General features: G+C 43.1%; 2 protein-coding genes and 2 long non-coding RNA genes across 5 annotated transcripts in view; 3 read left to right on the top strand and 1 right to left on the bottom strand.

Moving 5' to 3' along the window:
* LOC123310486 overlaps positions 1 to 365 on the top strand; it is a 2,341-nt gene extending 1,976 nt beyond the window's left edge. Inside the window, exon 3 of the long non-coding RNA XR_006537364.1 lies at positions 309 to 365. This is a non-coding gene — a long non-coding RNA (uncharacterized LOC123310486). The remainder of the gene's footprint in view (positions 1 to 308) is intronic.
* Positions 366 to 21,926: 21,561 nt separating this feature from the next.
* On the top strand, positions 21,927 to 27,798 carry LOC123310045. 2 transcript variants are annotated; one of them, XM_044893404.1, is made up of 7 exons: positions 21,927 to 22,049; positions 22,144 to 22,315; positions 23,169 to 23,417; positions 24,813 to 25,093; positions 27,143 to 27,327; positions 27,391 to 27,426; positions 27,511 to 27,798. In XM_044893404.1, exons 4-7 carry the CDS (start codon positions 25,038 to 25,040, stop codon positions 27,657 to 27,659), a joined length of 426 nt encoding a protein of 141 aa, XP_044749339.1. In that variant the 5' UTR covers positions 21,927 to 22,049; positions 22,144 to 22,315; positions 23,169 to 23,417; positions 24,813 to 25,037; the 3' UTR covers positions 27,660 to 27,798. The 2 variants fall into 2 exon arrangements, with proteins under 2 accessions (XP_044749339.1, XP_044749340.1); XM_044893405.1 differs by lacking the exon at positions 27,391 to 27,426.
* A 14,586-nt stretch (positions 27,799 to 42,384) lies between these two features.
* LOC123309554 lies at positions 42,385 to 43,108 on the bottom strand. The gene is made up of 3 exons (XR_006537269.1): positions 42,966 to 43,108; positions 42,684 to 42,911; positions 42,385 to 42,446 (listed from the first exon to the last, which is right to left on the bottom strand). It is a non-coding gene; the product is annotated as an uncharacterized LOC123309554 (long non-coding RNA).
* Positions 42,972 to 43,853, top strand: LOC123309553 (serine/threonine-protein kinase fused-like). The gene is made up of 2 exons (XM_044892723.1): positions 42,972 to 43,622; positions 43,667 to 43,853. Exons 1-2 carry the CDS (start codon positions 42,972 to 42,974, stop codon positions 43,730 to 43,732), a joined length of 717 nt encoding a protein of 238 aa, XP_044748658.1. The 3' UTR covers positions 43,733 to 43,853.
* Positions 43,854 to 72,089: the final 28,236 nt, after the last annotated feature.

Genomic DNA, 72,089 nt, shown 5'->3' on the forward strand with positions numbered 1-72,089 from the left:
ATAAGGAGATACAAGTATAAGGCTCTATTTCACTCACCTGGGCACTTATTCAGTGAAAGCAGCGGTAGTACCCCATTACTAACCTCTTTTCGGTGATGAATATTATTTTTAACGGTAATAGAGGAGTGAAATAGAGACGGACAGAACGGATGTATCTCATTTATTATCGGTGATCAGTACAATATAACGGTACGGTTTGTTTTTATTTCGGTTGCTATACAGTGTACTTACTAATGATCAGACGGATGGAACGGTTTTAAATCCTTCACATGAATATTGGTGATTTTCTTACCACTGTCATCTTTCAGGTCATAAACAACGGGTGAAATTACTTTCACAACGGTATACGGACCAGAGAACTTCGGAGCCAACTTGGCTGCAAAGCTATCAACGGCGGACGACAGCGGATTAGCACGGCGCAGAACTCTATCACCAACATGGAAACGAACTTCTCTTCGACGGAGGTTGTAATGGTGAGCTTGCTGCTCAAATGCACGGTACAACCTGGTATTGACAAACTCATAGGCCTCCTGAAGATGACGGATTTGTTCTGTACGGTGAGTAAGAACTCTACTTTCTTCTGGGCTTCTGTTTGTCTCCTCAGTGTCTTCGTCTTGGGTGTTTGACGAGTAGATTGCCTTTCGGACTGCTAATTCCCTTCCATAGTTCAGGAATGCCGGTGTGAATCCTGTAGATTCTTGTTTTGCGGTGTTCAGGGCGAAAGTTAGTTCACCTAACTTCTCATCCCAAGTACGGTGATCGGCTTCACAGAACTGACCTATCATAGTTTTCAACGTACGATTGGATCGTTCTACGGCGTTGCACTGTGGTGTATACGGAGGGGTGAAACGATGAGCAATGTTTAGCTCTCGGAGACTGTTTTTGAACAGTCTACTGTCATACTGTACCCCATTGTCAGATATCACCATTTTCGGACAGCCATATCGGAGTATAACCTGTTCATATAGGGCTGAATAAACGGTTTTGGCGGTGGCTTTCCGCAACGGACGGCATTCAACCCATTTCGTGAAACGGTCCTGCATCACCACTACGTAAGAATTTCCCTTCTTGAAACGGGGAAGTGGCCCAACCACATCTGTACAGACCTCTTGGAACGGTGCATCAGTCATTCTATGTGGTTGCATTTTTCCAGGCGTCTTCTGTTGTGGTACTTTGTACCTTTGACAGGATGGGCAGTTTCTTACGTATTTTGCGACATCTCTGAACATCCCTGGCCAGTAATAATTCCGGGCTAGCCGAGAGATGGTTTTGGAGATCCCCAGGTGACCAGCTAATTCAGAATCGTGATTTTCTTTCAGGACCTCCAGTCGTTGTTCGGTGGGTACACAGAGCTTCCATGGTCGTCCGGATCCAACTTCAGTAAAGTCGGAAGAGTCCCAGAAGCGACGATACAGCTTCCCATCCTCAACGGCGAAGTCAGGGAAATCTTCTGGGTCTCTTTGTACCTCTTGGAGCTTTTTGTTGTACCAACTGCAGCGAACTTCGACGTCGGCCAGGCATACGGAATCTACAGACGGTAACGGGTTTCGGGACAGACTGTCGGCGACTTTGTTCAGGGCACCTTTCCGGTATTGGACTTCAAAGTCGAATTGCTGAAGGAAAACGGCCCATCGAGCAATTCTTCCGGACGGTGACTTGATGGAATTCAGCCATTTTAGACTCATGTGGTCGTAAATTACGGTGAAATGAAATCCTTCCAGGTATGGTCGCAGTTTCTCTATCGAGAAAACAATGGCGAGACATTCCTTTTCGGACACGGAGTAATTTCTTTCGGCGGTGTTCAAGGTACGGCTGACATAGGCGATCACCCTTTCCTCGAACGGTTGATTGAAATCCGGACAGGCCAGTATCGGTGATTCGGTCAGTTTTTGTTTTAGGAGGTCGAACGCTTTTTGTTGTTCCTCACCCCACTTCCAACGCGGTTTCTTCTTTAACAGGTGAGTTAACGGTGCAACGACATCGGAAAAGTTCTCTATAAAACGGCGGTACCAGCTAGCAACTCCCAGAAAACGGCGCAATTCACGGATAGTTTTCGGCGCTGGGAATGCTACGATAGAGGAAACTTTATCCGGGTCGGTACGGATTCCTTCGGAAGTAACGACATGTCCTAGGTATTTTAGGGATTTTCGCACAAAGTCACACTTTTCGGGATTGAGACGAAGATTGGCTTCTCTCAACCGCCGGAATACTTCTCTTAAGTTCTCTAGGTGTTCCTCGAAAGTTTCCCCCAGGACAACTATATCGTCCAGGTAAGCGAACGCCTCCGGTTCCATTTCTGGGCCAATAACGGTGTCTAAGAATCTCTGGAATGTGGCTGGACTAGCGTGAAGACCAAACGGCATGACGGTGAACTGGAACAATCCCCTTCCTGGAACTGTGAAGGCAGTAATCGGACGGCTTTCCTTTGCTAACGGTATCTGCCAATATCCTTGTTTCAGATCCAGTGTGGAGATGTACTTGGCCTTACGTAGTTTATCCAGAATCCCAGAAATGTACGGTAACGGGTATGCATCTTTTACAGACACTTGGTTGACGGCACGGAAGTCGATGCAAAAACGGTATTTTCCGTCTTTCTTCCTGACCAATACTACTGGTGAACTCCACGGTGACTTGGAGGGTTCAATCACTCCCTCAGCCAGCATACGGTCTACTTCCTGATTGAAGATCTCCTGCATTTTCGGGTTTAGGGGTCGGTATCGTTGTTTGATCGGTTCGGTGCCCGGTTTCAGTTTGATCTTATGTTCAATCAGGTCGGTTGTACCATATAGGTCTTCAAACTTCTTCAATTCTTCTTTCAGAAATGCCTCCAGCTCCTGTTTCTGAGACTCCGTCAACTCCAACAGGTGTTCCTCGGCGGCGCGAACCTCTGTGGTGGCTTCGACAGGAGTCATCGGTTTCGAGATCAGACGGCCTTCCAGAAAGCACTCGGCGGTACTGAGATTTACGGAAAACTTGAAAGTCGACAGAACATCCATCCCCAGAATAATGTCAACCGGTAAGTTTGGGACCAGTAAGAATTTCAAATCAGGCAGTGTGTAATCGGAAATTTGCACGGTGGTGGTGTACAGTTTCGGTGTGACGGTGGTTTGCCCGTTCGCTATTACTGCGAAACTGTTGTGCATTGTTTGTCCGGTGATTCCTTTACTTTCACACTGATCGGATACGGCCTGACTACAGAAACTCCTGGTCGCTCCGGTATCTATCAGTGCTCGGAAGTGTTTGCCGGCTATTCTGACCTCTACTAACGGACGGTTATCATTACAGGTAGTCGGTGCCAGTGGAGTCAGGATTCCGGGAGATGTGGTCGACTCCGCCTCCAATCCCCCCTTCAGTTTCCCGAACACGGACAGTCTCGTGAGAGAATCTTTTCCCTCTGGCATCGAGAACAGAAGATTTTCGGTGGCCTGCGACATTCTCGACGCATGTGGCCATATCCACCACATCGGAAACACTGTGTCTGGAAGGACACGCTCCTCCCTGAAGGTGGTTCCGTCCGGTCAGCGGGGCTATTTTCGGCTGGACGGCGGGGTGGCGGTGTTGCAGGTCTGGATCGACCTTCGGACCTGTCTCCAGAAGTCGGACGGTGTGATTCCTGTCGCTGGGCTATTGACTCTCTGGACTTGGGTGGCTCTGGACGGCTTTCTCTCGGCGGAGAAAGTCGTGTCAGGTTGGCTTGTGTCGGCGGTACTGATTCCCTGTGATCGATTGTTTGGTGAACCTGCTCTCCGGTATCCATAGAAAAACTTGCTTGACATCGGTTCAGCTGACGGGGACTGTACGTCAGGTGAGGCTCTTCCACAAAACCTGGTTTGGAGGGTGGCCGGGTGTACTGGCTCATCTGCCACTGGACCAGTTCAAAAACTTTTCCCTTACGGAGAAGTTCATCATAAGTCTTGGTCTCCTGGAAGGCCAAGGCTTGCTGTAAGGGCGGGATCAACCTCTGTCGGATAAGTCGGATCTGCTCTACCTCGGATGGTTTTGCATAGGTGAGTTTCTGGAATAAGTTCTGCATCCGGGTAACATATAGAAGTAACTTTTCTTCAGGGCCTTGTGTTCGCCTTTTTATTTCCTCCAACAGATTCTCCTCGTAGTTAACTGGCAGAAATGCTTCTTTCAGCTGGTTGCTAAAATCCTCCCAGTCCTCAAAAGTACCTCTCCGGGGAATGAACCAATCCCTCGCATCCTTGCGTAGTAACTCATACACTGATTCAAAAACTTGTTCCAGGGATACTTTACGTGATTCAGCCAGTCTCTCCACTTCTTCAAGAAATCCGGTCACACTACCAGTGCCATCAAAGGAGATGTTCCATTTGTGTACCGGAACAGTTGGTACTGTTGATCGAAACTCCGGTTCCGATCTGGCAGGTGTTGTGATAATTGGCCGGTCAGAACTTATCCACGGTGCAGGTAAGTGTGGAAAAGACACCCTTCGTGTGGAATTAACCCATCTACTTTGTGTCGGACCCTCAGGTGTTGTTGTCCCACAGTCCTGTGACTGGGTGAGAGGTATCGCTGGTAATTGTTGTAGTAATGCTCTACATGTCTGCCTTGTCTCATTCATGACCCGTTCTAATGTTGGATTTCTTACAGGTGTACCGGTACGTGAGACATTAACTACAGCAGGAGGATCGACACCATCTCCTAAGTCGATAAGTGATGTCTCAACCTTTGATAACCTCTCCGGTTGGATCGGTGACATCCCAGGTGAACTGGGCATCTCCTCATCCAGAAGAGACCTCTGACCTCGGTTGGATGTCTGCGGCTGTTCAGGATTACTCTTCCTACGCAGCTCCTCCAGTGTCTCCAACGCCTTATCTGTAGTCGCCTTCATTTGTTCAGTCAATTGTAACTGTGTTGTGTCTGCGGTGACAATAAAGTTCAGCCTGCCTTGAATGTGTATTAATCTGGTGTAAATTCGCGAAAATTCGTTAGCCGCATTACTATGATTGAAGTTCTGAAGGGATTCCACCAAATCGGTTAGTTTATTTTGACAGATCTCAATCTCGGAGGCGGGATTCAATGATGTTGGGGGTAGTAGAGGTTCATTAGACTGAAGCACTTGTCGTAGCAGACTCCGTTTAGTCATCACAGTACCGGGTATCGATTGTCCCCTCAGTTGTAATTCGAATGTAAGTTCATCACTGAGTAACCGGTTCACATCCATGTTCGACATATTATTTTCAACTAAGTCTGATTCAGAACGCACCAATATTTCACACTCGGTATGTCTTTCACAATCCGTTTAAGTTCTAAGTCCAACCCGGTAAGTTAATCGTTAGCCAACCTATTCACTTAAGTTCGAAGTGGGTATCGGTGTACCCCAAACAAAAATTAAGTCTAAGTCCCGGTGTATCAAAAAAGAGTCTAAGTCCCGGCGCACCAAAAACAATCTAAGTCCCGATGTATCACAAAAAAAAATTTCAAAAAAAAATTTTTGAAGTCCAACGTTACTCGAAAAAATTTCTATCAGTCCCACTAAAGTCCGAAAATATTCGAGAAATGCCGCACACAATCGCAAGTCACTTCGTATAGTCCGAAAAATTTCCTGAAATTCGAATAGCACCAAAACGCACAGGTTAAATTCCAAACAGTCTTTCAAGTTCAATAGCCAGAAAATAAATCACAATAATTGACTTTCAGTTTTCAGAAAAATCAGAAATAATCGGTAAGTTTCAACAGTACAGGTCAAAAGAAAATAGAAAACAGGTAGATAGGTTATCAACAGGTAATAGGTGATTCCCTATTGAACCGATAGGTAAATCACACCTATTAAATTTTACCAATAAATTTTCAATTTTTCAAAGTCCGGAAATTCACTCACCTTCAATGTGAAATTAAAACAGTTCAATTCAATAAATCAGAAAAATGCAATTAGAAATCGGAAATAATTTTCACTGATATAACGGCGGAATAACAGTTCAGTTTTCAACAACTCAATACAGTAATCGGCGAAAAGAATAATCACAAATTATTTTCAACGGGGTTCAACAGTAGGAAAATTTTCAAAATATAGTCCAATTCAATTCACAGTACAGTTCAATACAGAGAGGCAGGGAATAAAACACAGTTCAAGTTTATTTTTCACAGTTTTCCGTTCAAGGAATAGCTACTCACTGTTCTGAGGTTTTACTCACTGTTTCGGGAATTCACTCACTGTCCGGTTAATGTCTCTCACCTCAGTTGTTTCCTGGTAGATTCTGAACGGTCCCTGCTCGGGCGCCATTTTTGTAACGGGGTTTTCCTCGGTGGACTCGAGCGCCAGCTATTCTTTAAGGGAGAATAGCAAACCTACCCTGGCAGCTACTAGCCGGAGACAGGGTTCCCTTGTGTCTAGGGTGTTAGCGACGCACAATGATAGGCAGAATCAACGTTTACAACTTTTATTTGTCGATTCGAAAAAGGGGAACACAACTAGCACTATTACAAAATTCAGTGACTCGAAATCGGTGAGATTTACAGGGCAAAGACTAACGGAATAACACTGGATCCGACCTCAACGGTATACGGGGGTTAACGGAGTTGTTCGCCAGCCAGAACCTGAGACGTACACTTGACGGACAGATATTGGACTTCAGCCAGGTTAGGGGATAAAAGACAGCACAGAAATACGACGGCTCACCTTCAGGCTCGTTCGGCACTCCCCGGGCGTCCGCACCAGCAGAATGCCTCCCTAACCGTAAAGGTGAACACCGGAACGGGGTAAAAAGACGGGAACTGGGGAAAGGGTGCGCCACCCCAAAGTGTCCTCGGTACCCCCCGGGCGTCCGCACCAGCAGGGTACTTTAACGACAGTAGGGGTGAACTAGATAAGACGGGAAATTTCGGGAAAGGGTGAGCCACCCCAAAGTGTCCTCGGTACCCCCCGGGCGTCCGCACCAGCAGGGTACTTTAATGACAGTAGGGGCGGAACTCAGACTAGGGTATGAGAGACGGAAAACTGAAGTTCCAATATTAAAAAAAATATAACGGCGTGTCGTCTTACCTTTGGCTTGGCCACTTGCACTCCCGAATTTCAAAATCACCCAATATGGTGCACACTAATTACAGAGAGAGAAAAAAAACTAAAAATTTATATTCTGAACGGTGAAACCCAAAACTCAAAAGAAATCTTCTAATAAAATTCAACGGTGGAAGGTAAGGCGATTAATGAAACAGCAAATCAAGCGTAGTTCGAATCTAAGTGAAAATCGTAAGTGAAGTGGCCTGCGGGGGAACATCTGATTTTATACCCACAGGGGGGGTGCGGAAATCAGATGTGCCCGACAGTCGAAATTCGGTAATTTTGCGTCGATGAAAACGTCTTAATTTCGACTTATCTGTGCTAGCGAACCAAAAAAACTCGGTTATCTTCCAATTCAGGATGTTTTATACGGTGCGACATCGTTTTTAGGAAATAAAAACGGAATAAAAACGGTGCGGTATGTTTACAATTCCGAACGATGTCGGAATCCTGAATTGGAAATTCGAAAAGATTTCTCGGAAAATTAACTCAAAATAAAATTATTTAAAAATGAAAACTAAAATAATGATTCTAAAATGAGGGGGTAGGTTCGAAAACTACCCTCTCGTTACATTATTATTATTATTATTATATGAATCTGTTATGCTATATCTTGAGATCAATAAAGATAATTTTAAGGATATTGTCTTTATATTTACCTTGAACTTGTCCCCGAAATTTTAAATAAATTTTAGAAAAGTATTAATTCCCATTCACTAAAATCATCTTATCCAAATCCTGTTCTTATTTTCTGTTTCATCATCTTGCTGTGGTTTCATTTCCTGTATTCAGAAAGTTCTTATCCTTATCCTGATATTTCTTGTTCATTCCTTTTTATGAGCTCTTATCTATATTCTATGGTTACATCATTTCCTGTTTCATCATCTTGCTGTGATTACATTTCCTGCTTACGTCCTGTGTTATTATCTACTTTCTTATCAACATTCTGTTCTTATTTTCCTTTTATCAACTCTTATCTATATTCTATTGTTACTTTTTCATCATCTTGCTGTGGTTTCTTTCCTGTATTCATATCCTGATATTTCTTGTTCATTCCTGTTTATGAGTTCTTATCTATATTTCTATGGTTACATCATTTCCTGTTTACGCCCTGTGTTCTTATCTACATCCTGTTCTTACATTTTTAGGTTATCCACGCCTACCAACCAATCACATCCCCACCTCCCAACCAATCACATCCCCACCTGACACCTCCCAACCAATCACATCCCCACCTGACACCCCCCCACAACCAATCGCATCCACCTCCCAAAAACAAAATGGACGCACAACGACACGCTCACGACATCAATGCGCATGACCGAACACGTCACAACTGTCAAACTGAGAATGACAGTTCACTTCCGCTCTAGACCCCGTATTGATTATACTACTGACCTGCGAGTTGTCTTATCAAGATCCAAATACTGCTGTGGATAGATTCTATGAGATTTTGGATGATATATTTGATAGTTCGGTTCCCTTCCTATCTCGGATACTGCAGAAGAAATCCAACTTGGTACTCCCTAGCTTTTATCAAAACCATACGGGAAAAGAAAAAAATTTCATAAGCGGTGGAAGACGTATGCCAACTCGTTGGATTACGCTACATTGAGGGCTAGAGCCAGGCATCTGATCTCAGAGGATTACAAAAAGTATTTGGTGAGTGTGGAGGGTAGCATTGTGGATGATCCGAAGTTTTTCTGGCGATATGTGGGAAATAAAAGAAGGGTTCTCCTTGTTTGCCTGATTCTGTCGGTACACCCAGTGGTGTCTCGACTAGCCCGCAAGAAATTTGTAACAAGTTCTCTGATTATTTTGCCTCAGTTTTTCTTCCTTCCTCGGCTATAATCTATAATGAACCTTCGGAAGGGGTTCCTCTGCATTTATGTTAATTTAGTATTGAGCGCGATGGTATCCGTGCTAAGATCACGTCCATGCGCAATGGGAGTCCTGGCCCTGATGATATTCCTTCCTCTTTCCTGAAAAATTGTTGCGATGTGATTGTTGAACCCCTATTTATTTTAGTCAACAAGTCTTGTTGCTTCCCTTATAAATGGAGAGTTAGCAGTATCACCCCTATATTCAAATCAGGGAATAAAAATCTTGTTGAGAACTACAGACCTATTTCTAAACTCTGCGCAATTGGTAAGTTGTTTGAGAGCATCGTGACGGATTTCCTTTATTTTGATTTCAAGAATATATTGAACACCGAACAACATGGTTTCATGAAAAATCGCTCAGTGGAGACTAATATGTCCTTATATGTGGAATATATCTTGGAGAATATGGATTCTGGACTTTCGGTTGGGGCTGTCTATACCGACTTTAGCAAGGCTTTCGATAGAATTGACCACTCCATATTGATTTCTAAGCTTGCTGGGTTTGGTGTGTGTGGAAGTCTTCTCCGGTGGTTTGGGTCCTATTTGACTAATAGACATCAGCGTGTTTGTTTGGGTGGTTTCAGATCTGAAGCGGTTCATAGCACATCGGGTGTACCTCAGGGGTCCCACTTAGGCCCATTACTTTTTGCTTTTTATTAATGACGTTATTAGATGTTTTAAATTTTGCAGAGTTCTTCTTTATGCCGATAATCTGAAGATGTTCCATTCTATTTCTTGTCCTAACGACACAGTACGTATTCAAGAGGATTTAAATCGATTTGTTGATTTTTGCAAGGAGAACAAACTTGTTCTAAACCTAAATGCTGCTCCATTACCTTCTCCAGAAAACCCATCTCTGTGCCAATTACATACCGAATTTTCGCTAAGCCTATTTCTAACGTGAACTCCGTGAAAGATCTGGGTATCACGTTGGACTCCAAATTGCTCTTCGATCAGCATATCTTTAATATTTCGAAAAGGGCCATTCTGATGCTTGGTTTCATATTTCGGACATCCTTTGAATTCCGGAGTGCCGACGTGGCTCGCACTCTTTTCCTGGCCTACGTCAACAGCATCTTATGTTTTGGGTCTGTTGTGTGGAATCCGCGCTATGGGATTTATATAGATAGACTGGAGGGTGTTCAGAGGAGGTCCGTGAGACATTGCCGGAGACTATTTTTCCCTCTTGTGAATAAAACATCCGAGTTTATCGAAAATTAAACTTTATTCCTCTCGAGCATCGCAGAAGGATAGCTGATGCAATGTTCACTTACAAACTGGTGAACAACAAAATTGATTGTACTCATTCGTCTCAGTACGTGAGGTTGGTCGTTCCCTCTTACAACACTCGACACACTGTAACGGGTTTTCCTCGGTGCACTCGAGCGCCAGCTATTCTTTAAGGGAGAATAGCAAACCTACCCTGGTAGCTACTAGCCGAAGACAAGGTTCCTTGGTGTCTGGGGTGTTAGCGACGCCCAATGATAGTCAAAATCAACGTACACAACCTTTATTTGTCGACTCGTAAAAAAAGGGAAACACAAATGGCACTATTATAAAATTCGTACAGTGACTTGAAATCAGTGAGTTTACAGGGCAAAACGGACGGAATGACACGGGATCCGATCTCAAAAGTTATACGAGGGTTAACGGACTTGTTCGCCAGCCAAAACCTAAGACGCACACTTAACGAACAGATATCGGACTTCAGCCAGGTTAGGGGATGAAAAGTTACAACACAGAGTCACGACGGCCCACCCTTAGGCTCGTTCGGCACTCCCCGGGTATCAACACCAGCAGAATGCCTCCCTAACCGTAGGGGTGAACACAGGAACGTGGTAAAAGACGGGAACTGAGGAAAGTGTTGCGCCAACCCAAAGTGTCGTCGGTACCCCCCGGGTATCCACACCAGCAGGGTATTTTAACGACAGTAGGGGTGGAACTAAGAAAGACGGGAAATTTCGGGGAAGGGTGAGCCACCCCAAAATGCCTTCGGTACCCCCCGGGTATCCACACCAACAGGGTACGTTAATGACAGTACAAGTAGAACTAAGACTCGGGTATAAGGGGGATGCAGACGGAGACTGAAGTTCCAATGATATAAAAAAAACGGAGTGTCGTCTTACCTATCGGTTTGGCCACTTGCACTCGCAAAACAGAAATAATCGCCCACGTACGGTGAATAAGAAAACAAAAAAAAAAGAAAATTGGAATTCTATTCGTTAAAAAAATCTTTAAAAAATCTTCTGATTAGTACGGCGGACGGCACTAGTCGTAGGCAAGTTCTCGTAACAGGCGAAAAACTAAATGACAGCAGGTTAACGTGAACACTTGGTGAATCAATCGTAAGTGAAGTGACCTTTATTTTTTTTTCTTGGTGTAGCAGGGGGAAAATCTGCAAAACAGACGAACACACCCTCTGCTGGGAACAGGGGGGTATTCTCACTCTCTGAGCTCGAGACCCACTAAAAAGCCTTAACTGCTTCTTCATAGGTTCCGGGCATTTTGCCTATTAACCAGTTGACTCTTTTCTGGACTCTCACACGATCATAGTCGTGTTGATAGTTGTATGATGCCTATAGCTTTTATAGGTTAAGCTCTTCTTTGGTTACATTTAAATCCTAAACTGATCTCTCGGTCTTCGGTGGTAGGTTCTTGACCTTCTAGCTTCTTCCGTTGGATCGTAGTCGACTAATCTTCGTAGTTCCTCATTTGGATGTTGTTTGGCTTTGTCGAATATCCTTTCTGCCTTCCTCTTCATAAATTTTGTAACTGGTTCCCATTCCAAGTCCTTGTAGATTTGTTTGTTCCTAACAAACCAGGGTACGTCCATCGCCATTCTAAGGAGTTTATTCTCAGTGGCCTGTATTCTCTTGATGTGGGTCTTGGCTGCGAAGCCCCATGCCGCCGATCCATATGTGAGTTGTGGTCGCGCAATAGTTTTAATCATCGTCAACTTGATGTTCTTATTCATATGACTTCTTCTGCTTTTGAGTGGATAAAGTTTACTCATTGCGGCTTTTGTTTTATCAACAGCACATTTGATGTGGTTTTTCCATGTAAGTCCTCTGTCAAGCGTCACTCCTAGGTATGTTGCTTCATTTTTCCATTCAACCTCTTCTCCATCAACTTCAAGGTTTTCTTCCATCCTCAATCTTCTCTTTTGCAGTAATATTGCTTGAGTCTTTCTTCCATTGATTTGTATTTTCCATTTGATGCACCATTTGAGTAATTCATCTATGGCTTCCTGCAGTCTCCGGTGTATGATCTCTGGGCGTCGATGTCTGAACGCTATTCCTGTGTCATCTGCGTACAAGGTGAGCATATTTCTAGCATTCTTCGGGATATCATAGACGTATATTACGTGAAGCAGAGGTCCAAGTACCGATCCTTGAGGCACTCCCGCTTCCAATTGTCTGATTTGAGAGGTTGCTCCATCTTCACATAAAAGTTTCTATTCCTCAGATAGTTCCTTATAATCTTGCATAGCTTGGTCGAATATCCTGCTTTTTTCATCTTGTAGATTAGGCCTTCGTGCCATACTCTACCAAAAGCTCTCTCGATATCCATCAGAACTAATCCTGTGGCCTGTTTGGTCTGCATTCCTTCGGTGGCGTATTCTATGAGCCGTAGCAATTGGAGTTCAGTCGAATGTTCTCGTCGAAATCCAAATTGTTCGGGTGGAATTATCTTCAACATTTCTGTTTCCTCATTCAGCCTTTTGGCGATAACCCTCTCAACGACTTTTCCTAGTGCTGATAGTAGGCTGATTGGTCTATAGTTTTGAGGAAATTTCCTTTCCTTTCCAGGCTTGTTGAAAACTATCATTTCTGCAGTTTTCCATCTCTTTGGGTAGTATTCGGTCCTTATCACTCCATTTGTTATATTCGTCAAGGCTGCTATTCCTTTTCTAGGCAATTTCTTCAACATATAATTCGTTATCCTATCTTCTCCCGGTGCTTTCCGTTTTTTCAGTTTTATTATGATCTCTTTGATTTCTTTTGGTGAAGCCGGTTTTGGAATGATTTCGGTTTCCGGTGGTTCTATCATCAGTTCTTCGTTTGCCTCCACTTCTTTTTCTAGATCTTCATTGTCATCATCATTTCTGTAATTTATTCTGGCTTCTCTCTCAATTGAGTCGGCAAGTGCTTCGGCTTTTTCAAGTCTCGTATATACCATTCCGTTTGCTCCATGCAGTGGAGTTATAACTGTCTGTTCTCGTCGTAAGCGTTTTTGCATTTTCCAAGCCGAGTGATCTATTGTATTCAGTTCCCTTAATCTCTGGTGCCATCTGTTATTACGCAGTTCTGTTGAAGCATTTTTCAATATCTGACTATGCTTATTCAGTTTCTTCTTGTCTTCTTCTCTTTTTGTTGTTCTGTAGATTTTTCTGAGTCTTCTGTTCTTCCTTATAAAATCCTTCATATCCCTTGGCGTATCTCCATGTGAATGTTTCGGAATTGGTTTCCTTATTCTCTTGGTGCTTTCTTCATAGGCTTCTTTTATTTGATTTTTCAATTTTTCAACTGCTTCATCTAATTCATCCCGGGTGTTTATTTGTGGAATTTCCGTGATTCTCACCTGAAGTAAATTCTTATATTTCTCCCAGTCTGTGCGATCCTTGGTTTGTGTCACTTTTTCGTTTCTTGGGCCATGTCCCACTATGAATTCTATGGGATTGTGGTCTGAAGTTCCATCTTCTATTGTATCAATGCTGATTTCTTCAGTGATGTCTTTCATTACGACAATGTCCAGTACATCGGGTAGTATGTAGGTCGGTTTATCAGGTCCTATCACAATTGCATTAAGTTTTTCAGCATAAATCTTCAGTCTTCTCCTGTTGGTATTTTCCACCCTACTGTTCCATTCCTGCGATTTGCAGTTAAGATCACCAATTATAATTTTCGGGTGTCTTCCTTCTAGTAGCATTTTTAGATCCTCTTCCAGCATGTCCTTATCCGGTGATTTATAAGTCGAAATAATCTCCACTTGTCCTCGATTGGTATTCACAATAATCGATATTGCTTCTACTTCTTGACCATTGAATATTTGGTCGAAATGGTGATCCATATTCCTTCTAGCCAGTATAGCAACGCCACCTGTGCTGTTAGGTCTATCATTTCTGTAGATATCGTAATTGGGAAATGCTATCCGAACGTTGGGGTTAAGTCTTGTTTCTTGGAGAGCTATGACATCCGGTCTCATCTCTTCAATCAGTTCTTCGAATTCTTGTCTGCGGGCTCTGAATCCGACGTTCCAAGAGACGATTATAAGATTGTTCTTTATCGTCGTATCAGCCATTAAATATTCTTAATAATTTGCTGCATCTTCTGCTCAATCTCTTTCTCCAGATTCTGCATCATCGTGCTGAGGAGGTTTTTCGTGAACTTATCCAGTTCCTCAGTGATTCCAGAAATTCCTTTTCTGGTTTCGGCTTTTTTGACGGTTTTTGCTTTTTCCGTCTTTTTCTCTGGTTTCTTCGTCTCTTTGACTGCTTTGGTTGCAGTTTCCTGGGGTTTCTTTACTTCCGAAGAGTTTTGGGCTGGCTTCGGAGTATTTTGTGTTGGCCTCGAGCCGGTTTGGCTTGATCTTGGCGATCTCTTGGCCTTTTTAGTGACCAATTTCCATTCGCTACATCCCTTGTAGCTGGCTGGATGTCCTTGCTCTCCACAGAGAACAGAAGAAGCATTTCGCTCCTCGTTCTCCCTGGTAAGCGTACACTCCTTGGAGCTGTGATTACCGGAGCATTTCACGTACCTCCATGGAAAAGTGCACTTACTTTGGGCATGTCCATATCGCTGACAGCGATAACACTGTCCAGGCCCGGTCGTCCTTCTCTTAGGTTCAACAACACAGTTCATGTTGTAGAGCCTTCTCACCTCGAAGATACCCTTATTCTGGGTTTTAACCAGCAATAAGGGCATCGGATTTTTTGTTATATTTGAGGTCATCCTTATGACCTCAGCATCGACGATCCCTTGATCCTTGAGGTCGTCAAGGATCGTCTGGATATCTGCATCCAGCGGTAGGTATCTCACTACCGCGTAAATTTTTTTTTCCTCCTCTCGTTGGAGAGTGTAAAACTCTCTCTGTTGATTTTGTGGAGGAATTCAGTTATCCTTCGATGATCTTGTGGGGTTTGTGGGACGACCCTAATTCCGTCCTTCACAGTTGTCGCTCTGCTATAATTAATGCCGTTTCGCATTAACGCTTTGGAAATTGACGTCCATTCGGACGTACCTCTATGGGTGACTGAGGGGATTTTTTTCCTTCCTCTCCTCCACTGGAGTGGTTTTCTGTTGGGCTTGGGTTTCCAAGACTATCCTTTCTCACTCTTTTGGCGGGTGGGGAAATTTTGTTTTGAGGGGTTTTGACCACCTCCATCTTCTGTTTTTGAACCGGTAAGGTCATTTCTTGGACATTTTTCAAAACAATGTTCTTTTTGAGTGCTTTGGAGTAAGGACTTTCCTTATTTCCCTCCTGCAACTCGAGCCTCTCCCTGAGATTTTTAATCTCAGCAACTAAGCTAGATACGCATCTATCTAGCTCATTCACCCTCGCTTTCGAACTTGCGTTTTCCTCTCTCAAAATATCGTGTTCGGACACGACATTAGCGATTCCTGGCGCGTCTTCTTATATTACGGAATCGCATTCCGAATGGTCAGACATTTTAAAATCTAATTAATAATTACTTTGCTACTCAAAGAAATTGGAAATATAATTTTTCAAGACAAAAAAGAAAAATGTATCTCATGCATAAAAACAAAACGACTCATCGAAAATTCTCTACGCTATGAGAAAAATCAGAAAAAAGATACGAAAAATAAGCTCACCTGATGTTTTCTGCAGAACCATCGATCGAAACCTGGACGCCGCAGATGAACACCAACTTTTTTAACGAAATAAAATTCTGATAACACATACACGTATACAACCTACACAAACTTCACAGACGGAATCAAAAATTCCGTAGCTTCGCTAGTGTAAACTTTCACTTCGATTTTCTCTTCCGCTTTCTCTTTTATAGCACTAGGAGCACTACAGGGTCTTTCACGAGGAACCTCACCCATATTTATACGGGAAACTACTGAACGTATTTTCATGAAATTCAGCACTTATAAGTATTTCACGATGCTGATGAAATCTAAAATATTTTCAAGGCAATTCCGGTTTTTCCGGAAATGACGTCAACTTCCGTTTTTCAAATTAGAACACAATTTTTTTTATTGCAGAAATAGATTCCTTAGAAAATTTCAAGTTATTTTGATGTAACATTTTTCAGTTTCGGTTGGAAAATTCTCTCTGAGCGGGAAAATTCGAAAAAAAAAATCGAAAATAGAGCTCCGCTGAAACAAGAATAACTTCGAGGTTTTTGGATGGAAAATTTTCATTTTTGGGATTTTTCAAGATGTAACATTGATGTATCCACTTTAAAATTTTAAACCGCGATTCATGATACAGGGGGTGAAAAAATCGCTTTCAAAGTTAGAGATGACAAAATCGTGAAAAATCAATTTTTTCAAATTAGAACCCCATTTTTTTATGGCAGATATTGAATCTACGTTTAAAAATAATGTGAGTGTATGCATCACACCCTTGCCCTAAAATGGATATTTTCTGAGTTATTCACAAAAAACTGTTTTTCGTCTTGAATTATCAGCTATTTTTTTTCACTTCACGCCAAAAAGATGAAATTTTCAGGAACTGTTACTCAAACCATGTTTCAGATTTTGCTACCCTAATATGCAAGAAAAAAATGTTACAGGTTGTTCCTAAATAGATGGCGAATTTTGATTCGAATTTGTATCGGAAACCTCTTTATTTCAACTAATCGGCCATCGGTTCTCTCTCCAGTGATAAATAAATAATTCCTTATGAACCATATGCAAAAACTTACCATGTTTTACATTCTTTTTTTTAATGATAGATATCATTAATTACATCTGCCAAATTCCTCTTTATTCAGTAGCATTTTGTGTTTACTATTAATTTGGTGATAATTCGTATTAAGTTATAAAATCGATCACTATGCCAAATTTCACCAATGAAGATTATTTAAATCTCATTCTACTTCATGGAGAATGTAATAAAGTTGTAGATAGAACGATTCGACTGTTCATTGAGAGGTTTCCTGACCGACCCAGACCAACGAGAGATACCATTAACAGAACCATGACAAACTTGAGAAATGTCGGATCTTTCGTTAAGAAAACTATACACAGAGAAAAAAGTGTAGTAGAAGATGAGAACAACGAAATTACAGTTCTTGCATATTTTCGTGTGAATCCTCAAAATTCTCTCAAAAATGCCGAGATTGATCTGGGATTATCCCAATCGAGTGTTTGGAGAATATTAAAAAAACATAAAATGCACCCATATAAATTCAATAGGGTACAGCACTTGAAGAAAACTGATTTCGTCAGGAGAACAGAGTTTTGCGAAGCTATGATGATTCGATTTCAAGAGAATGAAAACTTTTTGGACTGTATAATTTGGACAGATGAATCTAAATTCACAAAGAATGGTTCTTTAAATAGGCATAACATTCATTATTGGGATGAAGAGAACAACCACCACTTCAGACAATGGAACTTTCAAAAGACCTGGAGTTTCAATGTTTTTTGCGCCATCAAAAATAATGCAATTCTCGATGTTCACATTTATGATGGGACTTTAACTGGTAAGATAGAACACTACACATGTTTGCATTATTTAAAGAATGTTCTCCCTTAGGAGATAGATATTCTGACATATTGACTCAAATAATTGAGCCGCTAGTACAGAACCATAATGATTATGGTATCAACAAGATGGCGCGCCTCCACACAATTCACTCAATGTGTCAAATATCCTCTACAGGCTATTTGAAGATCGATGGTTGGCGAACAATGGTCCACATCTTTGGCCACCACGTTCTCCCGATTTAACTCCTTTAGACTATTATGTTTGGGGTAGGATAAAAAATATTGTCTACTCAAATCCCCTGACTGATAAAGAGGACTGCATAGAACGAGTCAGAAATGCGTTCAGGTTTGTTTAGATTTTTAGATTCATAGTTTTGAAACTCAATTTGGTTTTTGAACACTTTTGCAGATCTCTTCCTCCCGATGAAATAAGAAGAGCAACGCACGAAGCATTCCTGAGACGTATAAATAAATGTCTAGAAATTAACGGTCAAAACTTTGAGCATCTTCTCTAGTTATAACTGCGAGAGTTTGCCATGGTTCTCCTTATAGTAACTTGAAGTCGGTTTCAAGAAGGGGTGAAAAATCTACAGCATCTTTTTAGCGTGAAGTGAAAAGAAATAGCTGAAAATTCAAGACGAAAAACAGTTTTTTGTGAATAACTCAGAAAATATCCATTTTAGGGCAAGGGTGTGATGCATACACTCACAATATTTTTTAACGCATATTCAATATCTGCCATAAAAAATGGGGTTCTAATTTGAAAAAATTGATTTTTCACGATTTTGTCATCCCTAACTTTGAAAGCGATTTTTTCACCCCCTGTATCATGAATCGCGATTTCGATTTTTGAAGTGGATACATCAATCTTACATATTGAAAAATCCCAAAATGAAAATTTTCCATCCAAAAACCTCGAAGTTATTCTTGTTTCAGCGGAGCTCTATTTTCGATTTTTTTTTCGAATTTTCCCGCTCAGAGAGAATTTTCCAACCAAAACTGAAAAATGTTACATCAAAATAACTTGAAATTTTCTAAGGAATCTATTTCTGCAATAAAAAAATGGTGTTCTTATTTGAAAAACGGAAGTTGACGTCATTTCCGGAAAAACCGGAGGTGCTCATGCCTTGAAAATATTTTAGATTTCATCAGCATCGTGAAATACTTATAAGTGCTGAAGTTCATGAAAATACGTTCAGTAGTTTCCCGTATAAATATGGGTGAGGTTCCTCGTGAAAGACCCTGTATAGCACGTTTCTTTTGTCAAGATTTCACTCAAGACTGAAGTGAAATTTTTTTTTTGGTGTAGCAGGGGGTTTCCGGTGGTTCCGACATCAGTTCTTCGTTTGCCTCCACTTCTTCTTCTAGATCTTCATTGTCATCATCATTTCTGTAATTTATTCTGGCTTCTCTCTCAATTGAGTCGGCAAGTGCTTCGGCTTTTTCAAGTCTCGTATATACCATTCCGTTTGCTCCATGCAGTGGAGGTATAACTGCCTGTTCTCGTCGTAAGCGTTTTTGCATTTTCCAAGCCGAGTGATCTATTGTATTCAGTTCCCTTAATCTCTGGTGCCATCTGTTATTACGCAGTTCTGTTAAAGCATTTTTCAATATCTGACTATGCTTATTCAGTTTCTTCTTGTCTTCTTCTCTTTTTGTTGTTCTGTAGATTTTTCTGAGTCTTCTGTTCTTCCTTATAAAATCCTTCATATCCCTTGTCGTATCTCGGAATTGGTTTCCTTATTCTCTTGGTGCTTTCTTCATAGGCCTCTTTTATTTGATTTTCCAATTTTTCAACTGCTTCATCTAATTCATCCCGGGTGTTAATTCGGGAAATTTCCGTGATTTTCTCCTGAAGTAAATTCTTATATTTCTCCCAGTCTGTGCGATCCTTGGTTTGTGTCTCTTTTTGGTTTCTTGGGCCATGTCCCACTATGAATTGTAACGGGTTTGGTCGGGAAAAGGATTAATCTCGAGCGCCAGCTATTCTTTCAATCAAGGGAGAAATAGCAAACCCACCCAGGTACCTACTAGTCGGAGACAGAGTTGGGTTTATCTAAGGTAGTAGCGATAACAAGTACTTTAAAACCGAATTTATTACAACAATCTAAATTACAGTGAACTATACAGTTATTTTCAAGTCAAGAAATATATTCAGCTGATGACCAAGTTCAAAAATAAGGAAAACAGAAAAGTAATAACTTGTCACGGTGATCAGAAAGTGAAATCAATGAATCAAAGATTATTCAAATCAATTATATTCAGTCAAACTATCAGGTATTAAAGAAAGCAAACAATTAATAGCAGTTACTTTGATTCCTTCTGAGACAATAACGGATGTACGGGGTTTATACAAAATTTACAGCAACCGGGTGTCTCAGAAAGATCCAAGTCTCTGTAATCGGTTAATTTAGCAATGGGTTTGATCCCGAGCACTTCCAGTGATTTTCAGTGTACAGGCCAATCAGAATTTGAAACTATTTAATAAGCGGGACGGGGCTGATACAGGTGCAACACAATGCAACAATTTACAGGATAACGGGGTAGTTTATCGTGGTCTCTCCGTGGCAACCCTGGGTGTACACGCCAAGCATTACCAGTAGAAAAACTTCGAGACTTCTGCCGATTGGTTTCTGTCACAAGATAGCCAGGCGAGAGAAGTCTGCGGTAAACGGGAAATCTACACGGAACACAACAGGGGTAGTACGGTATAAGTTACTGTGGTCTTTCTGTGGCAACCTTGGGTGTCACACGCCAAGCATTACCAGTAGAAAAACTTCGAGACCTCTGCCGATTGGTTTCTGTCACCAGATAGCCAGGCGACAGAAGTCTGCGTTAAACGGGAAGTCTAAACGGAACACAAATGGGGTAGGACGGAATAGGTTACTGTGGTCTTTCCGTGGCAACCTTGGGTGTCACACGCCAAGCATTACCAGTAGAAAAACTTCGAGATTTCCGTCGACTGGTCTTGGTTCACCAGAGAACCAGGCGACAGAAGTCTGCGTTAAACAGGAGGATTAACAACAAGGATTAACACAATTTAACAAATAAAAGAATGCAATTTTGAATCACGAAGTATGCGGTATCAAGAAAAGACTTACAGTTGGTTCCGGTACGGTCACACCACCACTTAGCAAAAAAAAAATAAAGAAAAGCAAAGGAAAACTTTAATACGAAGACAGACTTAATTAAAGCGGAAATGAATTAAAGAATCACGAAGAAATCAAGAAAAGAATCACTACCGAATCAAGACTGAAAACAGAATCGCAGAATGACTACCGAATGACTAATCATGAATTACTACCGAATGAATAATAATGAATCCTTTCTCGTCTGGTGGTGCGGTCCTATTTATTAACTCTCCAACATGTGGACGGTCACGTGATCAAAATTGCACTCAAAATTCGGAATTCTCGAATATTCTCCCCAGAAGAAATATTCTCGGTGGCGGTTATCTCTTTATCGGTAAAAGAAACTGTCGTTATCTGCAATCCACGTTGTTTTATACTGAATTCGGTGTGTTTTTGTGGACGGAAAAACAACGCCGAATGCAGAAAGACACTTTTTCTTTATTTTGGATTCTTACGGCGGATTAATGATGGAAATTTCAATTATACGGAATTTGAATTTAATAATCAGGATTCTGAAAAATATTTCCAAAATGAAACGGAATAACTATATTGAAACTGAAATTTCCATCAGACGGTGTTGCATTGTTTCAACTGGAAAATTCAGGGAAACGGATATTTAAAACGAGGCTAGATTTTTATTGAAAAACAATCAAGTATCGTTACATCCCCCTCCCCTGGGAAAAATTGAAGTTGCGTTGAAGACACAAGTTCAATTTAATAAGGGGTAACTGGCCCATCAAAAAAAAAAAATTAATCGGAAATTCAAGTCGGTTAAGTGCTCGCTATCTCACCCTTACAGAGTTCTCATCCTAATCTAAACAGTACAATAGAAGTGATATCCGGATCTGCTCACAGACGTAGTTCAGTAATCGTCCGGTGTGCGCTCCTTCCAGAAGTGGTTCTCTCCGATCCATGATCCATGATCCATACTCTGCGCTCTGCGTTACGCTCCGTGATAGGTGTCGTCCCTGGCTATGGACCGTAGTGCGTGTGATCTTTGATCCGATTGTCGGTAGACGTTTGACATAACCTCTTCCGTGGCACTCTATGACTGTCGTTGGTTCTGTGGTATCTGTCAGAAACAACGTGCTTTTAGTGAAATGAAATATGAAATTACTCCAGAATTGGGAAATGAAATCGACGGCAACATATAACAGTGAGTACTCCATATCGATTGTTCCATTTCATATTAACGGTTGGATTTTAGGGAACTATCATTCACGTTGAAATGGGCTGATGAGACATCTTTGACGTTGACCACTTGTTGGCACTGTTTCCTTCTTGGATGTTGGTTCGGTGCATCATTTGACTACGAAGATGGGTCAAGCAGGTGAGTTTCGAATATCCCCTTCATCCAACCAAAGTGTTTTCGATTAGTACTTCAAGTGGGAAGAACCATTCACTAACTTGTGTTCTTGTTGTAGGTGGAAATGTACCCAAGCTTGAAATCACTCGTTGTTGGAGGTGACATGGACCCTCTCACAACACTGGAGGTGGGTGTCGACATTCACTGTGTGCCAGACTATTGTTCGGAGGTGGAACGTAATCCCTGACGGAGGAATGGTGGAGGCTCTCTGATCTGACAGTCCCCGCTAGGTAGGTTAACAGCTGAACTTTCATTTAAATCTTATTGGAGTAATTGATATCCTAGAACATACTTAATTGCCACATAGGTTATGTTTTGACAGTAGAACATTGACAGTATACAGAGCTTTTTCCAGTTTTCTTGGGTAGAATTAATTGAACAGATCACGGATATGCACTTTCACCAGTATCGGTGTTACAATTTCATAGAAAAAGTTACACAGGAGAACAGTAGTAGAGAACTAGATACAATTCGGACTATCTATCCAGTTTTTAAGGTAGTACGATTAGTATTTGTTAATCGTTATTCATCTTAACTACTCTGAATACAATATTTAAAGCAACGGTTTGTCTCGGAACCTTGTGAATTCACAGAATAATGAATGTAACGGATTTCAAGCTGTGCTTTGCTCTGTCTACAGGATGTACCCTTCAGAAACACAGACAGATGACAATTTATATCGTTTTGACATGTCGGTGTTGCTGAACGGATTGGCTATATCCAAATGAATTTATGTTTTCCAATTGTAATTGCAAAGCTTGAACGGTATCATGGATCCATTCAATCCACTGAACAAAATGTAGTACTGTTTCTAGTTAGATGACATGATAGATTCTGATTTGTTCGGTGAACTGAATAGGATATGAAATCTTATACGGTGACGGTTGCTGTAAGGATATTGACAAAGGGTTTGTCATATCAACGGTGGGATGGTTAACGGAACGGTAATAAAACGGAATTTCACATGACTGGGGTTCATGTTTAATTATAGGGTAAACTGTAAAAATATCTCTATCCTGAGTGAAACGGTTTTAAATCTTTAATATGGATGTTGGTAACCTTCTTACCCTGTTCATCTTTCAGATTATACACTACAGGAGAGACTACCTTAATAACGGTATACGGTCCGGCGAATTTTGCAGCCAGTTTAGCTGCGAAACTGTCGACAGCGGATGATAACGGATTTGTGCGACGGAGAACTTTGTCACCTACCTTGAAGCGAACTTCTCTACGGCGTAGGTTGTAATGATGAGCCTGCTGTTCAAAAGCCCTGTACAAGCGAGCTTGCACAAACTCATGTGCTTCCTGTAGGTGCCGGATTTGTTCTGTACGGTGAGTCATGTCTCTATTTACCTCGGTTGGGTTACTGTTTTCCTCATTTTGGGGTTTTGTCGAATAAATCGCCCTAGGGACATTTAGTTCCCTACCAAAATTCAGAAAAGCCGGAGTAAACCCGGTAGACTCTTGTTTAGCGGTGTTAATAGCAAAAACTAATTCCCCTAACTTTTCATCCCAGTTTCTCTGATCGGATTCGCAAAATTGTGCAATCATAGTTTTTAGTGTTCGATTCGCTCTTTCTACCGGATTACACTGTGGCGAGTACGGTGGGGTAAATCTGTGAGCTATATTCAGTTCCTGAAGGCTGTTTTTAAATAACTTACTATCATACTGTACTCCATTATCGGAGATAACAACGGACGGACATCCATATTTAAGGATGATTTGTTCGTATAACGCAGAATAAACGGTTTTGGCTGTAGCTTTTCGCAACGGGCGGCACTCGATCCACTTCGTGAAGCGATCTTGCATGACCACAATGTAAGAATTACCTTTTTTACTTCGGGGTAACGGTCCGACGATATCTGTAGATACTTCCCTGAATGGTGCATCTGCCATCTTGTGTGGTTGCATCTTCCCAGCCGTTTTCTGTTGCGAAACTTTGTAACGTTGGCAAGAAGTGCAGTTTCTAACATATTTCGCAATGTCTCGGAACATACCAGGCCAGTAGTAATTCCGGGCAATCCTGGAACTTGTCTTGGCGATCCCCATATGTCCGGCTAGTTCCGAATCATGATTCTCCTTCAGTACTTCGGAACGCTGTTCGGTGGGTACGCATAATTTCCAGGGTTGTCCAGTTCCAATTTCCGTGAAGTCTGATGCATCCCAAAAATGTCGGAACAGTTTCCCATCGATTATGGCATAATCTGGGAAATTTCCTGGGTCCTTCTGAACCTCCTGTAGTTTCCTGTTGTACCATCGGCAGTGAATTTCCACTTCGGCCAGGTATACGGAATCTACGGACGGTAAGGGATTCCGGGACAGACTGTCAGCAAGTTTATTCAGGGATCCCTTACGGTACTGTACTTCAAAATCAAACTGTTGAAGAAAAACGGACCATCGAGCAATTCTTCCCGACGGTGATTTTATAGAATTTAACCATTTTAAACTCATATGATCGGAAATGACCGTGAAATGGAATCCCTCTAGGTACGGACGTAGTTTCTCTATGGAAAATACGATGGCGAGGCATTCTTTCTCGGATACTGAATAGTTTTTCTCGGCTGGGTTTAATGTGCGACTAACATAGGCAATTACCCTTTCTTCTCCATCTATCACTTGTGTTAGAGCTCCACCTAGGCCTGTATCACTGGCGTCTGTTTGTACCACAAACGGTTTGGTGAAATCCGGACAAGCCAATATCGGTGACTCAGTCAACTTGTGTTTCAGGATATCGAAAGCCTTCTGCTGGTCTTCTCCCCATTTCCACCGCTGTTTCTTCTTGAGTAGCAGGGTTAGCGGAGAAACTACATTGGAGAAATTCTCGATGAATCGACGGTACCAGCTCGCAACACCCAGGAATCGGCGTAACTCTCGGACGGTCTTGGGAGCAGGAAATGACACTATGGATGCCACTTTATCCGGATCCGTACAGATGCCTTCGGAAGTGACGACATGTCCCAGGTACTTCAGAGACTTCCGGACAAACTCACATTTGTCGGGATTGAGACGTAAGTTGGCTTCCCTTAGTCGTCTGAATACTTCCCTTAAGTTCTCCATGTGTTCTTCAAAGGTTTCCCCTAGAACGACTATATCGTCTAGATAGGCAAACGCTTTGGGCTCCATTTCGGGACCTATTACGGTATCCAGGAATCTCTGGAACGTGGCTGGGCTTGCGTGTAAGCCGAATGGCATGACGGTGAACTGAAATAGTCCTCTCCCCGGGACCGTGAATGCTGTAATAGGCCGGCTATCCTTTTCTAACGGTATTTGCCAGTATCCCTGTTTCAAGTCAATCGTCGAAATGTATTTGGCTCTGCGTAATTTGTCCAAGATTCCCGAAATATACGGCAACGGATACGCATCTTTAACGGACACTTCGTTGACTGCTCGAAAATCGATACAAAACCGGTATTTACCGTCCTTCTTTTTGACTAACACAACAGGTGAACTCCACGGCGACTTAGAAGGCTCAATAACTCCCTCAGCCAGCATTCGGTCTACTTCCTGGTTGAAGATTTCCTGCATCTTCGGATTCTGTGGCCGGTATCGTTGTTTAATTGGTTCTGTCCCAGGTTTGAGTTTGATTTTGTGTTCTATCAGTTTCGTGGTGCCGGACAGCTTCTCGAACTCCTTCATTTCTCTGGCGAGAAAAGCATCCAACTTCTTTTTCTGTGCCTTGGTCAGTTCCAGTAAGTGTTCGCCAGTGGCGTGTACCTCCACAGTTTTTCCCACTTTAGGTGTTGGTTTGGAGATTAGTCGGCCTTCCAGATAGCACTCGGCGGTGCTAAGGTTAAGGGAAAAATTGTACACTCCCAGTACGTCCATTCCTAGTATGAGGTCTACCGGTAAATCAGATACCAACAAAAACTTTATGTCGGTCAAAGAATAGTCAGCGATGTGTATGGCGGTAGTATAAAGTTTCGGCGTCGCGGTATACTGACCATTGGCAACTACCACAAAGCCATCCTCAACGGGTTCTCCCGTAATTCCTTTGCGTTCACACTGTTCTGCCACCTTCTGACTGATGAAACTCCTCGTTGCTCCGGTGTCAATCAGTGCATTGTAGCGCTTCCCGGCTACTTTTACTTCCACCAGCGGACGGTTGTCGTTACACACGGTCGATACCATAGGAGTCAGCGTCCCCGGAGATATGGTCGACCCCTTCTCCATACCTCCCTTTAGTTTTCCGGGCGGCATGGACAATCGCTTGAGCGAATGTTTTTCCTCTGGCAACGAGAACAGAACAACCTCGGTCGTCCTCGACATTCCCGTCGCATGTGGCCGTATTCACCACATCGGAAGCACTGTGTTTGGAAAGATACTTTCCTTGTCGGTGGGTCAGTCCGGTTTCCTTGTGTTTCCTGTCGGTCTCCTTGTTGGTTTGATCGTCGTGTTGGTGTAGGTGATGGAGCTCGGTTGGGTGAACCTGTATTTTGCTTGTCGACTCGTGCCGTTGGTCGATCCGGTCTTGGCTGGGTGTTTCTAGGCGGTGACGGCGGTGTTTGTGGTCTGTTGTGACCTACTGGTACTGGTGGTTCTGAGTTTCCTGATATGTTTTCGGTGTCCAAGGAGAAAGTGGCCTGTTGTCGGTTTTGTTGGGACGGACGATACGTCAGGTGGGGCTCGTCAAGAAGACCTGGTTTCGACGGTGGCCTGGTGTACTGGCTCATTTGCCACTGTACTAACTCGAAAACCTTTCCTTTTCGCAGGAGCTCATCGTAGGTGTTAGTCTCCTGGAATGCTAAGGCCTGTTGTAGGGTCGGTAACAGCCTCTGCCTGATGATTCGGATTTGTTCCGATTCGGTTGGTCTACTGTATGTTAACTTCTGGAACAAATTCTGCATTCGAGTGACGTACATCAGCAGTTTTTCATCAGGACCCTGCGTTCTCCTTTTTATTTCTTCCAACAGGTTCTCCTCATAGTTCACCGGTAAAAATGCTTCCTTAAGCTGCTCCTTGAAATCCTGCCAGTTCCTGAATGTACCCCTCCTGGGGATGAACCAATCCCTGGCATCCTTCCGCAGTAGTTCATAAACTGACTCGAACACTTGTTCTAGGGATACCTTACGAGACTCGGCCAATCTCTCCACCTCCTCGATGAAGCCGCTCACACTACCTGTGCCACCAAATGAAATATTCCATTTGTGGACAGGAATGGTTGGCACCGGTGACGGTCGAGGTTCCGGCTCTAATGGTACTCTCTCTCTGGTCATGGTCCTGCCAGAGCTCACACAAGATGTAGGTAAGTGTGGAAAAGACACTCTGCGGGTAGAATTAATCCATCTTCTCGGTGTCCGATCTTCAGGTGATGCTGTCCCACAGTCCTGTGACTGGGTGACAGGTAATGCCGGTATCTGCCGCAGTAATGCTGTACATGTCCGCCTTGTCTCGTTCATGACATGTTCTAATGTTTTATTCCTTACAGGTGTACCAGTATGTGAGACATCAGCAGCTGTCAGAAGATTGACCCCATCTCCAAGATCAATCAGGGATGTTTCAGCTCTTTCTGGTTGGATCGGGGACATCCCAGGTGAACTGGGAACCTCCACATCCAAGAGGGACCGTTCCTGCTGACTGGATGGCTGTCCACGGGTGTTGCTACTACTCAGTTGCTCCAGCGTCTCCAAGGCCTTAGTTGTAGTCGCCTTCAGTTGTTCGATCAGTTGTAACTGTGCTTCATCGGAAGTGACAATAAAGTTCAGTCTTCCCTGAATGTGTGTTAATCTTGTGAATATTCGCGAAAATTCGTTAGTCGCATTAGCGTGATTGAAATTCTGAAGTGCTTCCACTAGATCGGTGAGTTTATTCTGGCAAATGTCGATATCCAGTGTGGGGTTCATTGATGTGCAAGGCTGTAGCGGTATGTCTGACTGTAACACTTGTCGTAGTAGACTCCGCTTTGTCATCACAGTGCTTGGTATTGACTGTCCTCTCAGTTCTAGTTCATAAGTCAATTCATCACTGAGCAGCCTGTTCACATCCATGTTCAATGACATATAGTTCAACTATCTTGCCACCCGACTCACGATCCAGTAACTCACACTCAACAAGTTCGATGCCCGGTATGAAATAATGTAAAGTTAAAGTTCAAAGCTAACACACGGAATAATTCAACACTGGTTATAATGTTTCAGTATCACTAAGTCCGATTAAATATCACTGTCACTAAAGCCCGGATGAACAACTAACTCAATAAAATTCACTGAAGCTCGGATGAATAATCAATTCAAAAAAAAAAAATTTACTAAAGTCCGGATGGATAATTGATTCAACAAAATTCACCAAGGCCTGGATGAACAATTAACTCAATAAAATTCACTGAAGTCTGGATGAATAATCAATTCAAAAAAAATTTACTGAAGTCCGGATGGATAATTAATTCAATAAAATTCACTGAGACCCGGATGAATAATTAACTCAACAAGATTCACTGAAACCCGGATTAATAGTCAATGTCCAATCGAGGAAGCACCTATTATTCTATCACTCACTATTTATCGGTCACTTGACAGCTCACTGTTAACCTAACACTTGTTCGAAGAAATAGGTTACCTGTCAACACAATATTTCAGACCAAGTCCACTATCGGTTTTAACAGCCAAGAAAATTATTTCGGTTCAAGTTCACTTACAGTTTTACCTTTCTGAAGTAATTTTCGGTTCAAGCTCACCTAATTCAAAGGGAATAATTCACCAACAGTGTATCAACGGTTTCAAATAAAATAAAGTAATCAGAGAAACAACAAGTCCAATGCGGTTATAATCACAATAAACTATCAGAGTTATAATGAACACTTGTCAACCAGCAAATAAATCAAAGGGGGAAAGGGAAAAGAAAACACAGTCAGTTTTATTATTCAAGTGAAAATCATAAGCGTGTGAAAATCATAAGCGGTGAAAATCATAAGTCAATTCAATATTGTGCGGTTATCAGAAATAGCTGATTAACTGTTCGGTTCTGTTAATAGGTTACCAGTGATGTTCTATTATAACTCAAGATAGGTTAACTCAACGCAATCAGCAAATCGGTCACTGAACTGATCTAAATAAATTATATTTCAGAAATATAAGCCGGATAAAATATTTCTTGCAAGTCAACAGCTGAACAAATTGGTTTGTATGGTTCACCGTTCAAAACTATTCTCCTTGGTTAGATAAAAAAAAAGAAGTTATTCCAAAACTGAACCCGGTTTTAAGAGTCCCAACGCTCGGGCGTCAATTTTGTAACGGGTTTGGTCGGGAAAAGGATTAATCTCGAGCGCCAGCTATTCTTTCAATCAAGGGAGAAATAGCAAACCCACCCAGGTACCTACTAGTCGGAGACAGAGTTGGGTTTATCTAAGGTGGTAGCGATAACAAGTACTTTAAAACCGAATTTATTACAACAATCTAAATTACAGTGAACTATACAGTTATTTTCAAGTCAAGAAATATATTCAGCTGATGACCAAGTTCAAAAATAAGGAAAACAGAAATGTAATAACTTGTCACGGTGATCAGAAAGTGAAATCAATGAATCAAAGATTATTCAAATCAATTATATTCAGTCAAACTATCAGGTATTAAAGAAAGCAAACAATTAATAGCAGTTACTTTGATTCCTTCTGAGACAATAACGGATGTACGGGGTTTATACAAAATTTACAGCAACCGGGTGTCTCAGAAAGATCCAAGTCTCTGTAATCGGTTAATTTAGCAATGGGTTTGATCCCGAGCACTTCCAGTGATTTTCAGTGTACAGGCCAATCAGAATTTGAAACTATTTAATAAACGGGACGGGGCTGATACAGGTGCAACACAATGCAACAATTTACAGGATAACGGGGTAGTTTATCGTGGTCTCTCCGTGGCAACCCTGGGTGCACACGCCAAGCATTACCAGTAGAAAAACTTCGAGACTTCTGCCGATTGGTTTCTGTCACAAGATAGCCAGGCGAGAGAAGTCTGCGGTAAACGGGAAATCTACACGGAACACAACAGGGGTAGTACGGTATAAGTTACTGTGGTCTTTCTGTGGCAACCTTGGGTGTCACACGCCAAGCATTACCAGTAGAAAAACTTCGAGACCTCTGCCGATTGGTTTCTGTCACCAGATAGCCAGGCGACAGAAGTCTGCGTTAAACGGGAAGTCTAAACGGAACACAAATGGGGTAGGACGGAATAGGTTACTGTGGTCTTTCCGTGGCAACCTTGGGTGTCACACGCCAAGCATTACCAGTAGAAAAACTTCGAGATTTCCGTCGACTGGTCTTGGTTCACCAGAGAACCAGGCGACAGAAGTCTGCGTTAAACAGGAGGATTAACAACAAGGATTAACACAATTTAACAAATAAAAGAATGCAACTTTGAATCACGAAGTATGCGGTATCAAGAAAAGACTTACAGTTGGTTCCGGTACGGTCACACCACCACTTAGCAAAAAAAAAATAAAGAAAAGCAAAGGAAAACTTTAATACGAAGACAGACTTAATTAAAGCGGAAATGAATTAAAGAATCACGAAGAAATCAAGAAAAGAATCACTACCGAATCAAGACTGAAAACAGAATCGCAGAATGACTACCGAATGAATAATCATGAATTACTACCGAATGAATAATAATGAATCCTTTCTCGTCTGGTGGTGCGGTCCTATTTATTAACTCTCCAACATGTGGACGGTCACGTGATCAAAATTGCACTCAAAATTCGGAATTCTCGAATATTCTCCCCAGAAGAAATATTCTCGGTGGCGGTTATCTCTTTATCGGTAAAAGAAACTGTCGTTATCTGCAATCCACGTTGTTTTATACTGAATTCGGTGTGTTTTTGTGGACGGAAAAACAACGCCGAATGCAGAAAGACACTTTTTCTTTATTTTGGATTCTTACGGCGGATTAATGATGGAAATTTCAATTATACGGAATTTGAATTTAATAATCAGGATTCTGAAAAATATTTCCAAAATGAAACGGAATAACTATATTGAAACTGAAATTTCCATCAGACGGTGTTGCATTGTTTCAACAAGAAAATTCAGGGAAACGGATATTTAAAACGAGGCTAGATTTTTATTGAAAAACAATCAAGTATCGTTACAGAATTCTATGGGATTGTGGTCTGAAGTTCCGTCTTCTATTGTATCAATGCTGATTTCTTCAGTGATGTCTTTCATTACGACAATGTCCAGTACATCGGGTAGTCCATTTACTCTTGGTATGTAGGTCGGTATATCAGGTCCTATCACAACTGCATTAAGTTGTTCAGCATAAATCTTCAGTCTTCTCCCGTTGGTATTTTCCACCCTACTGTTCCATTCCTGCGATTTGCAGTTAAGATCACCAATTATGATTTTCGGGTATCTTCCTTCTAGTAGCATTTTTAGATCCTCTTCCAGCATGTCCTTATCCGGTGATTTATCAGTCGAAATAATCTTCACTTGTCCTCGATTGGTACTCACAATAATCGATATTGCTTCTTCTTCTTGACCATTGAATATTTGGTCGAAATGGTGATCCATATTCCTTCTAGCCAGTATAGCAACGCCACCTGTGCTGTTAGGTCTATCATTTCTGTAGATATCGTAATTGGGAAATGCTATCCGAACGTTGGGGGTTAAGTCTTGTTTCTTGGAGAGCTATGACATCCGGTCTCTTCTCTTCAATCAGTTCTTCGAATTCTGATCTGCGGGCTCTCAATCCTTCGACGTTCCAAGAAACGATTAGGAGATTCTTCTTTATCGTCGTGTCAGCCATTAAATATTCTTAATAATTTGTTGCATCTTCTTCTCAATCTTTTTCTCCAGATTCTGCATCATCGTGCTGAGGAGGTTTTTCGTGAACTTATCCAGTTCCTCAGTGATTCCAGAAATTCCTTTTCTGGTTTCGGCTTTTTTGACGGTTTTTGCCTATTCCTTTTTTTCTCTGGTTTTTTCGTCTCTTTGACTGCTTTGGTTGTAGTTTCCTGGGGTTTCTTCACTTCCAAAGAGTTTTGGGCTGGCTTCGGAGTATTTTGTTTTGGCCTCGAGCTGGTTTGGTTTGATCTTGGCGATCTCTTTGCCTTTTTAGTGACCAATTTCCATTCGCTACATCCCTTGTAGCTGGCTGGATGTCCTTGCTCTCCACAGAGAACACAAGACGCATTTCGCTCCTCGTTCTCCCTGGTAAGCGTACACTCCTTAGAGCTGTGATTACCGGAGCATTTCACGCACCTCCATGGAAAAGTGCACTTACTTTGGGCATGTCCATATCGCTGACAACGATAACATTGTCCAGGCCCGGTCTTCCTTCTCTTAGGTTCAACAACACAGTTCATGTTGTAGAGCCTTCTCACCTCGAAGATACCCTTATTCTGGGTTTTAACCAGCAATAAGGGCATCGGCTTTTTTGTTATATTTGAGGTCATCCTTATGACCTCAGCATCGACGATCACTTGATCCTTGAGGTCGTCAAGGATCGTCGGGATATCTGCATCCAGCGGTAGGTATCTCACTACCGCATAGATTTTCTTGTCTTCCTCCCGTTGAAGGAAGTCCGTCATCCTTCTATGATCATCGGCGGTTTGTGGGACGATTCTTATACCGTCCTTTACTGTCGTCGCTCTTTGGTATTTAATACCGTTCCGTATCAAGGCGTTTGAAATTGAAGTCCATTCGGACGTACCTCTCAGGGTGACTGGGGGATTTTTTCTTTCCTCTCCTCCAGTGGAGTGGTTTTCTGTTGGGCTGGGGTTTCCAAGACTCTTTTTTTGTTCGAGTCTTCATTGGACGAGGAGCTATCCTTTCTCACTCTTTTGGCGGGTGGGGAAATTTTGTTTCGAGGGGTTTTGACCACCTCCATCTTCTGTTTTTGAACCGTGTGATGAACCCCAGTTTTCTGAGGAAAATTGGAGTTCATCTTAGTGCATTTTTTCGTTTTAAATTTCCGTCTTTGAAAATATTTTAATTCTCGAATATTCCGTACGTTCATTCCGACAGGCAGAGTAAATGTAAAAAACCGCTTATCTGTATTTCACGTTGTTTTTCTTACATGCCGCTGAAGATTTTGACGTTTTTCATCTGTTGATATGCGATAAACCGAAGCTGACGACGTTTTTCATTCTTGTCGCATTCTGGAATTTTCAGATTTTTACCGTGAGAGGGGATATGCATATAAAAGCAAATTTTCCCCCGCGACGGTGACTTTTGAATTTTACTTCAGTGCTTTCCTTTCGCTTGAGTACATTTCGCTTTCTAACGTGGTTTCTAACTTCTGTTATAAATTCAGTTGATTTTCCGTATTACTTTCGCCGTTGAAGATAATCATTTTGTGATATTTGCATCAGTGCTTAGAGTTAATTTTTTTAGTTTTTTTTCTTTTAAATCCTTTGAGTTTCGAGTGCTTGAAACAAAGGAGGTAGGTCCCCGTCTGTACCGTTCAGTTTCTTTGTTAGACCTACGCCGTTACTTCTTTAACTTTGACACTGCTGTACTGTATCGTTTCCTGTTGTATTTTATCGTTCTTTACCCTGTCCGCGTTCCGCGTCATAAGTGTTAAATCCGAAATCTCTTCTTTTCTGTCAATCATGGTGTGCTATAACCCTTGGGGCAGAGAATAAGAGATACCGCACGTAGTCAGTGAAATCCCGTAGTTGCGTTAAAAATAGACATTTTCTTCGCTGTCAATCATGGTGTGCTACAACCCTTGAGGCAGCGAATAAAAGTCTCGAACAGGTCCGCCCTAGCCCTTGGGGTACTGAAGGGAAAGTTCCGTCAACCCCCCTGTCCGCGTTCCGCGTCATAAGTGTTAAATCCGAAATCTCTTCTTTTCTGTCAATCATGGCGTGCTATAACCCTTGGGGCAGAGAATAAGAGATACCGCACGTAGTCAGTGAAATCCCGTAGTTGCGTTAAAAATAGACATTTTCTTCGCTGTCAATCATGGTGTGCTACAACCCTTGGGGCAGCGAATAAAAGTCTCGAACAGACCCGCCCTTATTGTGTTTCATTCCCGGAGAAATACAACTACACACCGATACCGTATAGCAAGTCCTTAGCATTCGTCAGTTCTGGTTGGCGCATTTTTATTGAACCGTTAATTTTTCACTACACCCGGTATAAATTTCATAAAGTGCTCGTGACCGGATAAGATTTCCCGAATGTATTTTCACTTATAGAATCACTCATATCTCACATATCTCCCTTGTACATATAACTACCCAGCGAGCACAAACATCCCTGGGATGTTTTGGGATGTTTCGAAAATGTTGGCATGAGGATGTTTCTTTGAAACGTAATATGCACTTCTCAAAGAGGTCTCCAAAGGCTATTGGAAATCTTTATTTGTTCTGATCTGTGCCATCTGTGGCATTTCTTCGTCTACCTACTGAGAGGTACTGTCGTGTTGAAAATAATGTAAACGTATCTTCTCTTGGCGTCGCATAGTTTGCCTTGGGAGGTTTATTCCAAATAAAAAATATACAATTCACCTATTTCATTTTGCCGCCATTTCCACTTTCTTCGTAGTTTGGACTGTGGACTGTTCGGAGTTGAAAGTTGATTGGTGATTTGTATAATATTAACTACTTCTGTGTTGGTTTTGATTGCGAATTTAGGATCGATCTCTTCATAGTAACCAAATACAATTAATAAGTAAGTATTACATGAATTAACTGTATAGTATAATGTCCAGAAACATACATATAACCTCAAAAGAATCCACGCTGCGTGGTTAATATTATTTGTGTATTTGGGAGTAGGTATAAGAGATCATTGTATTTTGGTTGAAATAATCGAATGGTATATGGAAGGTTATTATAATTATTCAAGAAATAACTTTATAAAGTTTAAAGCCATATCATCGAGGATTTCAACATATTTCGATAATCTATCTCTGCCGGTGATAATTCCCAGAATATTTTGTAAGATTACTCTTCCGACGATGATAATAATTATTCATCACTTGTGAATCACAAAATAATTCAAATTGTCCCAGAAAAGTTCTTGTTTTTGAAAACTCCTTTAAATTGTTGTATTGTATCTTTAAATACCAGTACAAATAATTAAATAAATAAAATCGTTTCGCAAATCAACCTGGTCAGGAGCTATACAACTCAAATCTTCCAGATCCTTTCATGCATCTATTTTCTCTGTTATTTTATCTGGAAAAATCATCTTAACTATAAGTTGAGTTTTTTAATGGGTTTAAGGTCTGAAGATGACAAAAACCAATTTATTTAGTTGCCGACAGTTTCGATAACTTTTATTATCATCATCAGGGCTCTGAAATGAGATGTACAAATCATTGAAAATCTTGACATCATCCACACAAATACTTAAAAAAAACACATTTACACTGATTCAAATGCACAAAGGTGAAAGTAGACTGAACAAGTACAAGATAACGAAAAACAACCAGTAGGTAATTGGAAATTCAAGGGTCCATCTTTCTGTATGTGGTACTTACAGCTAAGTTTTTGGTTTTCCAAGTCTAATCATTAAAATATTAGGAAATGAACAGCAATAATCAAATAATCATCTTAACCTTCATATATTTTGTGAATTAATTGTTTGAATTGTTTTTATTTTGTAGATGTGATCCATAAAAAATTCCAAATCACTAGGAAAGTATTCGAACTCTACGCCAAAGATTGGTAAAGGCATATTAGGCAAAGGAGGAGGGACGATAAAATGAAGGGAAAATAAATTTTTCATAAATTTTTTTTCATTTTCCCTTTCGGTACATCTAAAATTATAATCAGTTTGTTTTCTATTATTTCTGTTTTTTTATGTTAAATGTGATATTTCTTTTTGGTTATTATTGTTTGTTTTATTGAATGTGATATATTTTTTTGTTTATTCTCCCTTTCTGTAGTATAATATTTATCAATTGTTTTTTGTTGTTCAATTCTTTATGTGAAATGTAATTTCTTTTCCTTTTGTACCTGTTGAAGTATCATTAAAATATTTTTATTCTTATATAGTATTCTGTATTTCATTTAAAAACTTTGTAGTTCATTTAAAATTGAATGTGGTATCCTCAAACATTCAAATGAAAGAAAAAAGGCCTCACAAAAGAATTTCATATAAAGTCTTACAAACAGCGATTTCGTGTGCGCAAAGCGCTTTAGAAATGTTCTATTGTGTACATGAAAAGGCTATCAAAAAAACTTCTGAGTAGTTCTTTTTGTGACATCGCATTGGATGTTCAATGTCTCGAAATCTCTTACTTTTAACATCTCTGAGATGTTTTTGTGCTCGCTGGGTAGTTTCCGAAGGTGTGAATAAACTTTTACATAATTCGATTTTGACTTCTTCGTTGTCGCTACTACCCTAGACAACACCGAGCTCTGTCTCTGGCTAGCAGCTACCCTGGTAGGTTTGCTATTCTTCCTGTTGAAAAGATTAGCTGGCGCTCGAAATTAAGGCTTCTCCGAGAAACGCACGTTACAAAATGGCGCCCGAGCAGGGACCGTGCAAAATCCAGTAGGAAACAACAGTGAGTGAATTCCCGAAACAGTGAGTAAAACCTAAGAACAGTGAGTAACTATTTCTTGAACCGAGAACTGTGAAAAATAAACTTGATCTGTGTTTTATTACCTGCCACTCTGTATTGAACTGTTATACTGTGAATTGAATTGGACTATATTCTGAAAATTTTCCTATTGTTGAAACCTATTGGAAATAATTTAATTAATTTGTGATTATTCCTTTTGCCGATTACTTTATTGAGTTATTGAAAACTGAACTGTTGTTGCGCCTTAATATCAGTGAAAATTATTTCCGATTTCTTATTATTCCTGATTTATTGAATTGAACTGTTTTAATTTCGTATTGAAGGTGAGTGAATTTCCGAACATTGAAAATTTATTGTCACAATTGGTAAAATTTAATAGGTTTGATTTACCTATCAGTTTAATAGTGAATCACCTATTACCCTATTGATAACTTGTCTACCTGCTTTTATTTTCTATTGACCTGTACTGTTGAAACTTACCAATTATTGCTGATTTTTCTGAAAACTGAAATTCGATTATTGCGATTTATTTTCCGAATAACTGTTTGGAAATTAACCTGTGCGTTCTGGTGCGATTCGAATTTCGGGACATTTTCCGGACTATACGAAACGACTTGCGAGTGTGTGCGGTATTTCGCGAATATTTTCGAACTTTAGTGGGACTGATTGACAATTTTTTTTTTTGAGTAACGTTGGACTTGTAAAATTTTTAGTGTGATACATCGGGACTTAGATTATTTTAGTGCGCCGGGACTTGAACTTAGATTTTTTTCTGATACACCAGGACTTGACTTTGATTTTTTTTTTTTTTTTTTTGTGGGGTTACACCGATACCCACTTCGAACTTAAGTGAGTAGGTTAGCTAACGATTAACTCACCGGGTTGGACTTAGAACTTAAACAGATTGTGAAAGACATACCGAGTGTGAAAGATTGGTGCGTTCTGAATCGGACTTAGTTGAAAATAATATGTCGAACATGGATGTGAATCGGTTACTCAGTGATGAACTTACATACGAATTACAACTGAGAGGACAATCGATACCGGGTACTGTGATGACTAAACGGAGTCTACTACGACAAGTACTTCAGTCTAATGAACCTCTATTACCCTCAACATCATTGAACCCCGCCTCGGAGATTGAGATTTGCCAAAATAAACTCACCGATTTGGTGGAATCCCTTCAGAACTTCAATCATGAGAATGCAGCTAACGAATTTTCGCGAATTTACACCCGATTAATACACATACAAGGAAGGCTGGACTTTATTGTTACTGCAGACACAGCACAGTTACAACTAGTTGGACAAATGAAGGCAACTACTGCTAAGGCATTGGAAACACTGGAGGAGCTCCGTAAAAAGAGCAATCGTGAACAGCTGCAGACATCTAACCGACATCAGAGGTCTCCCTTGGATGTGGAGGTGCCCAGTTCACCTGGAGTGTCACCGATCCAACCGGAGAGGATGTCAAGGGTCGAAACATCACTTATCGACTTGGGAGATGGTGTCGATCCTCCTGTAGCAGTGGATGTCTCACGTACTGGTACACCTGTAAGGAATCCAACATTAGAACAGGTCATGAATGAGACAAGACAGACATGTACAGCGTTACTGCGACAGTTACCAGCGATACCTCTCACGCAGTCACAGGACTGTAGAACAACAACACCTGAGGGTCTGACACAGGGTAGATGGATTAATTCTACCCGAAGGGTGTCTTTTCCACACTTACCTGCACCGTGGATAAGTCCTGACCGACCAATTGTCACTACACCTGCCAGATCAGAACCGGAGTCCCGATCAACAATACCAACTATCCCGGTACACAACTGGAACATTTCCTTTGATGGCACTGGAAGTGTGACCGGATTTCTTGAAGAGGTGGAGAGGCTGGCTGAATCCCGTAAAGTGGCCCTGGAACAGGTTTTCGAATCAGTTTATGAATTACTACGGAAAGATGCAAGGGATTGGTTTATTCCCAGGAGAGGTACTTTCGAGGATTGGGAGGATTTCAGCAACCAACTGAAAGAAGCATTTCTGCCTGTCAACTATGAGGAGAATCTGTTGGAAGAAATAAAAAGACGAACACAAGGACCTGAAGAAAAGTTGCTCCTATATGTTACCCGGATGCGGAACTTATTCCAGAAACTCACCTATACAAAACCATCCGAAGTGGAGCAGATCCGACTCATCCGACAGAGGTTGATTCCGCCCTTACAGCAGGCCTTGGCCTTCCAGGAGACCAAGACGTATGATGAACTTCTCCGTAAAGGAAAAGTTTTTGAACTGGTCCAATGGCAGATGAGCCAGTACACCCGGCCACCCTCAAAACCAGGTTTCGTGGAGGAACCTCACTTAACGTACACTCCCCGCCAACTGAACCGATATCAGGCGAGTTTTTCTGTGGATACCGGAGAACAGGTACAAACAACTGATCATAGGAAATCAATCCCGCCGACACCAGCCGACCAGACACGACTTTCTCCGCAGGGGGAAAGCCGTCCAAAGTCACACCGATCCAGAGAGTCAATAGTCCGGCAACAGGAATCACACCGTCCAACTTCTGGAGACAGGTCCGAAGGTAGATCCGGAAATTCAACACCGCCACCCCGTCGTCGAGCCGAAAATAGCCACGCTGACCGGACCCAATCATCATCAGGGAGGAGAGTGTCCTTCCAGACACAGTGTTTCCGATGTGGTGGATATGGCCACATGCGTCGAGAATGTCGCAGGCCACCGAAGATATTCTGTTCTCGATGTCAGAGGGAGAACATTCTCTCACGAGACTGCCCGTGTTCGGAAAACTGAAGGGGAGATTGGAGACGGAGTCGACCACATCTCCCGGAATCTTGACTCCACTGACACCGACCACCTGTAATGATAACCGACCGTTAATAGAGGTCAAAATAGCCGGCGAACACTTCCGAGCACTGATAGATACAGGAGCGACCAGGAGTTTTTGCAGTCAGGCCGTATCCGATCAGTGTGAAAGTAAGGGAATCACAGGACAAACAATGCACAACAGTTTTGCAGTAATAGCGAACGGAAAAACCACCGTCACGCCGAAACTGTACACCACCACCGTGCAAATTTCCGATTACACACTGCCTGTTTTGAAATTCTTACTGGTACCAAGCTTACCGGTAGACATTATTCTGGGGATGGATGTTCTGTCGACTTTCAAGTTTTCCGTAAATCTCAGTACCGCCGAGTGCTTTCTGGAAGGCCGACTGATCTCGAAGCCGATGGCTCCCGTCGAAACCGCCGCAGAGGTTCACACCGCCGAAGAACACCTATTGGAACTGACAGAATCTCAGAAACAAGAACTGGAGGCATTTCTGACCGAGGAATTAAAGAAGTTCGAAGACCTGTATGGTACAACCGACCTGATTGAACACAAGATCAAACTGAAACCGGGCACCGAACCGATCAAACAACGATACCGACCTCTAAATCCGAAAATGCAGGAGATCTTCAATCAAGAAGTGGACCGTATGTTGGCTGAGGGAGTGATTGAACCCTCCAAGTCACCGTGGAGTTCACCTGTTGTATTGGTCAAGAAGAAAGACGGAAAGTACCGTTTCTGCATCGACTTCCGTGCTGTTAACCAAGTGTCTGTGAAAGATGCATACCCGTTGCCGTACATTTCTGGGATTCTGGACAAACTCCGAAAAGCGAAGTACATCTCCACACTGGACCTGAAACAAGGATACTGGCAGATACCATTAGCAAAGGAGAGCCGTCCGATTACTGCATTTACCGTCCCCGGAAGAGGTCTGTTCCAATTCACCGTGATGCCGTTCGGTTTACATGCAAGCCCAGCCACCTTCCAGAGGTTCCTAGACACCATCATTGGCCCAGAAATGGAACCGGAAGCGTTCGCTTACCTGGACGATATAGTTGTCCTGGGGGAAACTTTCGAGGAGCACCTGGAGAACTTGAGAGAAGTATTCCGACGGTTGAGAGAAGCTAATCTTCGTCTCAACCCCGACAAGTGTGACTTTGTGCGAAAATCCCTAAAATACCTTGGACATGTCGTCACCTCCGATGGCATCTGTACCGATCCCGACAAAGTGTCTTCGATAGTGTCTTTACCAATACCGAAAACCGTCCGAGAACTTCGTCGATTCCTTGGAGTTGCCAGCTGGTACCGTCGTTTCATAGAGAACTTCTCCGATTTAGTTTCCCCGTTGACTCGATTACTGCAGAAGAAACACCGTTGGAATGGGGAGAAGACCAGCAGAAGGCCTTCGAGCTTCTGAAACAAAAACTCCCAGAATCTCCGATACTGGCTTGTCCAGACTTCACCCAACCGTTCGTTCTGCAAACCGACGCCAGTGACATGGGCCTTGGAGGTGCCCTAACACAAGTGATCGATGGAGAGGAGAGAGTAATCGCCCATGTGAGCCGAACAATAAACCCCGCAGAGAAAAATTACTCAGTGTCAGAAAAGGAATGTCTCGCCATAGTATTTTCCATAGAGAAACTGCGACCGTACCTAGAAGGATTCCATTTCACAGTAATTTCCGATCACATGAGTCTGAAATGGCTAAACTCCATCAAGTCACCGTCCGGAAGAATTGCTCGATGGGCCGTTTTCCTTCAGCAATTCGACTTCGAAGTCCAGTACCGTAAAGGATCGATGAACAAAGTAGCCGACAGCCTGTCCCGAAACCCGTTGCCGTCCCTAGATTCCGTATGTTTGTCCGAGATAGAAACAACCCAGTGCAAATGGTACAACAAAAAGTTACAGGAGGTGGAAAAAGACCCAGCAAATTTTCCTGACTACGCCGTTGAAAATGGAAAACTGTTGCGACATTTCTGGGACTCATCCGACTTCACAGAAGATGGAACCGGCCAACCCTGGAAACTCTGTGTACCATCCGAACAGCGAACAGAAGTACTGCAGGAAAACCACGACTCAGAACTAGCAGGTCACATGGGGATTGCTAAGACGATTGCACGGATAGCCAGAAATTATTACTGGCCAGGGATGTTTAGAGACATTGCGAAATACGTGAGGAACTGCACATCGTGCCAAAAGTACAAAGTTTCGCAACAGAAAACCCCTGGTAAGATGCAACCACACCGAATGGCGGATGCGCCGTTCAAAGAAGTATCCACGGACATAGTTGGACCATTGCCACGGTCAAAAAAAGGGAAACTCCTACATCGTGGTAATGCAAGACCGGTTCACAAAGTGGGTAGAGTGTCGTCCGTTGCGGAAAGCTACCGCCAAAACTGTTTATTCGGCCCTCTACGAACAAGTCATCCTGAAATACGGTTGCCCAAAACTAGTAATATCCGACAATGGAGTACAATTCGACAGCAGGCTATTCAAGAACAGTCTCCGAGAGCTGAACATCGCTCACCGTTTCACACCACTGTATACCCCTCAGTGCAACCCTGTAGAAAGAGCTAACCGTACCCTGAAGACTATGATAGCACAGTTTTGTGAAGCCGATCAACGAACCTGGGATGAAAAGATAGGAGAGTTAACGTTTGCCATCAACACCGCTAAACAGGAGTCTACTGGATTCACACCGGCATTTTTGAATTATGGAAGGGAACTAGAAATCCCGAGGGCGATTTATTCGACAAACCCCCACAATAATGAAATGAACGGAGAATCCAACCGTACAGGAGAAGAAAATAGAGACATGACTCAGGAGGCTTATGAGTTCGTCCGTACTAAACTGTACCGTGCTTTCCAGCAACAGGCTCACCACTACAATCTTCGACGAAGAGAAATCCGATACCATGTGGGAGATAAAGTTCTACGCTGGGACCGTCCTTTATCCTCTGCCGTTGACAGTTTCGCCGCCAAGTTGGCTCCGAAGTTTTCCGGTCCGTTCACCGTTGTTAAAGTCGTTTCACCTGTCGTCTATGACCTGAAAGATACAGAGGGTAGAAAAATCACTAACATACACATTAAAGATTTAAAACCATTTCATGCATAATAATATTATTGACATGATCCGTTAACCGTTCTATAGAACTAACCTCTGAAAGGAGGAAATCCGTTATATTTTTCTTTTTGTTACCGAATATATATTATTTTTCCGTTACCGAATATACATATGTATATAATTTTTCCGTTACCGATTATATTATTATTTTTCGTTTACCTGTTGATCTGAATAACTGTAGTTGCTCGGCCAACCAGAACCAGTGTTCCGTAAGACAAAAGGTGTCTAGTTAACATGTTTCAGATGGAACATTTACACCTGGGGGAGATCTTGGGAGAAGGCAGCTTTGGGCGTGTCGATAGAGGCCAACGACACGGCCAAGCAGTGGCGGTAAAAAGGACTATGTTGACTCACCACACCATCCAGGAAGTCGACATACTCAGGTCCCTAGAACATACAAATATAATACCCCTGCAAGAGGCCATCATAGAGGAAGACTACCTTTTTATGGTAATGCCTCTGTGCGACGAGGACCTAAATGCCTTCCTGCGTCGAGAAGGGCCGAGGAACCAGCCGTCTCGGTTCTTCCGCGTGATGCGGCAGTTAGCAGCAGCCGTGACGGAGTGTCATCGTCGGCAAATAGTACACCGAGACATCAAGCCAGCCAATATCTTACGCCGCCGGTGCCGATTCCTGCTGGCAGATTTTGGGTTGGCCGAAACACTTACCACCACCCGACCCCTGCTCACCGAGCCAGCAGGAACCATGGTGTACTGGGCACCGGAACAGCGCAGGATAGAGCCGTATGACACGTCCGTCGACCTGTGGGCGTTGGGGTTAGTGGCCGTAGAGGTGGCGACCGGCCTACCGTGCCGTCAGGGTGAGGAGGAACAGCATTGGGCCTCATCCCTGGACGACAAATACCGTGCGGAGATGGAGCGGTTGAGATTCCCCGTCCGATGGTATATCGAAGGTTTGCTCCAGGATAACCCGTCCCACCGGAGACCTGCTGCACAGTGGGAGTGGCCTGGAACCGATACCGTCCTGTTAGTTGAAACCGTAGCTCAGCCACCCCCACTGATACCGGTGTCCACACTGAGACCAGCACCGCTTCCACCAATTGCTCCGTTAACGCCACCACCCCAACTGTCTCCCGTCCCACAGGAACCGCCAGCACCAGGGAAGACACTGATTTTGCCGTCAAGACTAGCATCCAAAATCCAGGCTCAACCGAACCCCCGTCTGTGGTCACCCAGTCTTCGGACTGAGGTCATCGCCCTGATACCAACCACCGTCAAGGGCAGACGCCGGCTCCGGCTGAAGCTCAGGTTTCCCTCCGGCACTGCCCACCGTCTCTGGGTGCCAGTGGATTGAAACCGTAAGAATTATCTTCCTGAAAAAAAAAAAAAGAGAAATTTGCGCCAGTCAAACCGTGTGTTCACCGTATAGAAATGAAAATACCAGGTAATAATGATCTTACCTCTTTTCAGAATACCGTCTGACGGCTGCAACATGAGCGACTCAGACTTTCTGGAACGACTGGACGAGGAGCTGGGTCTTGTCGAGCCATTAAAAGACCAGGAACCGGAATCTCCTCCCCGTCCTGTGCCGTTGCCGTTGGGGGCACTCAAAGCATTTGGTCGCCCCAAACCAAACACCTCTTCCGCTGTCACTGACCGTTCCACATCATCACCCAGGAAGCAGGAACTACAACAGGCGGCTGTTCCGACTCAGAGGCAGAATGCAATGGAAATAGACATTCCAGCTGAAAAGAGAAATAAGCAAGATAAACGTTATTTCATAAACAAGGGGAAGATTTCCAAACAACCGGATAATCGTCAACATGACATCCATCGACACAACAACCGTCCAGCTCAAATAACAACCAAGATTCCAGCCAGAGTACGTACAGTTGGCACAATGGGGCCCAATGTCTACTTAGAGCTTCGCCCTAATATGTGTTGGAGATGTGGCCAAGGGGAGCACAGTCGAGCACACTGCACCGGTACCCCGATTCTCTTCTGCAGCAGTTGCGGCCTGCTAGGTACATTAACCAGAAATTGTACTTGTCAGTCTCATCACCGTCAACGCGAGGCTGCCGTCCAATGTGATATCCCCAGCGCATCCACCCAATCCGAACCGCCCCGGAAGAAATCGAACAAGTTCCGCATGCCAACCAGTAGGGAGTTAGCCCTCCGTGCCTGTCCAAGATGTCGAGAACTCCGTGAGGCCAAGGACAATAGCAAGGAGAAATCACGTACAACTGAAGCCCGTCACTAACTTAGTTATAACCGATTACACCGTAACAATTCCGTTCAAATTCCGTACAGGCACCACCGTTAACCGAAATACCGTATCTACAGCTTTTCATCCGTTCAACATGCAATTATAAATCAAACCTGTTAAAACTGTCCGAAAAATCTGTTATTTATGTAAGGAATACCAATAAAGGATACTGTTTCACATTACAACTGAGTATATCCGTCTATTAATCCAATAGATCTAACCAATTTCTGTCCTGAACCGAATCGAAATTACTGTACCGTCAATTTAACACTGTTTACCTGAAGAAAACACCGTCTACCTGAAAACAGAAAGCAGAGGAAAACCGCTCCAGTAAGAAAAGTTGACCACGAGGAACGATGAAGAATGGAGAGTGTATTGTTAGAAATTACCCACCTGCAAGTCTCATGCCGGCTCCGAGAGTCCCAACGTCCGTATAGCCAGGTCGAAAAGGGCATACAAGTCCATTGCGCCCCACGTACCGGAGGTTTTCCACCTGTTGCAGCTCCCACGAATCCTGGGTAACCTACAAAACCACGATGGAATTCAAACACCCGCCAACCACAATTAAATTAGGTACTCACCGGAGGGATGAAGCATGGCACGCTTCCGACCAGCGATGAAGATGAATTTCCACATAGAGAGGGAGGATTTTCCACTGTTATACACCATTTATCCACGGAACGCTGAACAAAGTTCTTTGACAAGATGGCGGAGACCTGCGCCGAAATGACTGACGCTGACGTTTCTGCGTGCGCATTGGAACTACCATTCCAACCATAGAGAAGATAAGTACTATCGAATACAGCTATTGTAAACTGGTCACGAGTATATAGGTGGCGCGCGCGAAAGTAAGGTCATTATTTCTAGGGGTAGATAGAGTCGTGAAATTAAGCTCACTATTTCATCGTAAGTTAATTTCTTCCGAGATGGAGGGGGTGCGATGAACCCCAGTTTTCTGAGGAAAATTGGAGTTCATCTTAGTGCATTTTTTCGTTTCAAATTTCCGTTTTTGAAAATATTTTAATTCTCGAATATTCCGTACGTTCATTCCGACAGGCAGAGTAAATGTAAAAAACCGCTTATCTGTATTTCACGTTGTTTTTCTTACATGCCGCTGAAGATTTTGACGTTTTTCATCTGTTGATATGCGATAAACCGGAGCTGACGACGTTTTTCATTCTTGTCGCATTCTGGAATTTTCAGATTTTTACCGTGAGAGGGGATATGCATATAAAAGCAAATTTCCCCTTGCGACGGTGACTTTTGAATTTTACTTCAGTGCTTTCCTTTCGCTTGAGTACATTTCGCTTTCTAACGTGGTTTCTAACTTCTGTTATAAATTCAGTTGATTTTCCGTATTACTTTCGCCGTTGAAGATAATCATTTTGTGATATTTGCATCAGTGCTTAGAGTTAATTTTTTTAGTTTTTTTTCTTTTAAATCCTTTGAGTTTCGAGTGCTTGAAACAAAGGAGGTAGGTCCCCGTCTGTACCGTTCAGTTTCTTTGTTAGACCTACGCCGTTACTTCTTTAACTTTGACACTGCTGTACTGTATCGTTTCCTGTTGTATTTTATCGTTCTTTACCCTGTCCGCGTTCCGCGTCATAAGTGTTAAATCCGAAATCTCTTCTTTTCTGTCAATCATGGTGTGCTATAACCCTTGGGGCAGAGAATAAGAGATACCGCACGTAGTCAGTGAAATCCCGTAGTTGCGTTAAAAATAGACATTTTCTTCGCTGTCAATCATGGTGTGCTACAACCCTTGGGGCAGCGAATAAAAGTCTCGAACAGGTCCGCCCTAGCCCTTGGGGTACTGAAGGGAAAGTTCCGTCAACCCCCCTGTCCGCGTTCCGCGTCATAAGTGTTAAATCCGAAATCTCTTCTTTTCTGTCAATCATGGCGTGCTATAACCCTTGGGGCAGAGAATAAGAGATACCGCACGTAGTCAGTGAAATCCCGTAGTTGCGTTAAAAATAGACATTTTCTTCGCTGTCAATCATGGTGTGCTACAACCCTTGGGGCAGCGAATAAAAGTCTCGAACAGACCCGCCCTTATTGTGTTTCATTCCCGGAGAAATACAACTACACACCGATACCGTATAGCAAGTCCTTAGCATTCGTCAGTTCTGGTTGGCGCATTTTTATTGAACCGTTAATTTTTCACTACACCCGGTATAAATTTCATAAAGTGCTCGTGACCGGATAAGATTTCCCGAATGTATTTTCACTTATAGAATCACTCATATCTCACATATCTCCCTTGTACATATAACTAGTTTCCGAAGGTGTGAATAAACTTTTACATAATTCGATTTTGACTTCTTCGTTGTCGCTACTACCCTAGACAACACCGAGCTCTGTCTCTGGCTAGCAGCTACCCTGGTAGGTTTGCTATTCTTCCTGTTGAAAAGATTAGCTGGCGCTCGAGATTAAGGCTTCTCCGAGAAACGCACGTTACAACCGGTAAGGTCACTTCTTGGACATTTTTCAAAATAATGTTCTTTTTGAGTGCTTTGGAGTAAGGACTTTCCTTATTTCCCTCCTGCAACTCGAGCCTCTCCCTGAGATTTTTAATCTCAGCAACTAAGCTAGATACGCATCTATCTAGCTCATTCACCCTCGCTTTCAAACTTGCGTTCTCCTCTCTCAAAATATCGTGTTCGGACACGACATAAGCGATTCCTAGCGCGTCTTCTTCTATTACGGAATCGTAGTCCGAATGGTCAGACATTTTAAAATCTAATTAATAATTACTATGATACTCAAAGCACTTTGAAATAAAATTTTTCAAGACCAAAAAGAAAAATATATCTCATGCATAAAAACAAAACGACTCATCAAATTCTCTACGCTATGAGAAAAATCGGAAAAAAGATACGAAAAATAAGCTCACCTGATGTTTTCTGCAGTACCAACGGAAAAAACAAATTCTGGACACTTAGGAAGAACACCAACTTTGAAAACTTTAACGAATTAAAATTCCGATAACAAATATAGAACCTACACAAACTTCACAGACGGAATCGTGAAGTGACCTGCAGGGGGATATCTGATTTTATACCCACAGGGGGGGTGCGGAAATCAGATGTGCCCTGACAGTCGAAATTCGGTAAAATATGCGTCGATGAAGACGTCTTAATTTCGACTTATCTGTGCTAGCGGACAAAAAACTCGGTTATCTTCCAATTCAGGATGTTTTATACGGTGCGACATCGTTTTCAGGAAATGAAAACGGAATAAAAACGGTGCGGAATGTTTACAATTCCGAACGATGTCGGAATCCTGAATTGGAAATTTGAAAAGATTTCTCGGAAAATTAATTCAAAACAAAATTACTCAAAAATGAAAACTAAAATAATTATTCTAAAATGAGGTGGTAGGTTTGAAAACTACCCTCTCGTTATAACACGGATACATTTTTTAGTGATTTTGCGAGTACTTACCTACTATTTTCTAATTCTCCAATTCACAGATTAATGAAAACACATAATGAGCTGAATAAAGTCACTAACATTGATATATTTTCTGACTCTGTCTCTAGGTTTCGGTCCATTCTTGTTAGTTATTTTCGCCGTTGCAACTTCACTCGTGGTACTGGTTGGTTGAGGTCGCTCAGATGAATTCTTATGCATACCACACTGTTTTGAAAAATATGTAATATATCATTTTCTGTTTAACCATCGATTTATGTGTTCAATTTAGGGCCTGATGTTCATATGTGGATTAATTTCTATTTCTGTAACACTGAATTGTGGACACTGCTTTGGGTTCGTCCGGTTTGTGTCCCGAATTAATAAATAAATAAAATGAATAAATCGCCACATACGAAAATCAGATCCGGATCCAGCAAAACAACAGTCAAGCGCGCATGATAATAAATTAATAAACAACTCGATGTTAGCCCCAGGAGGCCTGTAGACACTTATAGTGGAAACATTTTTAGTGGATACTTTGAGATTTATAGCATAAAATTCGCACTGCAGTTCGAGAGAGAACCTTTCAATCTGCTTAATATTTTCGGCTAAATAATCTGACTTGACAATGGCTGTACCACCACGTTGATGCAATGACCTACAATATGAAGCAGCTATATAATAACCGTTTATTGCTAAAAAAGACACTTGATCTGGGGATGACCAAACTTCGGCTATATACAAGATATCCGGGTTTTCAATACTTATAATAACATCTAAGTAATTGAATTTATTGTTTATACCCTGTACATTAAGCTGGATTATCTTCAAATCCTTTTTTGAGTTTTGTTCTGTGAGCTCAGACAGCGGTGCACTCACTCCAGAACTCAGGTTCTCAACGTAGGTTGATGGCGCTTCATGAAAAAATTACTCACAGCCACTTCCTCGGACCAGAATGCAGGATCCATGTTTCATGTAAGTCACTGGGAAGCGTTATCTTGAACGAAGAATACAGTAGTTTCAGGGCTCAGTCTTGAGACATGTATGTGTAAAAGTTGCTTCTTCGGAACCACATGAAGACTACTCGTTTTCTGAGTAACAAACAAAGGTCTGTTCACTCTTCTGAGTTTTGGCTGTTTTTCATTAGTAGAACGAATCGGTAACTCTGACTTCCCAATTGATTTTTCAATGGTCTCTTTCGTTTTCTTCTTTGAAGTCACAAGCGTCCAATCAGTTGACCTTGTGGATTTCTCTCGGTTTTCATTCGAATTAGAATTTTCCTTAGCTTGTCCTTGATATAATTATCACTTTGTAGTTTCTTGAAACTTACTCGTTGTCAGGACGAAGTTTAAAAATCCAATAAAAAGTCGGGGTACCTGATTCACCGCTTCTTATCTTCCTGAACCATATGTATCTCATTCTTGTTTCGTGCTCGTGTCGGTTAACATCGAAGGAAAATAAAATAATCTCAAGTGAATATTGGATTGTGAATTGAAAAAGTCAAAATGCCAAAAAGAGCTCATTCATCTCATCAAAAAAAGGACGCCCAAATGAGGAAACTGAAGAAGAAATTGAAACAAATGGAAGAACAAATCAGGAGAATCCAATCGAGTGAATCGAGCGAATCGGACCACACATATTCCAAAGAGGAATCTACTGATTCGGATAGGTTTTACATAATAGCAAAAAAAAATAATGTGGAATAAACAGAATTCTCGATGATAAGATTTAAGAAACATTCTCTGATTGGAGAAATTAATTATTTATCACAGTAACTGTCCATCGGTCAATAATAACAAGCGTTATTTTGACATTATATTTGAAAATGAAATCGTGTGATTTCTTCTTCAACGAATATTGGCAAAAAAAAAATAATGTGGAATAAACAGAATTCTCGATGATAAGATTTAAGAAACATTCTCTGATTGGAGATTAATTATTTATCACAGTAACTGTCCATCGGTCAATAATAACAAGCGTTATTTTGACATTATATTTGAAAATGAAATCGTGTGATTTCTTCTTCAACGAATATTGGCCTTGGGTCGAAGGATCACATTCATATATCACAACAATATATTGAAATTTTTTATAATAGGACAGGCGGCTTTCGAATAAAAGTTGAATGGAATATGTACTTGCGAGTTGTCGTTTGAAAAGCAATCGAGTGATTTCTTCTAAACTTTATCTTCGTGTGAAGGATCGCTAATCATTTAACGTGAGTTGGCCTCCGAGTGGAGGATCACTTACAACATATCGAATAATTGAAACATGGAAATCCTGTAGAATACAGACTTACGAGTGATATATACGAGAATTTCAAAACATCACAGAGACAGAACTGTGGAATAGCTTGCCTTCATCTATTGTGAACTCGGTATCGGTGAACGCTTTTAAGTGCGGTTACGACGGCTGGCGTCGTTGCGTGGAATAGTGTCGCTCGTGATTATGTTCTATTTTCTACATTTGTTGTTTTTTCTTTATTTCCTGATAAGTTCATTCATGATTGTTGTTTTTGATTGTATGAGTTTATAGGCTATGCCTAAACTCTTAACTGTAATATAATAATAATAATAATAATAATAATAATGATAATAATAATACTGGAAAACACCTGGGCCTGATGGATTAGAGAACTTCTGGATCAAGAAACTTTGGATCATGCATGACAAATTGACCTCCGCAATAAATGATGTCATTGAAAATCCTGAAAGAATGCCAGTATTCCTTACACATGGCACAACATACCTGTTACCTAAAGACCAAAGGAATACAGAAGACCCATCCAAGTACCGACCAATCACATGTCTTCCAACGATGTACAAATTAATCACAGCGTGCATTTCAAACCGAATCCACAACCATTGCGAAAGGAATAACATCATCGTCATGCAACAGAAAGGATGCACCAAAGACAGCCGAGGGTGCAAAGAACAACTAATAATAGATTCAGTTATCTGCAATCAAGCGTTCTCCAAGCGAAGGAATCTTTACGCTGCGTACATAGACTACAAAAAAGCATTCGATTCTATACCTCACGAATGGCTCTTGACGATCTTGAAGATTTACAAGGTGGATCCCAATATTGTTAAGTTCCTGAAAAACGCCATGTCAACCTGGCGTACTAGTCTTCAAATGAAAGCAGCAGATTGCTCCATTACAACAGGACCTATTCCAATAAGACGCGGAATTTTCCAAGGAGACTCGCTGAGCCCTCTGTGGTTCTGCATGGCCCTGAATCCCTTGTCTCATAGATTGAATTCTACGGACTACGGATTTTCCATCAAGAGCGGCAGTAGAACTATGATGAAACTGAATCATCTCCTTTACATGGACGACTTGAAACTCTTCGCATCTACCAAAAAACAAATGCAATTGATGCTGAAAATGGTGGAAGGATTCTCGGAAGACATCAAAATGAAGTTTGGACTAGAAAAATGTCGACTGCTAAACATAACGAGAGGAAAAATAGAAGATGGTACGTTCAAACTCAGGGAAGGTGCAGAAATTGAAGCATTAAAGGAAGGAGACACATACAAGTATCTAGGCATAAAACAGGCAAGAAAAATCAATCAGACACAGATGAAGAAAGAATTAACGGAGGAGTTCACCCGAAGATTGAGGAGGATAATGAGAACTGGTCTTAAGAGCAAGAATCTGATAAAAGTGATTAACACCTACGCTTGCTCGGCGCTGAGCTATTCATTTGGTATTATCTCTTGGACGACCACCGATTTAGCAGCTTTACAGAGAAAAATAAGGACGATGCTGACTAAACACAATAAACATCACCCCAAAAGCTCAATAGAACGGACAGAGCTGCCACGACATCTTTTTTTATTATTATTATTATTTAATATAATAAGATTTGAGGTAACAGTACCTATAAACTCAATACATGAAATGTTTGAAAGTAAATTAAAAAAAGAAAAAACAAAATTCAAAGAGAAGAGATCCACCTGTCGTAGCGATTCTTGAAAACATTAACCGATGTAGCGGTCACCACGTCGGTTGGCAGTCGGTTCCAGCGCTCAAATATTCTGTTCGATAGGAAGTTTTGTCGGACGATAGTTCTGAACTTTTCCTTGGCAAGCTTAAAGGGATGTCCCCGTAGGTGATTAAAGTTCCTCTTGAACATGAACTGTAGATCAGCAACAGCATAACCGTGCAATGCTCGGTAGGCAAGGATGAGGTCACCTCGCTCACGACGCTGCTCGAACCTCGGGATACTGAGAAGCCGGAGTCGTGCATCGTAGCCTGGACGGTCACGACCAAACGGTAGCCGTGTACAAGTGCGCTGAATAGCTTCTAACGCATCCACATCCCTCCTCAGTGAAGGCCACCAAGCGGGACCGGCAAACTCCAGCATCGGGCGAACATACGAGAGATACAGAAGCCTACACGTTTCTAAGCTGCACCCATGAAAAGAACGATACAATGAGTGGCATAGTTGTTTAGCTCTATTACAAATAGATGTTACATGGCTGGACCAGGAAAAATTGGTTGTTACTATTAGACCCAAATCACAGTGCTCGTCAACACTCTTCAACAATCTGCCGTCGATGAAGTATTCGGTTTTGGGATTTTTCTTGCCCATATGGAGTACGCAGCATTTGTCCAAATTAAGAGGCAGCATCCGTTGCCTGCACCACTCATTCAAGGTACTTAGGTCCTTCTTGAGGACATCAGCGCAAGTAAGAGGAAAATTGTATAGCTTCGTATCATCAGCGAATAATGCACACATTGATCGAAGAGAGGAAGGAAGATCCGACGTAAACAACAAAAAAAGAAGAGGACCAAGCACTGTACCCTGTGGGATACCGCTGGTCACTCGATATTTAGATGATTATCTTGGGGGTAGAGGAATTGTTGGTTTGTCCAACCGTATGTCCCAGGAAATTGAGGGACTTCGAAAATATTTCTTGAGCAAGGCAGCTTCGTCAGAACTTCATCGAGTAGTTTGTGTTGCTGATAGTTCTACACCATTGAAGCTACAACAGGATCACTCGGAAACCGTCGAACACTCTGCAGAAAGTAAAATGCAGAAACTGATTGGCAAACCTTTGCATGGGAGGCACCAGAACGAGGTCAACCATGATTACGTCGACATATCTGCGTCGAACTACTGGTTGACTTCCGGAAGGTTGTTTCCTGAGACAGAGGGCTTCATGCTCGCCATCCAGGATCAGGTGATTCCAACAAGAAATTACATGAAGTACATCGCCAAGGATGCCTCAGTGGCGGACGATAGCTGTCGTTATGGCTGTGCGACACATGAAACTATCCAGCACATCACCGGGGGATGTCAGAAGTTCGCGGGCACGGAGTACAAAAATAGACATGATGCTGTTGCCAAGATTCTTCACCAAGAATTGGCACTAAAACACCAACTTCTAACATCGAAAAAGGTTCCTTATTACAATTACCATCCGGATGCTGTGCTGGAAAACGAACATCACAAGCTCTACTGGGATCGCACGGTTCTCACAGACCGAAAAATAACCCACAATAGACCAGACCTCATATTGCTCAATAAGGATGAGGACAGAGCACTATTCATCGACGTGGCAATTCCAAATAATAACAATCTTCTAGATAGGCACACTGAAAAAATTTCAAAATACAGAGATCTCGAGGAACAGACCAGAAGACAGTGGAAGCTGAAAGATATCAAGACCATCCCTATTGTCATATCATCTACAGGCCTGATACCGAAGAAACTACTAGAGAACTTGAGGAAACTTCAGTTGGACGAAAATATCTATAGAGTCATGCAGAAGGCGGTACTGCTCGGAACGGCGAGAACTGTACGCAAGTACATGGGGAATGCAGAGGAACACCGTCTGCGCCGACAGGAAGTGCGGGTGGAGCAGGAATCCAACCTACAGCAGGGAGGCGAGGAGCGACCCGGACCCGACCACCACCACGAGCCTGACAACCTGGAAAGGGCTCCAACAGAGCTTAATCCTTTTGATATCTGAGATATCTGGGATAAGTGAATTTTCCTCTGGAGAGGAGTGTGAAAGCCGCAGGGCTAAAGTCATAATAATAATAATAATAACCATTGCGAAAGGAATAACATCATCGCCATGCAACAAAAAGGATGCACCAAAGAGGGCAGAGGGTGCAAAGAACAGCCAATAATTGATTCAGTTATCTGCAATCAAGCGTTCTCCAAGCGAAGAAATCTTTACGCTGCGTACATAGACTACAAGAAAGCATTCGATTCCATACCTCACGAATGGCTCTTGACTATCTTGAACATTTACAAGGTGGATCCCAATATTGTTAAGTTCCTGAAAAACGCTGTGTCAACCTGGCGTACTAGTCTTCAAATGAAACCAGCAGATGGCTCCATTACGACAGGACCTATTCCAATAAGACGCGGAATTTTCCAAGGGGATTCGCTGAGCCCTCTGTGGTTCTGCATGGCTCTGAATCCCTTGTCTCATAGATTGAACTCTACGGACTACGGATTTGCCATCAAAAGCGGCAGTAGAACTATGATGAAACTGAATCATCTCCTTTACATGGACGATTTGAAACTTTTCGCATCTACCAAAAAACAAATGCAACAGATGCTGAAAATGGTAGAAGGATTCTCGGAAGACATCAAAATGAAGTTTGGATTAGAAAAATGTCGACTGCTCAACATAACGAGAGGGAAAATAGAAGATGGTACGTTCAAACTCAGGGAAGGTGCAGAAATTGAAGCATTGAAGGAAGGAGACACATACAAGTATCTGGGCATAAAACAGGCAAGAAAAATCAATCAGAGCCAGATGAAGAAAGAACTAACGGAGGAGTTCACCCGAAGATTGAGAAGGATAATGAGAACTGGCCTTAACAGCAAGAATCTGATAAAAGCTATCAATACCTACGCTTGCTCGGCGCTGAGCTACTCATTCGGTATCATCTCTTGGACCACCACCGATTTAGCAGCCTTACAAAGAAAAATAAGGACGATGCTCACTAAACACAATAAACATCACCCCAAAAGCTCAATAGAACGGACTGAGCTGCCACGACATCTTGGGGGTAGAGGAATTGTTGATTTGTCCAACCGTATGACCCAGGAAATTGAAGGACTTCGAAAATATTTTCTGAGCAAGGCTGCTTCGTCAGAACTCCATCGAGTAGTTTGTGTTGCTGATACTTCTACACCGTTAAAGCTACAGCAGGACCACTTGGAAACCGTCGAACACTCTGCAGAAAGTAAAATGCAGAAACTGATAGGCAAACCTTTGCATGGGAGGCACCAGAACGAGGTCAACCATGATTACGTCGACATGTCTGCGTCGAACTACTGGTTGACTTCCGGAAGGTTGTTTCCTGAGACAGAGGGCTTTATGCTTGCCATCCAGGATCAGGTGATTCCAACAAGGAACTACATGAAATATATCGCCAAGGATGCCTCAGTGGCGGATGATAGCTGTCGTTATGGCTGTGCGACACATGAAACTATCCAGCACATCACCGGGGGATGTCAGAAGTTCGCGGGCACGGAGTACAAAAATAGACATGATGCCGTTGCGAAGATTCTTCACCAAGAATTGGCACTAAAACACCAACTTCTAAGTTCGAAAAAGTTTTCTTATTACAATTACCATCCGGATGCTGTATTGGAAAATGAACATCACAAGCTCTATTGGGATCGCACGGTTCCCACAGACCGGAAAATAACCCACAATAGACCAGACCTCATATTGCTCAATAAGGATGAGGACACAGCACTTTTCATCGATGTGGCGATTCCAAATAATAACAATCTTCTAGATAGGCACACTAAAAAATTTCAAAGTACAGATATCTCGAGGAGCAAACCAGGAGACAGTGGAAGCTGAAAGATGTCAAGACCATCCCTATTGTCATATCATCTACAGGCCTGATACCGAAGAAACTACTAGAGAACTTGAGGAAACTTCAGCTGGACGAAAATATCTATAGAGTGATGCAGAAGGCGGTACTGCTGGGAACGGCGAGAACTGTACGCAAGTACATGGGAAATTCAGAGGAACACCGTCTGCTCCGACAGGAAGTGCGGACGGAGCAGGAATCCAACCTACAGCAGGGAGCCGAGAAGCGACCCGAACCCGACCAACACCACGAGCCCGAAAACCTGGAAAGGGCTCCAACAGAGCTTAATCCTTTTGATATCTGAGATATCTGGGATAAGTGAATTTTCCTCTGGAGAGGAGTGTGAAAGCCGCAAGGCTAAAGTCATAATAATAATTAATTATATAATAATAATAATAATAAGATTATTCCGGCCTGCAGATCTTGGGCCGAGATACTAGCGCACAGAATGCAGAAGGCGGTGTTGCTTGGGTCACTGCATGTCATCAGATCCCATGAACTCTAGATGCCACTTGCAGCTCATTTCTTTTGTTAAGGGACGCTGCAAGGGCTGGACGAAGAACTTCTCCGTGGAATGTGTGAGGGGTTTTTAGTGAGTAGCCAAACAAGATCTCGGAGTCTCACACTACCTAGAGTGCGGACCCTCTGGGTGCCCATAAAGGGTTTTCCCCTCACACGAAGGAAAAAAAAATAATAATAATAATAATAATAATAATAATAATAATAATCACATGAAAACCGTCGAACACTCTGCAGAAAGTAAAATGCAGAAACTGATTGGCAAACCTTTGCATGGGAGGCACCAGAACGAGGTCAACCATGATTACGTCGACATATCTGCGTCGAACTACTGGTTGACTTCCGGAAGGTTGTTTCCTGAGACAGAGGGCTTCATGCTCGCCATCCAGGATCAGGTGATTCCAACAAGAAATTACATGAAGTACATCGCCAAGGATGCCTCAGTGGCGGACGATAGCTGTCGTTATGGCTGTGCGACACATGAAACTATCCAGCACATCACCGGGGGATGTCAGAAGTTCGCGGGCACGGAGTACAAAAATAGACATGATGCTGTTGCCAAGATTCTTCACCAAGAATTGGCACTAAAACACCAACTTCTAACATCGAAAAAGGTTCCTTATTACAATTACCATCCGGATGCTGTGCTGGAAAACGAACATCACAAGCTCTACTGGGATCGCACGGTTCTCACAGACCGAAAAATAACCCACAATAGACCAGACCTCATATTGCTCAATAAGGACGAGGACAGAGCACTATTCATCGATGTGGCGATTCCAAATAATAACAATCTTCTAGATAGGCACACTGAAAAAATTTCAAAATACAGAGATCTCGAGGAACAGACCAGAAGACAGTGGAAGCTGAAAGATATCAAGACCATCCCTATTGTCATTTCATCTACAGGCCTGATACCGAAGAAACTACTAGAGAACTTGAGGAAACTTCAGTTGGACGAAAATATCTATAGAGTCATGCAGAAGGCTGTACTGCTCGGAACGGCGAGAACTGTACGCAAGTACATGGGGAATGCAGAGGAACACCGTCTGCTCCGACAGGAAGTGCGGGTGGAGCAGGAATCCAGCCTACAGCAGGGAGGCGAGGAGCGACCCGGACCCGACCACCACCACGAGCCCGACAACCTGGAAAGGGCTCCAACAGAGCTTAATCCTTTTGATATCTGAGATATCTGGGATAAGTGAATTTTCCTCTGGAGAGGAGTGTGAAAGCCGCAAGGCTAAAGTCCTAATAATAATATTATTATTATTATACCCCCGCACGGGGGTACTACTTAGTAGTACACGGGTGTGACAATCCCGCAGACCCCGGTCACTCTCAGCCGATGTCGGAAAGAAATCAGCTAAGCCTCGGAAAACAGTCGCTGCCTGGGGATCGTCAGGGCACGTCTGGAGTTGGTGCTGGACGTGACAGCATGCGGGACACCAACGGCAGAACGCTGAGAAGGCGGGCGCCTGCCACACAAAAAGCTACGCCTTTAGACGAGGAGGACATCGACGAGGAGAGAGTTCAGGTTGTCGGTCGCATAGGGATTCAAAGCTCGCAAGAGCACCCCTTAGTCGGAACCGGCAGCCGAAACAGGACAGCACAAAGGGGACGCCACAAGTGGACGCCCGAGCAGCATAGTCTGCTGTCTGCGCTATACAGAAGATCAGGACCCGACAGAAGGGGATACATGAATAGGCTGCATGGTCTGTGGTGCGAAAATTGTCCAGACCTCAACTACATGACGCAGCAAAACCTGAGAGATCAGATCAGTCATCTCAAAAGAAGAGGAATCTTGTAGCGGTCTCGAGAGCAAGGAAGGTTGGAACAACAAGCTGAGGAGCAGGTGACAGATGCTTTGAGCCAACATCAGCAATTGACGGTTGACATAACTCAGAAACAAGCTATAGCCCTTTTGAGTGATATCGCGGGCCGAACCAGGACTGGTACACGCTCCAACAGCCCAATAACGGAACATGTGAGAGATGTTCCAGATATAGAACGCGCTGAAGAGCAGGTGACAGATGCTCCAGACCAACAACACCAAGCGATGACTCACAGAAGTGAAGCTGTAGCCCTGGAAGCAAGGCCAAGAACGGAACAAGTGAGAGAAGTTCCAGAGATAGAACTAGCTGGAGAGCAGGTGACAGATGCTCCAGACCGACAGCAACAAAGGCCAAGGACAGTGAGAGATTCATCAGAGTTAATCGACAATACAAAAGAGGCATTTGAGGCTGCCGTTGGAGACCCACTGATCAAACCCACCCGGATAAAATCAAGACACAAGGCTGAAGATCTAGCCGTTTTGAATAGCATCATTCAAGATCATCTTAACGAGACCTGTTCACTGGAAGAGGTGGAGGCTGCAGTGAGAGCAGCCGCTTATCTACTATGTCCACCGAAAAGTACAGCTGCGAATAATAATAATAATAAGCATAGGAAAAGGCTAAATCGACTTGACATCAAAATAAAATCAATGAGGCAGCAGGCATCTTGGTACCAATGTGTCATAGATGTTATGAAAGGAAAAACTAAACCGAACAAGAGAATGAGGGAGATGATTGAGGAGCTTCGTGCTATACATGGTACCGTTAACTTGCCCACAGTCCATCTACTGAAGCAGAAAGCTGTAGATAAAATAAGATCACTTGCAGCAGCACGAAAGAAATTGATAAGGAGAAAAAGATGGATCGAAGATAACAACACCTTCACCGCGGAACCATCGAAATTATTTCAACCTCAACAGCAAGAGGTGCAAAACCCACCATCACCTCAAGACGTCGAAGAGTTTTGGAAAAGCCTGTACGAACAACCAGCAAAAACCAGGGATACTCGAGCACTTCCCAGATTCCAGCAGATGTGCGATCAAACCCTACAGCAGAACGACGAACTTTCTGAAATATCAGCCGAAGATATTAGACAAGCTCTTAAGAACAAGAATGATTTCACAGCACCCGGACCAGACGGTATTCAGAACTACTGGTGGAAGAGCTTTCCGGCTACACATAAACACCTGGCAAGATTATTCAGCGGAATGCTGATTCGCCGAGAGCCCATTCCTTCATGGTTGGTGGAGGGTAGGACAGTGCTGATACCAAAATCAGGGGACTTAGGGCAACCCAAGAACTATCGCCCAATCACTTGCCTCAATACACTGTACAAGATACTCACAAGTGTTATTCAAGATCGAATTCTGAGGGTTATTGGACCAGTGTGGGACAGTATCTACGAATAGAGGGGAGCAAAGAAAGGAGTGCAAGGATGCAAGGACAACTTGCTGATCGACAAGAGCGTATGCCTTGACGCCAGACATTACAAGCGCGACCTACATACATCATGGTTAGACTACGCGAAAGCATTTGACACCTCGCCGCACGACCTGATCATACGGCTATTAAAAATGCTGAAAGTCCACCCTAACATCATCCATGCGATAGAAAGCATCATTGCGTTGTGGAAAACGAAGTTTGCCATCCGAGCAGAGGGACGAACCGCTTATACGGGATGGGTGAGGTACAGAAGAGGAGTGTTCCAGGGAGATTCGCTAAGCCCGTTATTATTCTGCATAACACTCATGCCACTATCAATTGTGCTGAGGGCAAGCAAAATAGGATACAAGGCCGGTCCACCAGGCAGAAGGAACCATTTGATCTCCCATCTTATGTACGTGGACGACTTGAAACTCTACGCTCCCTCCAGGACCGCACTACAGCAACTATTGAATATCGTTTCCGAGTACACCTCTGCAATGGGAATGTCATTTGGTTTGGACAAGTGTGCTGTTTTTCATCTCCGCAGGGGAAGGGTTGATGATCCAGGAGAAGATATCCAACTGGAAGATGGAATGACTTTTCGACGTCTGGAAGACGGAGAAACTTATAAGTTTCTCGGGATGAAACAGAGGGCAGTACTGGAGACAACCCAGATAAAGGACGCCTTATCAGCCAGCTACAAGAAGAAGCTGAGAGACATCTGGAAATCACAGCTGTCAGGAAAGAACAAAGTATCAGCTACAAATATGCTAGCCATCCCGATACTTACCTACTCTTTCGGGGTGGTAAACTGGACGGTGAACGAACTCCTCGATCTTGATAGGTCAACAAGAAAAACGATGAACATGAATCGTAGCCTTCACCCAAATAGCTCGATTCAGAGGATATACCTTCCCCGAAGCCAGGGGGGTAGAGGATTGCAATGTTTGGAATATCAACACTATCAACAAACATTGGAAACAGCAGTAAGGGTCCTAAGAAGTGAAGATCCGCTTCTGAAGTTTGTAGCTCAGCATGAACTCGCGAACCACGCCTTCCAATAGCCTTCCTATTCTGAGCTGCACAGAGAGCCTTGGAGAAGCTCGGTATAACCGGCGTGTCGATCGATCCTGAGCGTGCTGGAGCACCGACCACTCAAGCGGACCAAAGAAGGCTAGCAAGACTGATCCGGAAGTCTCAGTCGAATACACTACTCGAACATCATATGAGTAAGAGCCTGCACTCCATATTTTTCAGGAGTTTAAAAGACCAAGATCTGTCGGAAGAATTGTCTTTCGCCTTTCTAAAGTCGGCTAGCCTTAAGTCAGAGACGGAGGGATTTGTGATGGCGTGTCAGGATGGAGTAATAAATACCAGATGGTATAAAAAGAACATCATGAAAATGGACACCCCAACAACGTGCAGAGCGTGCCATAGTCAACAAGAAACGATTATGCACATTCTTTCCGCCTGCAGAGTCCATGCTCCATCGGGGTATATAGAGAGACACAACGCGGCACTCCGAGTTCTCTACTTCCATCTGAGGGCGGCATATGAGATAGACAAAGAACCGGTGCTACCATATGTGCCTCTGGAGATTGAAGCGGTGGTCCAGAACGAGAAAGCTCGAATATACTGGAACTATCCTGTCTCAACAACACGGCAGATCAATGCAATAAAGCCAGACATACTTCTTTTGGACAAAGAGCTGAAGGAATTGTTCGTCGTGGAATTCTCATCCCCTGCAGAAAACAACATGGTGATGAAGGAAGAGCAGAAAAGGCAAAAATACAAAGATCTTGTTTTCGAGCTTGGAACTATGTACCCGGGTCATAAAGTTAGGATGGTTGTACTGATCATAGGATGTCTCGGAGGAATGAGAGCCAACTACGTGGAAGAATTGAAGATTATTCCGGCCTGCAGATCTTGGGCCGAGATACTAGCGCACAGAATGCAGAAGGCGGTGTTGCTTGGGTCACTGCATATCATCAGATCCCATGAACTCTAGATGCCACTTGCAGCTCATCTCTTTTGTTAAGGGACGCTGCAAGGGCCGGACGAAGAACTTCTCCGTCGAAAGTGTGAGGGGTTTTTAGTGAGTAGCCAAACAAGATCTCGGAGTCTCACACTACCTCGAGTGCGGACCCTCTGGGCGCCCATAAAGGGTTTTCCCCTCACACGAAGGAAAAAAAAAAAAAAAAAAACAATAATAATAATAATTATCTGGCCTGCCTGGCAGCTATCTGGTAGATGGCCTGCCAGGTAGCCATCGTAACGACGTAGACGGTGCAGCCAGCCACGCCTGCTGTCCGCAGTCCCATTCCTTCTTCCTCTCTCTTTCACATCCTTTATAGGGGTGCTCTTTCTGCTCTCATTTCTCTACCCCTCACCCAAATCGAGAAAGGGGAGCACAAACCCATGAAAATGGTGATTACGAGAAGCCTCGGAAACAAGTCGCTGCCTGGGGATCGTCAGGGCATGTCTGGAGCCGGCGCTGGACATGACAGCATGCGGGACGTCGGTGGCAGGATGTTGAGGAAGCGGGCTCCTGCTGCAAAAGAAGCTACAGCTCCAAAGCAACAACAGCAACCAACGAGTCCAATTCAATTGATGACTCGAACCGCTGAAGGTGCTGCGCAGGATATTCAGCCAGTGCTCACCCAAGCGGGGTTAGTGAGAAAGCGCATGAAGTGGACAACGTCCATGAATGAAACTATTGTGCGCATATATAACTCCATCACGGGACAAGGGCAGAACACGAACAACTATAGGAAAAGGCTCCATGAGGAATTCTGCATTGCCTACCCAAATCTCAATGTCACTGAACAACGAGTGGCAGACCAGTACCGCGTAATTCTGAGAAATGAACTAATACCAACGGCCCGAATCGACGCAATTAAACGAGAACTTCAGCATCCGCTAGCAATAGAGAATAACACCAACACCTCTGATGAAATTCACATACCTGGGCAACAACACCCAGAAGACATTGATACTGAAAGCCCTTCTTGCAAAGCAAATGAGCCTGAACACCAGGACGATAGGGAAGAGCTCCACCGACAAGTTGACTCTGACATGAGGAAATACTTTGCCGAACTGGAAGGAACAGATCCGCTTCATCGAGTAGCACCTCCACGACTCAATACATCCAAGAAACTGTCACTTATAATCGACATCTTGAATAAGGACGTTTTACCTGAATACCTACAGAACGGAAGTTCATTGGAATATCTGCATCTAGTTTTTCACTGTACAGCGCTGACGACAGCGAAAACCATAGGGGCAAAAATTCGCCAAACGAACAACGATGGTCCAAAATTACACAAATTACACGCGCCAGCATGGCAGAAACGTCTTCAACACAAAACAGAAAGGCTAAGAAGAGACATTGGACGACTGACGGAGTACTTGAACGGGAATCGAGGAAGAAAGGTTGTGAAAGCTGCCAAAGATATCATGGACAGAAACAGGACACACACAGAACGAGAGACGGAGAATGCTACAGCTCACCATTGCCTCGACACTCTGAAGCAAAAATTGAGTCTGTATGCAGAACGCCTGAGGAGATATAAAAGCAATTATAGCCGGAAAAGAGACAATAATTCATTCGAAAAGTCGGAAGAATCTTTCTACCGGTCACTCACATCGTCGGATGGAGAAAATGGAAAATTACCACCAAAGGAAGCCATTGAACAATTCTGGACCGAACAATTATCAACGAAACCTCAGTTCAATGGAGATACCGGATGGATTGCAGATGAAAAATCTGAAGCTATAAAATATGAGCCGATGCAGCATGACATGATCACAATTGAAGAAGTGAAATCAGCTATCAGAGGACTGCACAACTGGAAAGCACCTGGGCCTGATGGATTACAGAACTTCTGGATCAAGAAACTTTGGATCATGCATGACAAATTGACCTCCGCAATAAATGATGTCATTGTAAATCCTGAAAGAATGCCAGTATTCCTTACACATGGCACAACATACCTGTTACCTAAAGACCAAAGGAATACAGAAGACCCATCCAAGTACCGACCGATCACATGTCTTCCAACGATGTACAAATTAATCACATCGTGCATATCAAACCGAATTCACAACCATTGCGAAAAAAATAACATCATCGCCATGCAACAGAAAGGATGCACCAAAGACAGCCGAGGGTGCAAAGAACAACTAATAATAGATTCAGTTATCTGCAATCAAGCGTTCTCCAAGCGAAGGAATCTTTACGCTGCGTACATAGACTACAAAAAAGCATTCGATTCTATACCTCACGAATGGCTCTTGACGATCTTGAAGATTTACAAGGTGGATCCCAATATTGTTAAGTTCCTGAAAAACGCCATGTCAACCTGGCGTACTAGTCTTCAAATGAAAGCAGCAGATTGCTCCATTACAACAGGACCTATTCCAATAAGACGCGGAATTTTCCAAGGAGACTCGCTGAGCCCTCTGTGGTTCTGCATGGCCCTGAATCCCTTGTCTCATAGATTGAATTCTACGGACTACGGATTTTCCATCAAGAGCGGCAGTAGAACTATGATGAAACTGAATCACCTCCTTTACATGGACGATTTGAAACTCTTCGCATCTACCAAAAAACAAATGCAACTGATGCTGAAAATGGTGGAAGGATTCTCGGAAGACATCAAAATGAAGTTTGGACTAGAAAAATGTCGACTGCTAAACATAACGAGAGGGAAAATAGAAGATGGTACGTTCAAACTCAAGGAAGGTGCAGAAATTGAAGCATTAAAGGAAGGAGACACATACAAGTATCTAGGCATAAAACAGGCAAGAAAAATCAATCAGACTCAGATGAAGAAAGAATTAACGGAGGAGTTCACCCGAAGATTGAGGAGGATAATGAGAACTGGTCTTAACAGCAAGAATCTGATAAAAGCGATTAACACCTACGCTTGCTCGGCGCTGAGCTATTCATTTGGTATAATCTCTTGGACGACCACCGATTTAGCAGCTTTACAGAGAAAAATAAGGACGATGCTGACTAAACACAATAAACATCACCCCAAAAGCTCAATAGAACGGACAGAGCTGCCACGACATCTTGGGGGTAGAGGAATTGTTGATTTGTCCAACCGTATGTCCCAGGAAATTGAAAGACTTCGAAACTATTTCTTGAGCAAGGCCGCCTTGTCAGAACTCCATCGAGTAGTTTGTGTTGCTGATACTTCTACACCGTTAAAGCTACACTAGGATCACTTGGAAACCGTCGAACACTCTGCAGAAAGTAAAATGCAGAAACTGATTGGCAAATCTTTGCATGGGAGGCACCAGAATGAGGTCAACCATGATTACGTCGAAATATCTGCGTCGAACTACTGGTTGACTTCCGGAAGGTTGTTTCCTGAGACAGAGGGCTTCATGCTCGCCATCCAGGATCAGGTGATTCCAACAAGAAATTACATGAGATACATCGCCAAGGATGCCTCAGTGGCGGACGATAGCTGTCGTTATGGCTGTGCGACACATGAAACTATCCAGCACATCACCGGGGGATGTCAGAAGTTCGCGGGCACAGAGTACAAAAATAGACATGATGCTGTTTCCAAGATTCTTCACCAAGAATTGGCACTAAAACACCAACTTCTAACTTCGAAAAGGGTTCCTTATTACAATTACCATCCAGATGCTCTGTGCTGGAAAACGAACATCACAAGCTCTACTGGGATCGCACTGTTCTCACAGACCGGAAAATAACCCACAATAGACCAGACCTCATATTGCTCAATAAGGATGAGGACACAGCACTATTCATCGACGTGGCAATTCCAAATAATAACAATCTTCTAGATAGACACACTGAAAAAATTTCAAAATACAGAGATCTCGAGGAACAAACCAGAAGACAGTGGAAGCTGAAAGATATAAAGACCATCCCTATTGTCATTTCATCTACAGGCCTGATACCGAAGAAACTACTAGAGAACTTGAGGATACTTCAGTTGGACGAAAATATTTATAAGGTCATGCAGAAGGCGGTACTGCTCGGAACGACGAGAACTGTACGCAAGTACATGGGGAATGCAGAGGAACACCGTCTGCTCCGACAGGAAGTGCGGGTGGAATCCAACCTACAGCAGGAAGCCGAGGAGCGACCCGGACCCGACCACCACCACGAGCCCGAAAACCTGGAAAGGGCTCCAACAGAGCTTAATCCTTTTGATATCTGAGATATCTGGGATAAGTGAATTTTCCTCTGGAGAGGAGTGTGAAAGCCGCAAGGCTAAAGTCATAATAATAATATTATTATTATACCCCCGCACGGGGGTACTACTTAGTAGTACACGGGTGTGACAATCCCGCAGACCCCGGTCACTCTCAGCCGATGTCGGAAAGAAATCAGCTAAGCCTCGGAAAACAGTCGCTGCCTGGGGATCGTCAGGGCACGTCTGGAGTTGGTGCTGGACGTGACAGCATGCGGGACACCAACGGCAGAACGCTGAGAAGGCGGGCGCCTGCCACACAAAAAGCTACGCCTTTAGACGAGGAGGACATCGACGAGGAGAGAGTTCAGGTTGTCGGTCGCATAGGGATTCAAAGCTCGCAAGAGCACCCCTTAGTCGGAACCGGCATCCGAAACAGGACAGCACAAAGGGGACGCCACAAGTGGACGCCCGAGCAGCATAGTCTGCTGTCTGCGCTATACAGAAGATCAGGACCCGACAGAAGGGGATACATGAATAGGCTGCATGGTCTGTGGTGCGAAAATTGTCCAGACCTCAACTACATGACGCAGCAAAACCTGAGAGATCAGATCAGTCATCTCAAAAGAAGAGGAATCTTGTAGCGGTCTCGAGAGCAAGGAAGGTTGGAACAACAAGCTGAGGAGCAGGTGACAGATGCTTTGAGCCAACATCAGCAATTGACGGTTGACATAACTCAGAAACAAGCTATAGCCCTTTTGAGTGATATCGCGGGCCGAACCAGGACTGGTACACGCTCCAACAGCCCAATAACGGAACATGTGAGAGATGTTCCAGATATAGAACGCGCTGAAGAGCAGGTGACAGATGCTCCAGACCAACAACACCAAGCGATGACTCACAGAAGTGAAGCTGTAGCCCTGGAAGCAAGGCCAAGAACGGAACAAGTGAGAGAAGTTCCAGAGATAGAACTAGCTGGAGAGCAGGTGACAGATGCTCCAGACCGACAGCAACAAAGGCCAAGGACAGTGAGAGATTCATCAGAGTTAATCGACAATACAAAAGAGGCATTTGAGGCTGCCGTTGGAGACCCACTGATCAAACCCACCCGGATAAAATCAAGACACAAGGCTGAAGATCTAGCCGTTTTGAATAGCATCATTCAAGATCATCTTAACGAGACCTGTTCACTGGAAGAGGTGGAGGCTGCAGTGAGAGCAGCCGCTTATCTACTATGTCCACCGAAAAGTACAGCTGCGAATAATAATAATAATAAGCATAGGAAAAGGCTAAATCGACTTGACATCAAAATAAAATCAATGAGGCAGCAGGCATCTTGGTACCAATGTGTCATAGATGTTATGAAAGGAAAAACTAAACCGAGCAAGAGAATGAGGGAGATGATTGAGGAGCTTCGTGCTATACATGGTACCGTTAACTTGCCCACAGTCCATCTACTGAAGCAGAAAGCTGTAGATAAAATAAGATCACTTGCAGCAGCACGAAAGAAATTGATAAGGAGAAAAAGATGGATCGAAGATAACAACACCTTCACCGCGGAACCATCGAAATTATTTCAACCTCAACAGCAAGAGGTGCAAAACCCACCATCACCTCAGGACGTCGAAGAGTTTTGGAAAAGCCTGTACGAACAACCAGCAAAAACCAGGGATACTCGAGCACTTCCCAGATTCCAGCAGATGTGCGATCAAACCCTACAGCAGAACGACGAACTTTCTGAAATATCAGCCGAAGATATTAGACAAGCTCTTAAGAACAAGAATGATTTCACAGCACCCGGACCAGACGGTATTCAGAACTACTGGTGGAAGAGCTTTCCGGCTACACATAAACACCTGGCAAGATTATTCAGCGGAATGCTGATTCGCCGAGAGCCCATTCCTTCATGGTTGGTGGAGGGTAGGACAGTGCTGATACCAAAATCAGGGGACTTAGGGCAACCCAAGAACTATCGCCCAATCACTTGCCTCAATACACTGTACAAGATACTCACAAGTGTTATTCAAGATCGAATTCTGAGGGTTATTGGACCAGTGTGGGACAGTATCTACGAATAGAGGGGAGCAAAGAAAGGAGTGCAAGGATGCAAGGACAACTTGCTGATCGACAAGAGCGTATGCCTTGACGCCAGACATTACAAGCGCGACCTACATACATCATGGTTAGACTACGCGAAAGCATTTGACACCTCGCCGCACGACCTGATCATACGGCTATTAAAAATGCTGAAAGTCCACCCTAACATCATCCATGCGATAGAAAGCATCATTGCGTTGTGGAAAACGAAGTTTGCCATCCGAGCAGAGGGACGAACCGCTTATACGGGATGGGTGAGGTACAGAAGAGGAGTGTTCCAGGGAGATTCGCTAAGCCCGTTATTATTCTGCATAACACTCATGCCACTATCAATTGTGCTGAGGGCAAGCAAAATAGGATACAAGGCCGGTCCACCAGGCAGAAGGAACCATTTGATCTCCCATCTTATGTACGTGGACGACTTGAAACTCTACGCTCCCTCCAGGACCGCACTACAGCAACTATTGAATATCGTTTCCGAGTACACCTCTGCAATGGGAATGTCATTTGGTTTGGACAAGTGTGCTGTTTTTCATCTCCGCAGGGGAAGGGTTGATGATCCAGGAGAAGATATCCAACTGGAAGATGGAATGACTTTTCGACGTCTGGAAGACGGAGAAACTTATAAGTTTCTCGGGATGAAACAGAGGGGAGTACTGGAGACAACCCAGATAAAGGACGCCTTATCAGCCAGCTACAAGAAGAAGCTGAGAGACATCTGGAAATCACAGCTGTCAGGAAAGAACAAAGTATCAGCTACAAATATGCTAGCCATCCCGATACTTACCTACTCTTTCGGGGTGGTAAACTGGACGGTGAACGAACTCCTCGATCTTGATAGGTCAACAAGAAAAACGATGAACATGAATCGTAGCCTTCACCCAAATAGCTCGATTCAGAGGATATACCTTCCCCGAAGCCAGGGGGGTAGAGGATTGCAATGTTTGGAATATCAACACTATCAACAAACATTGGAAACAGCAGTAAGGGTCCTAAGAAGTGAAGATCCGCTTCTGAAGTTTGTAGCTCAGCATGAACTCGCGAACCACGCCTTCCAATAGCCTTCCTATTCTGAGCTGCACAGAGAGCCTTGGAGAAGCTCGGTATAACCGGCGTGTCGATCGATCCTGAGCGTGCTGGAGCACCGACCACTCAAGCGGACCAAAGAAGGCTAGCAAGACTGATCCGGAAGTCTCAGTCGAATACACTACTCGAACATCATATGAGTAAGAGCCTGCACTCCATATTTTTCAGGAGTTTAAAAGACCAAGATCTGTCGGAAGAATTGTCTTTCGCCTTTCTAAAGTCGGCTAGCCTTAAGTCAGAGACGGAGGGATTTGTGATGGCGTGTCAGGATGGAGTAATAAATACCAGATGGTATAAAAAGAACATCATGAAAATGGACACCCCAACAACGTGCAGAGCGTGCCATAGTCAACAAGAAACGATTATGCACATTCTTTCCGCCTGCAGAGTCCATGCTCCATCGGGGTATATAGAGAGACACAACGCGGCACTCCGAGTTCTCTACTTCCATCTGAGGGCGGCATATGAGATAGACAAAGAACCGGTGCTACCATATGTGCCTCTGGAGATTGAAGCGGTGGTCCAGAACGAGAAAGCTCGAATATACTGGAACTATCCTGTCTCAACAACACGGCAGATCAATGCAATAAAGCCAGACATACTTCTTTTGGACAAAGAGCTGAAGGAATTGTTCGTCGTGGAATTCTCATCCCCTGCAGAAAACAACATGGTGATGAAGGAAGAGCAGAAAAGGCAAAAATACAAAGATCTTGTTTTCGAGCTTGGAACTATGTACCCGGGTCATAAAGTTAGGATGGTTGTACTGATCATAGGATGTCTCGGAGGAATGAGAGCCAACTACGTGGAAGAATTGAAGATTATTCCGGCCTGCAGATCTTGGGCCGAGATACTAGCGCACAGAATGCAGAAGGCGGTGTTGCTTGGGTCACTGCATATCATCAGATCCCATGAACTCTAGATGCCACTTGCAGCTCATCTCTTTTGTTAAGGGACGCTGCAAGGGCCGGACGAAGAACTTCTCCGTCGAAAGTGTGAGGGGTTTTTAGTGAGTAGCCAAACAAGATCTCGGAGTCTCACACTACCTCGAGTGCGGACCCTCTGGGCGCCCATAAAGGGTTTTCCCCTCACACGAAGGAAAAAAAAAAAAAAAAAAACAATAATAATAATAATTATCTGGCCTGCCTGGCAGCTATCTGGTAGATGGCCTGCCAGGTAGCCATCGTAACGACGTAGACGGTGCAGCCAGCCACGCCTGCTGTCCGCAGTCCCATTCCTTCTTCCTCTCTCTTTCACATCCTTTATAGGGGTGCTCTTTCTGCTCTCATTTCTCTACCCCTCACCCAAATCGAGAAAGGGGAGCACAAACCCATGAAAATGGTGATTACGAGAAGCCTCGGAAACAAGTCGCTGCCTGGGGATCGTCAGGGCATGTCTGGAGCCGGCGCTGGACATGACAGCATGCGGGACGTCGGTGGCAGGATGTTGAGGAAGCGGGCTCCTGCTGCAAAAGAAGCTACAGCTCCAAAGCAACAACAGCAACCAACGAGTCCAATTCAATTGATGACTCGAACCGCTGAAGGTGCTGCGCAGGATATTCAGCCAGTGCTCACCCAAGCGGGGTTAGTGAGAAAGCGCATGAAGTGGACAACGTCCATGAATGAAACTATTGTGCGCATATATAACTCCATCACGGGACAAGGGCAGAACACGAACAACTATAGGAAAAGGCTCCATGAGGAATTCTGCATTGCCTACCCAAATCTCAATGTCACTGAACAACGAGTGGCAGACCAGTACCGCGTAATTCTGAGAAATGAACTAATACCAACGGCCCGAATCGACGCAATTAAACGAGAACTTCAGCATCCGCTAGCAATAGAGAATAACACCAACACCTCTGATGAAATTCACATACCTGGGCAACAACACCCAGAAGACATTGATACTGAAAGCCCTTCTTGCAAAGCAAATGAGCCTGAACACCAGGACGATAGGGAAGAGCTCCACCGACAAGTTGACTCTGACATGAGGAAATACTTTGCCGAACTGGAAGGAACAGATCCGCTTCATCGAGTAGCACCTCCACGACTCAATACATCCAAGAAACTGTCACTTATAATCGACATCTTGAATAAGGACGTTTTACCTGAATACCTACAGAACGGAAGTTCATTGGAATATCTGCATCTAGTTTTTCACTGTACAGCGCTGACGACAGCGAAAACCATAGGGGCAAAAATTCGCCAAACGAACAACGATGGTCCAAAATTACACAAATTACACGCGCCAGCATGGCAGAAACGTCTTCAACACAAAACAGAAAGGCTAAGAAGAGACATTGGACGACTGACGGAGTACTTGAACGGGAATCGAGGAAGAAAGGTTGTGAAAGCTGCCAAAGATATCATGGACAGAAACAGGACACACACAGAACGAGAGACGGAGAATGCTACAGCTCACCATTGCCTCGACACTCTGAAGCAAAAATTGAGTCTGTATGCAGAACGCCTGAGGAGATATAAAAGCAATTATAGCCGGAAAAGAGACAATAATTCATTCGAAAAGTCGGAAGAATCTTTCTACCGGTCACTCACATCGTCGGATGGAGAAAATGGAAAATTACCACCAAAGGAAGCCATTGAACAATTCTGGACCGAACAATTATCAACGAAACCTCAGTTCAATGGAGATACCGGATGGATTGCAGATGAAAAATCTGAAGCTATAAAATATGAGCCGATGCAGCATGACATGATCACAATTGAAGAAGTGAAATCAGCTATCAGAGGACTGCACAACTGGAAAGCACCTGGGCCTGATGGATTACAGAACTTCTGGATCAAGAAACTTTGGATCATGCATGACAAATTGACCTCCGCAATAAATGATGTCATTGTAAATCCTGAAAGAATGCCAGTATTCCTTACACATGGCACAACATACCTGTTACCTAAAGACCAAAGGAATACAGAA

The sequence above is a fragment of the Coccinella septempunctata genome, chromosome 3 (genome assembly GCF_907165205.1).
Source record: "Coccinella septempunctata chromosome 3, icCocSept1.1, whole genome shotgun sequence".
Classification (NCBI taxonomy): Eukaryota; Metazoa; Arthropoda; class Insecta; order Coleoptera; family Coccinellidae; genus Coccinella; species Coccinella septempunctata.

What these genes read in the sequence shown, in the direction of transcription:
- LOC123310045 (XM_044893404.1), top strand. Translation starts at nt 25,038, where the DNA reads ATGTCCCAGGTACTTCAGAGACTTCCGGACAAACTCACATTTGTCGGG. An exon ending in AGAGCTCACACAAGATGTAG is followed by an intron (nt 27,328 to 27,390) that starts GTAAGTGTGGAA and finishes TCCGATCTTCAG; the next exon opens with GTGATGCTGTCCCACAGTCC. An exon ending in GTCCTGTGACTGGGTGACAG is followed by an intron (nt 27,427 to 27,510) that starts GTAATGCCGGTA and finishes TATTCCTTACAG; the next exon opens with GTGTACCAGTATGTGAGACA.
- LOC123309553 (XM_044892723.1), top strand. Translation starts at nt 42,972, where the DNA reads ATGGTAATGCCTCTGTGCGACGAGGACCTAAATGCCTTCCTGCGTCGA. An exon ending in CACCCCAACTGTCTCCCGTC is followed by an intron (nt 43,623 to 43,666) that starts CCACAGGAACCG and finishes GATTTTGCCGTC; the next exon opens with AAGACTAGCATCCAAAATCC.